This window comes from Euprymna scolopes, chromosome 19 (genome assembly GCF_053919585.1).
Source record: "Euprymna scolopes isolate OS-2025 chromosome 19, ASM5391958v1, whole genome shotgun sequence".
NCBI lineage: Eukaryota > Metazoa > Mollusca > Cephalopoda > Sepiida > Sepiolidae > Euprymna > Euprymna scolopes.
Genome location: NC_136500.1, coordinates 144477229 through 144549317, shown reverse-complemented (window position 1 = coordinate 144549317; position 72089 = coordinate 144477229). Strand labels below are relative to the sequence as shown.

Here is a 72089-nt window from a genome sequence, read left to right as displayed (position 1 = left end):
TTGTTTGGTAATAAAACTTTTAAAATGAAATTATAATATTAGATTGTATGATTATTGATACTAATCGAAGATGTTTACATACAAAACCTATCTTACAACATTGCCAGGTACATAAAGTATCTTCATGTAAAATTTCAAATTACAAAGACACACAGAAAACTTTCCGTTTATACAATAGTAGAGATATAAACATTTTAAAGTATCCAAAAACCATGAATTAAAAAAATATGTATTAAAGATTTTCATGTATAATTTTAATGCAAAATGAGCCCCACTTCATGGCCAATCGTTCGCACCTTCCAATTTTGTGAGGTATAAATATATTAATTACTAACCGTATCCTACCCCATGTTGTTATGGCTCAAATTGATAAAATGGAAAAAATCCAAATAAAAAAATTCAAATAAAGAGAAAATGCATGTTTCTTATATGCTTAATTTCCCAGTACTTGTGGACACACAATTTTTTGTTGTTCCATTTTCTGAGCAGATGTAGAGATTTTCTGGTTTGCTAACTCTAGAAACAGTCAGTATGCAGATGTAAGCTACACAATTGTAAAGATTATCCCTGAGCTTAGTTGATGATGATTGCAAACGACAATCGAATTGAGAATAGCAATCTCCGCTATTCTAATTTTGCTTTAGAGATATGGCACATGGGAGTTTTGATAAATTGAATGTTTATAATGGTAATTTCAAAGCAGAATGAGCAGCTCTTTTACCTTATAGTAACATTGCAGCTACTCCGGATAAAGCAAGAGAAAATGCTATGTCATTTGATGATCGAATGGCTGCAAAAATCAAATAAATTATGAAGACTTTACCAGTTCCTCTTGGTGCTGTTTTAATTAGCAGCAACTTTCAGATAACTTTCTATTAACGCTGTAAGTATTTTAGGTGAGTAAAATAGGATTTATCCATGTTTTGACAATGCCTTATTTACTGTAAGTAATTTAGGTAACTAAAGTAGGATGAGGGGGATTAGAGAGGGGTAGAAAGAAAGGGCGATAGATAGAGATAGAAAGTAAAAGGGAAATAGAGAAAGAGAAAAATAGAGATAGAGGGATTAAGAGATAGAGATAGAGAGAGATGTAAAGAAAAAGAGAAAGATAGAGAGAAAAAGAAAGAGAGAGAGAGAGGGTAAGGAGAAAAGTAGAGAGCGAGAGAGAAAGAGTGTGAGAGAGAGGGGACTAGAGAAATAGAGATACTGGAATTGAGAGATAGAGAGAGAGAGGGGGGTTGAGGGAGATAGAGATAGCAAGAGAGATAAAGAGGGAGACAGAGATAGGAAGAGAGATAGAGATAGAAAGAGGAGAAAGAGAGAAATGGATAGAAAGAGAGAGAAAGGGAAAAAGAGATAGCGGGTGATAGGGAGAGAGAGATGGGTAGAGAGGGGGAGATTGATGGAGAGAGAGAAAAACAAGTTTTTGTTTTCGATCAGTGGAGGAAAAATTCATCTAAACTGATATAATTTCAATTTTTGTTCCTATCCAGAGTACCTCTTTTGGGGAGATGGATTTCCCCACATTAAAAACCGACCTTGTGTCTAACTGTCTACATGAGAGGCAAGTAAATGGGAGAGAGAGTAAACTTGGAACTAAGCAATACACCAACATATTCAGTTTTCAATAACCGCTATTTGTTTATAATTCTTACTAGATACGGGCAATTCTAGTGGCTGCTTACATGAGGGACCTCGTTTTGAACGTCGGATAATCATAACCTTTTTTAAATTTTCGGTTACTTTTTGATTATGTTTAAAAGATTACAGCTTAAAGTAAATTTCTTAAAGAAAAAATAGCGTGTGAAATGAAAAATACATGGAATAATTTTATCTCAAATCTAAAAAACCGTACATTCAACGTAAAAGTTCATTATGAAAAAGATCATGTTTACATTTTTCTGGCAAGAGAAATATAAGTTTTCTAGAATTATTTCCAAGTGAAGTATTACGTTCTAGTCTTAAAATAATGAATTAATACAATAAATTTTACTTAAATTTTTCTAAAAAGGGAAATAATTATCTAAAAATGTGGCTATGATAGCAACAAGATTAGTTTCGTGTCCAAAAAAAAAAAAGTCAGGGCGGAAAAATATTAAGAAGTACGGAAGCACATTAATGACATAATGTCATTATTATTTAACAATGTTCCGGCATATCAAGCATTTTTTTCTTTTCATTTCAAGAATGTGCATCCGTACTTACCGACATGGAACGTTTGTATAATTCTTTCCATTTTTAATTGAACTATTTTTGTATGTTCCTGTTTTTCAATTGAATTTTTTTTACTTTATTTCCGAGATTATATGAAAATTACCTTGCGTTGATGATTACACGTTTTTGCGTGCAATAAAAATATTAGAATCTTATATATAAAGATTACGTTAAAAATGCAACCATACAAAATAAGAAAATACTTTTTGCAATTAAATTTTTTTGTGTGGAAAATATTAAATAACCGATGCTTAATTCAATGATAATATCGGTAGTTCGAGAAATTAATTTTTCTTCAAATTATATTGATTTCATTAATACAAACTTTAGGTGCTTTTTTTTCTTATGTTCCTATAAAAATTAATTTTTTTTAATTATAATTTACGATGCTTTATTTTCATAAAAAAAGCCGAAATAAATTCTTGCATTTATTTTACTACAGAAAATCATAACTTTAGTAAAGGTGTTTCTTGTTATAAAAAATAATACATTTTCACTCGGATTCAAATAAAAATAATTCATTATATTCCGCGACCATTATTTGATAAATACTGAAAATTTCATTAAAATTGGTTAATTTCCTGATTTTTTGTGAATTTTTAAGTAAAAGGATGGCTGGGTGTGCCAGAATTTGTGGGGAATTGTTGACATCCTAAACACAAACCTGCGAATAAAATATAAAAAAAACTCGTAATTTATCTTTTTAATGTGATTTGTTTAATTTCTTTATGGAATATACTTTCAAAATAAACTATTAAAGTTTTTTGAAAAATAATACAAATATTATTTTTTATTTTTAAAAAACTGTTTACAAAGAGCCTGCACGCGCTCATGCAGCCAGTTTTTTACATAATTAAATTTTACAAGTTAAATTTTTTTCAATTTTTTCAATTTAAAAATCTATCAAAATTTTTCTATTGGTTCAATTTTTACAATATTTGCAGATTTAATGTGAAATTTTATTCTCTTTTCCAAAAAACCGAATATAATATTCTAGTCAAACATTTTTTTAAAATCCCCCCATTTTGAAATGTCTATTAAAATGAAAATAATTAATTTTCTCACCTCAGATTTATATATCACAAATTGAAGATAAAAACAATAAATAAAATAATCTAATTTAAAACAAAAAATATTTTTGTGCAAATTTACCTGTAAAGTCAACAGTTTAAAACATTTTTTTTTTAAAAACCACATTGATTTTTTTAAGTGAAATTTTTAAAATTTTGTTCCCAAAAGATTGAATACCTACAATTTGTTTTCTGCTTCATTCAATGATTTTTTAGATTAAAAAAAAAGTCTCTCCATAAAGAAAAATAAAATATATTAAATCAAAAACTCATGTATTTCTTCAAGAGAATAAAATAAAAAATAGAACTCGATCGAGATGAATTTTTTTTAACAGCAAAAACTGATAAGTGAAATGTGATCATTTTTCAAGTTACAATGGCCAATTTGACTTACTTTTGTTTGCAGCCAGCAATAGGCCACCGAAGTTTTCAACTCGAATAAAACGAGATATTTGTCTCCCTTTATTCCATTTCTGAAACATCTGATTATCACAGTATTTTTGAATCCTTGCTTAAAAACGTATTTTATTTAAAAAAGGACATGGAATATAAAATATAAATATGGATAAATTATTAACAATGAAGAACAGAAGTACACATTGATTAGTATTTTTATAGGTAAGTGATTTTTTGGAATTTATATATATATATATATATATATATTCGAAATAAGTTAAAATTCATTGATTTTCTTGAAATCTTTTTAAAAGAAAACCGATTAAAAAAACAACAAATATTGCCTATTTTGCTATTAAACCTATTATTATTTAAGAATTTAGTCTTTGCTCCTTTTATTGAAAAAAAATTACGGTTTGAATTACATTTTTCAAGTAGTTATAAGCTTCGAAAGATAGTAAGTTTTTACCAAGCATTTTTAATGGCGATTTTCTGACATTGCTAAAGGGAGGGATCAAAATGTTTATACATTTTGAGCATCGACATTCATTTTGCCCGTATGTACTTCTTACACAATTATATTGCAACATTAAAAATATATTTTTAATGAAAAACGATTTTATTTGTCAATGCATAAGGCTTTTTGAGATTTCTATAGTAAATTTCGCTTTTTGCGTCCAATTCATTAAAAAAAAAAGTAGGCGAATTTGTTATAATTATATAAATGAAAGAGATACCCATTCTAAAATCGAAAATATTGGCTAAAACATATAAAAAATGACAGGAATTTTTTGCGACATAATAGGTTATTGTAGACATTTTTTTTTTTAATCTTAAAATAATTAAATATTGAAAAGTTTGTTTTTGCGCTCAGTTGTATAACAAACCAACTTCGAATTAAATTATTATGTTTATGATAATTATTATTTTCTCATAAATCGTAAGTTTTACATTAATAAACTCAATTTTGTACAAAAATCGGTACTTGTACAGTTTAATAAGGACATTAAAAAATGAAAATATCGAAAAAAAAAAAAAAAAAAAAGGTTATATTGTACGCATCCGTTTTGAACTGATGATCCCCGAAAAAAAAAATAATTTGATCGAGTAGTTTTTTTTACAGCGGATAAACACGTTGTTATGACAGCACGTTGAAGGCAGACAACTTTTGTTTGGAGTTTACAATCGCCACGGGGAGATAATTCCAGTTAAAGCGCCGACACTCCCTCCCCATCTTTAATACTAGCTTTTCTTCCTAAAAATCGAACGTTTGCTCGGTATCATAACAAATGATTTTTCACTGTAAAACAAAAACTACTGTGGAAAAAAAAAACTATTTAGAGGGTAAAGTAGATTACCCGGTGATAGCGTAAGCTCCGAGGGGTTGCAAAGGATGCCCTATGCGACCCCCCCCCCTACTGGGTCGAGTAACAAGTATTGTAGTACGGCGAGCAGCGAGTAACTAAGTTGTGCCAACCGTTCACCAGTAAGTCATTAACACTACTGGTACCAGTCAGAGACTCAATTCTTTTATAACAGAAGAATTGTGCCTCCCCCTACTCCTCCAAGTCTATAAGAGACTCGTTCTCTCAACCACTCAGATTAGAATTCCGCCCTCGAGGCCGGCGCCACCAAGTAAGCAATCTTCTTTTTTTATTTTTATTTTTATTTTCTCACACTACTTGATGAAATTAAGTGAATTTTTTTTTCAGAGAACTTCATTCCATAACTGATAATTTAAACTTTTTTCGATATTTTCATTTTTTTATGTCTTGAAAAACTGTACAAGATTCGTACTCACGTCTGTTATAAAGCATATGGCGAAGTCAATATTTTTTGTACCAATAAAAAAAATGAACTCATTTTAATATTTCAGATTTAAAAAAAGTTATTGAATGCTATTTGCTCTGAAGTGTATAAAAGAATAATAACTTACCTTTCATTACTGGAATTCAATATAAACAAAAAAATGAAAAGAATTCGTTTCTTTTTTTCTTTTTTGTGTTCAAAGCAGAAAATTTGTTTTGTTAGGATTTCTTTAGTAATTTGACACAACTTTTGTTTTGTGTATCCAATTCATTAAGAAATAAAATATATGAAAATATAAAATAATCCAAATTAAAAGGTAAAACACACGATTTAAACGTGAAATTACTTAAACAGAAAATCAACTGCTAAAGAACGATGAAATTAGGTCATCGTAACACGGTGCACTCATTATTTTGTTCCTTGTGTAAAAATGTCCACTCATTAGTTAAGCGTGCGAAATTGTTTTTCTATCAAGTTATATTTGTCAACGTTTAAGGCTTGTTATGATTTCTTTAGTAAATTTTCCTTTTGTGTGTTCAGTTCATTGAAAAGATAAAACATATGAAAATATAAAAAGGTTGTTAATTATTTAAGATTAAACATTTCATTACTATTATTTGGATTAGGTGAACTTTGTCGCGGGACAACGAGTGTCGATGTTAGTCCCGCAACCTCGATAAAAGCGCAAATAAAAATATGAGTGTAAAATGGAGTTAAACAATCAAGCAAAGATGACCGAGGCGGAGAATAAATTTAATTCAATTTTTTTTAAACCGTAAATAAATGAAAAGAGAAGACAAGAAAGTTTCTTCTTAATTGAGTCTCTTCCTGCGACTGAGGTAATAGATTCTATTAAATAGAATAAAACGAAGTAGAAAAATGAAATAGCCAGTTCTTTTTTTTTTTTTAAAAGAAGAATTAAACAACATACAAGTCCATCGCTTACTTTAGCAAAGAGATAGAAAAGGGTAAAATGCCCATATACCCCTCGAAAATCAAATGATGGGTCCACACGCGTTTAACATCCTGTGGACGGAATCGATGTTGATGTTTACAGCATGCTGGTTGGAGGTCAATTGATTGATTTCGGCGCAAAATGCCCTATTTATAGATTTCAAACCGGCTCCATGGAATGCTGTCTGAAAAAATATTTTTGAAATTTGTTTTCTTCGTAATCCGATTAGATTGTAGGGGAATAAATAAGAGCACCGGATTACCGGTGTAGGGTAAGGAGTGAGGTCCCTTGAGAAAGGAGAGGAGAGTCCGTACACATGAGGCACGGACGCAAAAAGTTCTTCTCCTAAAAGACAATGTTGGACAGGCAGAGTACAACTCTAGAATACAGTCCTCACTCCTCCCGTAAACCCCACTATTGAAGTGAGTAATCTTTTTACCTTAATGTTCTGAATTGCAGTGTTGTCATGTTTTCATGTTTGTTAATAAATTATTGTCGTTTATACTTGTTGTACGTTTAGTAATTATATATATATATATATATAGTTTTGGCGCTCTTTCTTTCCTCATGAAGCAGCATAATAAATGCTAAATAAATATTAAGACGAATAAAAGAAAGACAAAATGTAAGAATTTTTTACTAAGCAGAACTCGATGTGGAGGAGTGACACAATGGAATTAGGTCGTAAAAAAAAAATCAGTAGATACTTGATCATCTGATATTATAGTGTCGGCTCGTTGCCCCACTACCACTATGTCGATTGGATGGGGTAATATTTGCATAAAATTAGGCACCGCCCAAACTGGGGGGGGGGCAGGTCAGTACTTTTTGACGGACCGTCTTTTTAAAAATCTACCAAAAATCAGGTAATTATCCGATCAATACGAAATTTTCAGCGATTATTAGGAGAAGAATGAACTTTATAACAGTGTACTTATTTTTCATAAACGATATTTATATATATATATTTTTTTGCTTACAACCCCCCCTTGTTTTGAAGTGGGAACAAATATGCTTAAAATAATCATCTGAAACTGAAATCAACATATTGTGTTGTTGTAAGGGACAGAATTATAGATTCCAAAAAAAAAAAAAAATTGTTTGCATACCTTATTTTGATGTCTGAATATCAGAACTTCGATTGTGTTTAATTATCCCGCTTTTGAGTTTTGAAGTGTGAAATTCGGTGAATATGTTAAGTAAAATAATTAATTTAAGTTAAGCAAAACAAAAAAAAAAAATTTTTAATATTTATACGAAAAAAGCTATTTTAAATTTTTTGATAAATAAATTAACAATTTTTTTTTAGCGAGCCGAATAATGCATGACCATTATTAAACAGGGCATGCTTTGAATAATCGATACAAAAAAAAAAAAATTCGATAAATATTGTGCCCTTTGTGTTAAAAATAGCATCATTTTTTTCGATCCCGTTTGAAAACGTTTGCCGCCTTTCGACTACGGTGGACCAAACGCGCTGAAATAATTTTTTTTTTATTCTGCTTTAAATGCCCCCCCCCCATTTAACAGCCACATTTTCGCCCCAAAACTGGTTAAAAAGCTTGCTGCATGTTTGAATACACTTTATGTAAAATTTCAAATGTTTAGACCCAAATTTGGGTGAATAGTTTTCTAGAGACTAAAAAGGTCAGATCTTTTAAACTTTGACCCCTTGGCTGCTAAATTTTCGGCCAAAAATATGATTTAAAAGCTTGCCCTATGTGTGAATACACTTTACGTAACATTTCAAATATTTAGACCAAAACTTGGCTGAGTAATTTGGTAGAGACTGCAAATGTTTTCAAAATTTTACCCCAATTCTAACCCCTTGTTTAAGGCTCAAATCAAATTAAAAAGTTTGGTTCATTTCCAAGTAACATACAACTAAAATTTCAAGTGTATAGACTCAAAATAATCTTCTAGATTAAAATAAATTAATTAATTAGTAAATTTGTATTCATATAGATTAAAATAAATAAATAAATAAGTTAATTAATTAATATTAATCTAGATTAAAATTAAATTATTAATTAATTAATAAGTAATCATAGACATAGAGCAAGCATTTTATGGGCGCTTCATTAATAAGTAATCATCTAGATTAAAATAAGTAAACTAATTAATAAAATAGTATTAGTCTAGATTAAAATAAATAAATTAATTAATTAGTATAAATCTAGATTACAATAAATTAGTCAATTAATAAATTAGTATTAACCTAGAATAAAATAAATAAATTAATTTATTAATAAATTAATTATTATCATCTAGATTAAAATAAATAAACTAATTAATTAATTAGTATTAAGCTAGATTACAATAAATAAATAATTTAATTAATGAATCAGGAGAATCGGGACTAGTACTCAGTAGTCAACCAGAATTTCGGGGTTGTTTTCTAGTGTGGTTTACTAAACAATACATTTTTTAAGAATTTTATATTTTTTATGAAAGACAATTTTCCCCTTCTGCAAATTAGAAAACAAATTATATTTTTCACAAAATTCCAATAAATTTAATGAATTTTTAAAATATAAGAATTATATACAAATATATTTCAATCTATTTCATAACATTCTAAAATGAATGTTTATATTTTGCTTGAGAGATAGATTAAAATATTTATTTTAGTAATATGTTATATTTTAATTGCAAATTCAAAATATATGTACCAACTGCAACCTGAAAATAAAGGTTTACATAGTCACCCAGGGTAAGACCTTACTAGTTAAAAGATTTGGCTCGATATTTCCAGACCGCTTAGAATAAAAAGAATTTCCAAAATTGAACAATATCAAATCAGAGAGAAACAAAGTTTATTACTCGTAATGAAAATCATGTAGGGAAAAAGAAGTTTAATTGAAATTAAATTTTTTTGCCACAAACAAAATAATTAAAAAAAAGGAATAAAACAAAATGACACCTTCTTTTATTTTTTTAAACAAATACAACAAGATGAATAAGCAAAGGTTCTTGCGAAGTCGTTATGATTAGAATGTTAGATGAAAGTCCTTCGTGGAATTAATAAGATTAAAAGGTCTTGTATGAAAATAATGCCCTTATTTTTAGGTTGGTGTTTTAACTGGCGAAGTTCGCCTTATTCAAATGTCCCATGAGGAAAGTAATTCGTTGTTATTAATTAGAAAATGTGCGGAATGGGTGCGTGTGTGCATAAGTGTGATTTTTGAGAGCCCGCGTGGCGTGTGTAATCATAGTTTTGACGGCTTTGGCAGCGACGATGTTATGAAAACGAGAGGCATGTTCTCGTGTGATGTTGAAGTGAGAAGGGAAAAAGAAGGGAAGAAAGAATGTTTGATGCGTTTTTATACATTTTGGACCGGTTTCAAAAAAAAAAAAGATTGTTACTGCTGATATTCTGGATTTTGCAAAAGCGTTAAAAAAGACAATCTTCTAAATTTTCTCATTAGTCGCTTGTCACGCGATACTGTCGTCATGTACGTCCGCCAGAAATATATTCATTTTACTTTTATTGTTGTGAGAAAAAGTGTGTGGGCGTATTTGAAATTATGCTGTTCCTAGAAGAACTTATTTTTGTGCCAACTGCGAAATATACCGATATGTTACAGTGAAAGAATTTAGATTTATTTACATAAATATACATGAGAAATAATAAGGATATAGATAGAAAGAATATGAGTTTGTTGAGAAAGGAGTAACGTTACTTGCGATTGATGAGAGGCTGACAGGCTAGTCAGCAGTGTTGGTTGGTGGCTGATGCCAACCAGGAGCCGTCCTTCATCACATGCTAACTGGCCGAGAATTCAGCGGAAAAAAAGGAGAGATATATGAAACAGGAAGTTACCTGGCTATGTCGCTCTCCGAATTAGCCTGAGGGTTTCAATTCCCACAACTACAAAAACAGAATGTTACAGTCTTGTGAGATGAGATGATGCTACAAAACATTTTTAAAAGAACGAAAGTTCTGGTCGATGAGGATTCAACTGCATTAATTATCCTGCAAGTCGACGACAGCAGGTTTTGAAGCAACACTTTTCAAGACAGCCAGGTAGAGGACAGATCAACAGCATATACTTTCAATTCATTGAGACGGAAACCATATGCATCGAGATTGGAAAAGAATTGCGATCTGTATGCTTTGGAGTTACGTAATGCAAGACAAACTAATATGGTATCAGTTTGTACGTCGTTACAGATAACAAAAAGAATATTAAATAAGAATATCACTTCTGCAACTCCAAGACTTCGGAGAATGATGCTTAATCTTCACGGATACAACTTCACCAGAGAATGCAAACCTGGACGGATACTAAACTTATTAAATTCCTTGGGTCGTTTTCCGAGGGAAATCTTTGAACAGTTAAACACGGGAAATCATAGGCATGACAAACCAATCTTGCAAGGCAGACACAGAAACCAGATATGCATACACTAAAAAGGAAATGTTAGTTGTATGCTTTGGAGTTAAAGGATTAAATATATACTTGTGTGGCAATAATTCCTGAGTAATTACAGATCATAAGCCACTGAAAATATCACTTCTGCATCCCGAAAACAAGCAAGCCATCAACCATGACCTGAGAGTAGACAATGTCCAGATCTCCAGGGAGAATATATTTGATGTACATAGCCTAATGATACAATTATCTAGATATGGCTGACCAGAAACATGAGAGAGGTACAGGCAGGTCTACATAAGTACTGGGGTTTCAGAAACAAGCCCAATAGAAACGAGTATACTTAAAAGAAAATGTGTCTTTACACCAAGAACTCTCCAAAAGAAAATTTGTGAACAGTTACAAACCGGACATCTTTGGCTAAACAAAACAATCCTGGCATGAGAGACATTAATGACATGTGCAAACAATACAGCATCTCAGGTGTTTCAAGCACCCCAGCGACATATAAATTTACTACAGCACTAGAGATCAACAAAACCTTGGGAATAGCTAGAGATAAAGCTATTCGCTGTGCATCGAGAACAATTCAGCATCATGAAATTCTACTACAAAATGAGGAGCCAACATAACCATGCGACTATATAGCATTATAGACTTACAATGGTAAACGCACTGATATTCAAATTATTATATATACGAGGGACGTGCAATAAGTAATGCCCTGACCTACTTCCAGTTGTCTGATATAGCTGAAATGTTGCATGTACAATGATTTATATCTCTACAGGTGATGTGGCAAATTACAGATCTGAACTAATTGTGGTTTCTGTTTTAGAGGTGTTTGAACTGAGTCAGGTGTGAAATGGAGCCTGTTGAATGTCGAGCAGTGATCCGGGTTTTGTATTTGAAAGGACGCACACCACAAGAGACTTTTGATGAAATAAAAGAAACTCATGGTGATAATGTCCCATCATATGACCTTGTGAAACGCTGGCATCGTGAATTCAAACATGGCCGGAAGTCTGTGGAAACAGCTACCAGACCTGGTCGCCCCCCCTTCTGCTATTGATGAGGCATCTGTCTGTCAAGTTGAGGCTGTCATTTTGGAAGATCTGCGCATTACTATTCGCCAAATAGTCCAAGATGTCAAAATTAGTACAGTGTCTGTTGAAACTATCATTCATGACCATCTGTATATGCATAAGGTGTCTGCCAGATGGATTACCAGGTTCCTCACACCATTCCAGAAGCGAGAACTCGTCGAGTGATCGAGGATGAATTTGGAGATGTACCAAGAAGATGAGTCAAAGTTTTTCAAAAGACTGAGTACACAGAATGAAACCTGGGTCCATCACTATGATCCAGAGTCCCAAGCCCAGTCAATGCAGTGGAACCACTTGGACCCACCACCTTTAAAGAAGGGAAGAGTCCAGCCCTTCGCTGGCAAGGTCATGTTCACAGTCTTCTGGGACCAGGACAGAGTAGTGATGACAGATTCCCTGGCAAAGGGTACCACAATTACAGGAGCCTGTTTCACTTTTGAGGAAATTAAGGGAAGCTATCAAAATCAAGAGGCGGGTCAAGATCAGCAAAGGTGCCCTCCTCCTGCAGGACAACATTCCGGTCCACAACTCGCATGTCGCCAGATCAGAAGCACGGGCGTGTCGTTATGAAATCCTCTGCCATCCTTCCTACTCTTCTGGCCTTGCACCCTCGGACTTTCACCTCTTCTCAGCCATGAAGTTGTTTTTGAAATGAAAGCGTTTCCCAGATGATGCAGCCTTGATTTCTGAAGTCACATCATGGTTGGAGGACCAACCTGGGGTGTTCTACAAAAACGGTCTCCAGAGCTGCATCAAACGATGGGAGAAATGCATAACTCTGGGTGGTTCCTATGTAGAGAAAGACTAATAACTGTGCCAAGTTTCGTTGCACTACTGCTATGGGACGTGGGTCAGGGACATTACTTATTGCACGCCCGTCGTATTCCAATCACTATAGACTGACAAGGATAAACACAGTGACATGCAAATAGTTATATATATCCCCCATGTTTCCATTCAGACATGAAAGACAAAGGATACCCCATAAGGACAATAGCGCATGTAATAGCAAGGTTGCGCAATAACCAACCACACCTCTTCTGAATCGGCACTGTTTGAGCCCAGTGGCAAGAAGACGAGGAGGACTGGAAACAATGCCAAGATAAGCGCAGAGCACATACAGCACCTGAAAGTCCCAAATGTTCACCCATTTATAACTAACCAGGTTCAATGGGGTTTAACTTCGGTGATCCAGCGGGAACTGGTGTGTCAACGTGATTATGCCATATTATATATATTCCCATCATAAAAGACTGGCTATGGTAAACATAGTAATATTCAAATGATTTTATGTATTCCAATCGTTAAGGAATGACAATAGAATACAATGACATTACATTGATTGTACATGGTGATCGTTAGAAACGCAGGAAATTTGTCAAACAATGATTTGTTTTACAAAGAATAATTTTTACAAAGTTTTTCAAAGACAAATGTTATATTAAACATATACATACTCAAAATCTCGTCCGTGCACTTCACTACCTTAACTTAGAAATCCAAGCTCGGCAACAAAACAACCAATCAAAAAATAGCAATTACGAATTTTATTCATTATCTAAGCTGACCTTCTAATTTCCCGCTTTTCTAGCGACCACTCTGTATATAAATTTCGATCGTTAAAGATTGACAATAGTAACCATAGTTATATTCAAATGATTACACATAGTCCAATGGTTATAGACTGACAATTATGAACATAGGGATATTAAAATGGTTATATATACTCCAATCTTATATATATATATATATATATATATATATATATATATATATATTTATTTGTCTTCACATAAGCAGTAGTTTGTTGCTACACAGTCATGAGCATGTTTCGGTCTACCAGTATTTACCAACTAGAGACCTCATCAGGCAACAACCCTTATTTCCGAAAACAGAATTGAATTCCATATTCTAGCATGCTTTGAATCGATCTGTTACGCACACCGTTTGAAAAGGGAATTTTTTCCGAAATTAATAATGGATATTGTCGCAGACATAACAAGTAAGAAATTTTACCAATACAACTTAATAACTATATGTATATATAAAATATATGTATGTACTTATTGATTTGTAAATCGTTACTTGTTCTGGTCTTCTCTTACCAACAACGACTATATTTCTTTCCTCGCATTGTGACAGCCTTCTAAATCTTAAGTAACTTATAATTAGTTATAGAACATCCAAATCTTAAGTATATAATAATTAAAGTAGTCATAGAACATCAAAATCTTAAGAAAATAATTAAAGTAGTCATAGAACATCCAAATCTTAAGTAACTTATAATTAGTCATAGAACATCAAAATCTTAAGTAAATAATAATGTAAGTAGTCATAGAACATCCAAATCTTAAGTAAATAATAATTAAAGTAGTCATAGAACATCAAAATCTTAAGTAACTAATAATTAGTCATAGAACATCAAAATCATAAGTAACTAATAATTAGTCATAGAACATCCAAATCTTAAGTAACTAATAATTAAAGTAGTCATAGAACATCAAAATATTAAGTAAATAATTATTAAAGTAGTCATAGAACATCAAAATATTAATTTAATAATTATTAAAGTAGTAATAGAACATCAAAATCTTAAGTAAATAATTAAAGTAGTCATAGAACATCCAAATCTTAAGTAAATACTAATTAAAGTAGTCATAGAACATCAAAATCTTAAGTAAATAATTAAAGTCTTCATAGAACATCAAAATCTTAAGTACATTATAATTAAAGTAGTCATAGCCCATCCAAAACTTAAGTAACTTATAATTAGTTATAGAACATCCAAATCTTAAGTACATAATAATTAAAGTAGTCATAGAACATCAAAATCTTAAGGAAATAATTAAAGTAGTCATAGAACATCCAAATCTTAAGTAACTTATAATTAGTCAGAGAACATCCAAATCTTTAGTAAATAATAATTAAAGTAGTAATAGAACATCAAAATCTTAAGTACATAAGAATTAAAGTAGTCATAGAACATCAAAATCTTAAGAAAATTATTAAAGTAGTCATAGAACATCCAAATCTTAAGTAACTTATAATAAGTCATAGAACATCCAAATCTTAAGTAAATAATAATTAAAGTAGTCAAAGAACATCCAAATCTTATGTACATAATAATTAAAGTTGTCATAGAACCTCCAAATCTTAAGTAAATAATAATTACAGTAGTCATAGAACATCAAAATCTTAAGTAAATAATTAAAGTCGTCATAGAACATCCAAATCTTAAGTACATAATAATTAAAGTAGTCATAGAACATCAAAATCTTAAGTAACTTATAATTAGTCATAGAGAACATCAAAATCTTAAGTAAATAATAATTTTAGTAGTCATAGAACATCAGAATCTTAGGTAAATAATTAAAGTAGTAATAGAACATCAAAATCTTAAGTACATAATAATTAAAGTAGTCATAGAACATCAAAATCTTAAGAAAATAATTAAAGTAGTCATAGAACATCCAAATCTTAAGTAACTTATAATTAGTCATAGAACATCCAACTCTTAAGTAACTTATAATTAGTTATAAGAACATCCAACTCTTAAGTACATAATTACTAAAGTAGTCATAGAACATCAAAATCTTAAGAAAATAATTAAAGTAGTCATAGAACATCCAAATCTTAAGTAACTTATAATTAGTCATGGAACATCCAAATCTTAAGTACATAATAATTTAAGTAGTCATAGAACATCAAAATCTTAAGAAGATAATGAAAGTAGTCATAGAACATCCACATCTTAAGTACATAATAATTAAAGTCGTCATAGAACATCAAAATCTTAAGAAAATAATTAAATTAGTCATAGAACATCCAAATCTTAAGTAACTTATAATTAGTAATAGAACATAAAAATCTTAAGTAAATAATAATTTAAGTAGTCATAGAACATCAAAATCTTAAGTACATAATAATTAAAGTAGTCATAGAACATCAAAATCTTAAATAACTTATAATTAATCATAGAACATCCAAATCTTAAGTAACTTATAATTAGTCATAGAACATCCACATCTTAAGTAAATAATAATTTAAGTAGTCATAGAACATCAAAATCTTAAGTAACTAATAATTAGTCATAGAACATCAAAATCATAAGTAACTAATAATTAGTCATAGAACATCCAAATCTTTAGTAACTCATTATTAAGGTAGTCATAGAACACCAAAATATTAAGTAAATAATTATTAAAGTAGTCATAGAACATAAAAATCTTAATTAAATAATAATTAAAATACTCATAGAACATCAAAATCTTAAGTAAATAATTAAAGTAGTCATAGAACATCAAAATCTTAAGTAAATACTAATTAAAGTAGTCATAGAACATCAAAATCTTAAGTAAATAATTAAAGTCGTCATAGAACATCAAAATCATAAGTACATAATAATTATAGTAGTCATAGAACACCAAAATCTTAAGTAACTTATAATTAGTCATAGAACATCCAAATCTTAAGTAACTTATAATTAGTTATAGAACATCAAAATCTTAAGTACATAATAATTAAAGTCGTCATAGAACATCAAAATCTTAAGAAAATAATTAAAGTAGTCATAGAACATCCAAATCTTAAGTAACTTATAATTAGTCATAGAACATCAAAATCTTAAGTAAATAATATTTAAGTAGTCATAGAAAATCAAAATCTTAAGTTCATAATAATTAAAGTAGTCATAGAACATCAAAATCTTAAGTAACTAATAATTAGTCATAGAACATCCAAATCTTAAGTAACTTATAATTAGTCATAGAACATCCAAATCTTTAGTAAATAATAATTAAAGTATTCATAGAACATCAACATCTTAAGTAACTAATAATTAGTCATAGAAAATACAAATTGTAAGTAAATAATAATTAAAGTAGTCATAGAACATCCAAATCTTAAGTAACTTATAATAAGTCATAGAACATCCAAATCTTAAGTACATAATAATTAAAGTCGTCATAGAACATCCAAATCTTAAGTAAATAATAATTAAAGTAGTCAAAGAACATCCAAATCTTATGTACATAATAATTAAAGTTGTCATAGAACCTCCAAAACTTAAGTAAATAATAATTACAGTAGTCATAGAACATCAAAATCTTAAGTAAATAATTAAAGTCGTCATAGAACATCCAAATCTTAAGTACATAATAATTAAAGTAGTCATAGAACATCAAAATCTTAAGTAACTTATAATTAGTCATAGAGAACATCAAAATCTTAAGTAAATAATAATTTTAGTAGTCATAGAACATCAGAATCTTAGGTAAATAATTAAAGTAGTAATAGAACATCAAAATCTTAAGTACATAATAATTAAAGTAGTCATAGAACATCAAAATCTTAAGAAAATAATTAAAGTAGTCATAGAACATCCAAATCTTAAGTAACTTATAATTAGTCATAGAACATCCAACTCCTAAGTAACTTATAATTAGTTATAAGAACATCCAACTCTTAAGTACATAATTATTAAAGTAGTCATAGAACATCAAAATCATAAGTACATAATAATTAAAGTAGTCATAGAACATCCAAATCTTAAGTAACTTATAATTAGTCATAGAACATCCAAATCTTAAGTACATAATAATTAAAGTTGTCATAGAACATCCAAATCTTAAGTAAATATTAATAAAAGTAGTCATAGAACATCCAAATCTTAAGTACATAATAATTAAAGTAGTCATAGAACATCAAAATCTTAAGAAGATAATGAAAGTAGTCATAGAACATCCAAATCTTAAGTACATAATAATTAAAGTCGTCATAGAACATCAAAATCTTAAGAAAATAATTAAATTAGTCATAGAACATCCAAATCTTAAGTAACTTATAATTAGTCATAGAACATAAAAATCTTAAGTAAATAATAATGTAAGTAGTCATAGAACATCAAAATCTTAAGTACATAATAATTAAAGTAGTCATAGAACATCAAAATCTTAAATAACTTATAATTAATCATAGAACATCCAAATCTTAGGTAACTTATAATTAGTCATAGAACATCCAAATCTTAAGTAAATAATAATTTAAGTAGTCATAGAACATCAAAATCTTAAGTAACTAATAATTAGTCATAGAACATCAAAATCATAAGTAACTAATAATTAGTCATAGAACATCCAAATCTTTAGTAACTCATTATTAAGGTAGTCATAGAACACCAAAATATTAAGTAAATAATTATTAAAGTAGTCATAGAACATAAAAATCTTAATTAAATAATAATTAAAATACTCATAGAACATCAAAACCTTAAGTAAATAATTAAAGTAGTCATAGAACATCAAAATCTTAAGTAAATACTAATTAAAGTAGTCATAGAACATCAAAATCATAAGTAAATAATTAAAGTCGTCATAGAACATCAAAATCATAAGTACATAATAATTAAAGTAGTCATAGAACACCAAAATCTTAAGTAACTTATAATTAGTCATAGAACATCCAAATCTTAAGTAACTTATAATTAGTTATAGAACATCAAAATCTTAAGTACATAATAATTAAAGTCGTCATAGAACATCAAAATCTTAAGAAAATAATTAAAGTAGTCATAGAACATCCAAATCTTAAGTAACTTATAATTAGTCATAGAACATCAAAATCTTAAGTAAATAATATTTAAGTAGTCATAGAAAATCAAAATCTTAAGTTCATAATAATTAAAGTAGTCATAGAACATCAAAATCTTAAGTAACTAATAATTAGTCATAGAACATCCAAATCTTAAGTAACTAATAATTAGTCATAGAACATCCAAATCTTAAGTACATAATAATTAAAGTTGTCATAGAACATCAACATCTTAAGTAACTAATAATTAGTCATAGAAAATACAAATTGTAAGTAAATAATAATTAAAGTAGAATAAATGTTTAGTCATTGAACATTTAAATCTTTATAAAATCTTAATTAAAGTAAAATATAAGAGTACAATGTTTTCTCGCCATAGAACGATACAATCTTAAAATAGAAATTTGTGAACAAGGATTTTCTTGGCATAGAACAGTAAAATTTATTGAAATATGAATTTGCGTATAATAATTTCTAGTCATAGAACGGTAAAATCTAAATATAATATAAATTAGAGTACAATGATTCGTAATATATAAATATAAATTAGTATGAATATATAAATTAATATAAATATATAAATATAATATAAATTAGAGTACAATGATTCGTAATATATAAATATAAATTAGTATGAATATATAAATTAATATATAAATATAATATAAATTACAATACAATGATTTTCTAGTCATGGAACAGTAAAAAGAGTATGATGATTTTTTATTTATAGAACGGTAAAATCTTAATAAAATATGAATTAGTATACAATGATTTTCTATGATTAGATAAGTAAAATCGTAAATATGAATGAAAGTGTTATATTTCCGTTAAAGTAAAAGTTTCTATGGCATGTTATTTTGCACACGTTCCTTTTCCTTTTTAAAAAGGCTGAGTTTTCTTCTTCAACATTTCGTTACTAACAGCTCTTGCGTTTACTGCTGCTACCTGCTCTTTATTATTTGCTCTTACGTTTACTATTTGCTCTTACGTTTATTATTGGCTGTGAAATTAGTTTGGTAAAGCCTCGTAAAGAGGTTTTGCTCTGTCTTCCGTTCTATGATAAAACACCACAGAAAGTTTTTTTTATTTTCCAGTCAAAGAACGATAAAATATATATAGGGATTAAATTACAATGATTTCTGAGTTATAGAATCTCAAAATCTTAATAAAATATGAATTAGAGTACAATGATTTCTAGTCACAGAACAGTAAAATGTTAATCAAATATGTATTTAAGTACAATGGTTTTCTAGTCATAAAATGTATGAAATCATTGAAATTTTTATTATTAGTTTCTTATAAACATTTAATGTCTGGTTTTTCAAGAGTAATAATTACTTATAAATGTTTAATCTTGCATGAATAAAAGAACACAGTTATACACACAAAATAATTTTATTCTCAATTTGTTAGAAGGAAAAAGAAGTTGAAAAGCAAATTTTACAATTGTAAAAGAAGGAGCAGTCATACTGTAAATTAAGCTATATTTTCTTATAAAATTATTGAAGCATCATAAAGCGCCGAAATGTACATCCAATCACAATTGGCAGATTTAGAAGTGAACTTTGCACACAAAGTCAATAAAATTATTCAGGCTGATGAAAGCAATAGACATCAAGTTGTATTTATCCACAGATCTTCCAATGAAGGCATTTAAAAATGTTGTTTTGGCGGACAGTGTAAAGAGTATATGCTAACATTTGATTCCATAACAATTTAAATTTGTATTTGAGGATTCTTTTAAGGATAATGTTTTTCACTTTATGGTTGCTATATGTATTCTGTTACATCTCGAGCTTCCAGGGATTGCTTGTAAGTATTTCTGAAGATTTTCTTTTATTAAGTCAGTTTCCTCTCTCACAAGTGGTATGTTTATTTATTTTATTTTAGATTAATTTTTAGGTCCTGATATTTTGTTATCTTTATCAATTAGTTCTATGAGATCAATGGGCTGCCTTCTTAGTTCTGTTCTAAGTATTTCTGAAAATTCTTTTTATTAGGTCAGTTGCCTCTCTCACAACTGGTATAATGTTTATTTATCTGCCTGTTTTGCTCTTTTAAGTCTATACTCATTTGCTCTTTTAAATCTATACTCATTTGGTACTCTGCGTGTGAGTTTTTATATGCCGCACTAAACTTGATTTATTAGAACAAGAATATTTACATATTTTACACAAATGTGGCTTTTCACCAGTGTGAATTCTCATATGTTTACCTAGGGAAGATCTTTGAGAACACGAATATCCACATCTTTTACAAAAATACGGCTTTTCTCCAGTGTGAGTTCTCATATGTGTCACTAAGGTTGATTTAGCAGAACAAGAAAATTTACATACCTGACAAGAATGCGGCTTTTCTCCACTGTGAGTTCTCATATGTGTAACTAAATTTGATTTAACAGAACAAGAAAAGACACATTCTTTACAAGAATATGGCATTTCACCAGTGTGACACCTCATATGTCTTACTAAAAACGATTTTGCAGAACAAGAATATCCACATATTTTACATGAATGTGGATTGTCTCCAGTGTGAAGTTTCGAATGTCTCACTAGATTTGATTTAACAGAACAAGAAAATTCACATATTTCACAAGAATATGGTTTTTCACCAGTGTGAGTTCTCATATGTATTACTAAAAACGATTTTGCAGAACAAGAATATCCACATATTGTACAAAAATGTGACTTTTCTCTGCTGTGTACTTGCATGATTCACTAAACAATATTACAATAAAGTATTTTTTGTTCAATCTTTTCTCAAATGTGTAGTTACACACGTTCTATTAAATATGTCTGTTACTGAAAGAATCACATCAATTTAGCGTTCATCTGCTTTGATTTATCATTGGTCTATTAGATATATTTATTAGTGTATAAGAATATTACATTTCTAAAAGTTGTGATACCTTATTTAAACGTAGGTTACCAGCTTTTTTCTTTATATGTACAAATAATATAGTTATTTAGATGTACTTAAATTTTATACATAGATATCTTTGAAATGTGCAACTTTTTTTAAACATTTTGACAGATTTCGAATAGAATGTAGTCTTTATAATAAAAATTAAAGAAAATATTGTTCAATAAATGCGTTCCATAAATGCATTCAAGCAAATAAAGGAAAATTAATGTATTTCAGTTGTTCACTTTTGTCAATATTATGGGATTGGATTATTTTATGTAGATCTGGCACAACATATTTTGAAAATATGTGGTATTTGATGTATGAGAGTGGTCTGTTTGATTTATTTGTTAGTGCTAAACAACGAATAAGAAGCTGCTTTTTATTTTATGTAGACATATCTATATATCTCCATATATGGAGTTAAATTTCATATAAATATAGAATTTGCCTTGTACATTGTTATTTAGATTATAAACTGTTCTCCATCATTTCGAATTATTTTGGTAACGATAGAATATTATCTTCTTTGTAATAAATGTTCAATAAAGGTGTTCAGTAAATACATTCGATCAGGAACATCTGCAAATAAAGGAAAATTAAATTAAATATTTTCTGTTATTTACTTTTGTAAATATTATTTGATTGAATTAATAAGCACTTAATTCTCTATAAAAAGTAATGTTTATGCATAGAATTTTTTAAAATGAATATATTTTTCCAAAAATGTATATGATTATTTACATAAAAAACAGGTGTATGAATAGAATTTTTAAAAATGAATATCTTTTACTTGTCGAAAATAGATATGATTATTTACCTAAAAAGTAATGTTTATGCATAAAATTTTTAAAAATGAATATCTTTATTTATCGAAAATGTATATGATTATTTACCTAAAAAACATGGTTATGAATAGAATTTTTAAAAAATGAATATTTTTATTTGCCGCAAATAGATATGACTATTTACCTTGGAAGTAATATGTTTATGTATAGAATATTTACAAATATTTTTCTTTACTGAAAAAATAGATAAATTTATTTACCGAAAATTTATATGTTTATTTACAAGATATATTTACACAAATAATTTAAACTGAAAGTTAATTATTTAAAAATATAATTAACTAAAATACATTAGATTAATTTAAAAATCATATGCTAAATTATAATGAAAAAATATACTAAATTAAAATAAAAATCTTTACATTTAATCTTTCAGTAATCTATATACATATATACATCAATCGTCCGTTTGTGTGAATGTATGTATGTATGTTTGTATGTCTGCCAAAAACTTTCATCAGACGCGATGGATCAGTATCGTTTTGAGGCTTGACATCTTGAACGACAAATATCGAAAAATTGACCAAAAACATTAATTCCTTCACCATCACCTGACTGTGTAGGGGGCATGGTTTTTAATGCCGGCTAATCAAAACATTTTTTTAAATTTCGGTTACTTTTGGATTAAAGTTAATTTCTCAAAGAAAAAATTTCACAGAGAAAAAATAGCGTGTAAAATAAAAAATACATGGAATAATTTTATCTCAAATCAAAAACCGTACATTTCACATATAAATTCATCATGACAAAGATTGTCTTTACATTTGTCTGGCAAGAGAAATATAAGTTTTCTTGAATTATTTCTAAGTAAAATATTAAGTCTTAAGATAATGAATTAATACAATAAATGTACTTAATTTTTGCTAAAAAAGGTAATAATTATCCAAAAGTTTGTCAGTGATAGCAACAAAGTTTGTTTATCGTGTGAAAAATTAACATGCCAGCAAAATTCAAAAAAGTATGGAAGTGCACAAAGAATATCATTTCATTATTTAACATTGTTCTGGCATATCGAGCGATTTTTTTTTTTGAGTTGTAGACACCTCCCTTTATTTAAAAGTTCATCACGATTCAGCACAAAATTAATTTTACTCTGAAAGTAAAGGTGTTTGTGCCAACAAGGAGGTATAATTAATTTTTTCCCCTCTCTTTTCTTTGTGTCTTGTTTTTAGTTGATTCTCATACATTAAGCAACAGCTGTTACCAAAGGGTACAAGTCCTCTTGGAGTGAAAAAAGCTGCTCAATACATGCAGGAGACGATTCAAAACGGTTTTATGAATTGAATGGCGGCAATTCTCAATAGCCCCTCAATTTAAATATAACTGTCCTTGGAATTGTACTTGGTCATCAATTGATGTCGTTTTAGGTTTTTAACTATCTGCGGAAGCTCCAGTAACTCATGTGAAAGGCTTAATTCACTGAAAAGAATTTGAAGAGTGTAAACTTTCTCAGGGATAAGACCCAATTCGACAGAAGCCTCTTTAAAAGGTCTTGTTTCTGAGCCTAAAAAGGTTTTCACTTTTGCTGTAGAAAAGCAATTCAGTCTTTCTAGATCAGAGGTATCCAAGTAGGTCCTTTGGCTTCCGGTGTCGAAGAGAAAATTTATTTCCAACTGACTATTCCCTTTTCCTACCACCACGCTGATTACTGGAGACATGAAACCGTAACTACAATCATTCATATGTAAACAGGCGTCCGCATGCACTTTACCTCTCTTGTCTGGGCACATTGCTGTCATATGGGCCTTAACAGTTCAGCTGCTACAGCTACTATTTCTAGCTATTCTCAAAGGGCACATTGCTCCCCTATGTGATTTTTTTAGGCATCTAAAGCACAGCCAAAGTTCCTTGAACCTTGTAATCATGGGAAGTGTAGTATGGACAACTTTCCGAAGAATGTTCATGCTTTTTATAAAACTCACATTTTTTGTGGTTTTGATTCTACTTTAGCATTGAAAACCTTTAGGGAGGAATGTGATTCATCTTCATTTTCTTGGTGGGGGCCTCAGCTTAGCCACAGGGTGCTGTTCAGGTTTCCTAACAATCAAAAACCGTATTAATTTATTTTTATTTCAGACTATAATTCTCATCTTTATTAGTTGTTGTTTTCATCTTTATAGGTTGTTGTTTTCATCTTTATTGGTTGTTGTTTTTTTATTGTTCTTTGAGGTCCGTGGCGCAGTTGATAGAGACGTTAAATCTCTACGGTTCCAGATGGATATTGTCTGAAGATAGTGGTTACAATCCTACCCAAAGCGTGCCAGAGGTTTACTTGGCCAAAACGTGGTGAGACTACAACAACTACGGATGGTAGTGATTGCTGAGAATGCCCTTAGGAGATTCAAAGTTCCTATCCATCGCAGTTACCACCTGACAAAGGCCAGAGGAATAGTTGGCCGAAACGTCGTGAAAATCAACAACCAATAAAGATGAAAGCAACAACTAATCAAGATGAGAATAATAGTCCGAAATAAAAATAAATTAATATATATAATATTCATCTCAAAAATGAATTCCAATTAAAAACCGCTTAATAATTTCTGGTGTCTTCAACAGGATTACTGATAATGTTGGGTAGGTCTTTCCAGAAATCCTTATCAGTTCATTCTTTATGATGGATGGTAATTTTGCAAACAATACCTGAGAAATTATTATTGCACCTGCCGACGTATCAGTTGTATGATGCTCCAAGTTTCCATACATCTGCCTGTGTTTTCACCATGAAGTCCTTCAACCTCACCAAATCTTTTGAATTCTCCAAGCAAAAATCTAATATACGTTGGATTATTTTGCTGCATCCAAGTATTGTTCCTTCAACAATTTTAGAGCCACTGGATAGCTGTCTTCGGAGACTGAAAGGTAGTCAATAAGTTGAAGGGCTCTACCCTCAAGAGAACACCTCGAAAAATACAGCTTTTCCATTTCTGATTGTACTGAAATAGCACAATTCTCAAACTTGATGAGAAAGTCCTTCAAAATTCTCCTATTTCTTTCAAAATCTCTTCCACTGAAATGTGGCTCTTTCGGTTTGATTTTAAAAGGTTCTACTGAAAAGGAAGAATGTGTGGTTGGGTTTGTCATTCTGTCCCATGAGATGCTTGCTGGGAGGTTAGGAGTATGTGCTCATCATGTTCATTTTTGATGGTGATCCTACCACCCTACCACTATGGGTATATTTTTGAGTGTCATTTGGCATGTTTGGGGCTGCACACAAAAGTGGATCCACAGACATCGCACATTTTTGTGGAGCAGTGTTGGGGATGTCTTGCGACATTTGTGGAGTAGGCATCATTGGAATACTTCTTATGTGTTGTCAGTTTCTTCGCAGCACGTGCCCATTGACATTCTTCAGGAGATAAGAGCAATGACCATCTGCCTGGGATACTACAGTAGCTGGGTCCCAGCTTCCAGACACAGGATTCTGTACCCTTACCCATTAGCCATGGTATAGGGGTGGTAGATCTTCCTTGAGTGCAAGTGGTCAAAATACCTCTTTTGGTTCTGCTGACATTGTTGGAATGCACTGTATATCCGATCCTGATCATGGTTGTCGTTTCTGATTTTGGTGATCAGTGGAGATTGGATTCATCTACACATGAGTAGTTGTGCAGGGCTTGGTATGACACTTGAAATTAAGGTGCAGCGCCAGTGCAACAGTGCGATCTCAGGAGTTGTTCCCGACTGTTTGGCTTTCTTGAGAATGGTCTTGATAGTCCTTATTTGACATTCTATGAAGCCATTTCTTTGTGGTCTCCGGGGCAATGTCGTCTCATGATGGAAACCTCATTCTTTGGCAGATTCGCAGTACAGATGACTTGAAAAGTGTGGTCCATTATCACTGACTATCTTTGATGGTATGCCAAACTCTGAGAAGATTTGGCATGTGATGTTCACTATGACACTGCTCGGTGAATGATCAGGTAGGCGTTTGACTATATGATACTTTGAGTAATAGTCAGCTATGATCAACCATTGACTTCTATGGAGATCAAACAGGTCTTTTATTTTTTTACATGGTAGTCACCCCTTATCAAGGCCCAGAAGCCACTCAAGGATAAGGGTCATTGTGTGTACAGTAGTCACTGGGATATTATCATAGTAATCTTTAGTAATGGAGATTTGATAAAGTGTCTTACCTAAGTGGGCGGTTTATCAGGAATTTGCTTATGTTGGACTTGAAAACATCCAAGTTGTAGTCAGGTGGGAAATGCAAACAGAAAAGAGTTCCACAGGCGTGCACTTCTAAGAAAGAAGATTTCTTTATGGAATCTACATTTTGATTTAGGCACAGATAGAGAATGAGGAAAATTATTGAGAGTGGTTTCAGCTAGAGGGGTGTTTTTTTTGCGAAGGATTGGCGATGGGGGACCAGAGATTGGAGCACAGATGAGCAGTTGCCATGGAAATAAAGATAAAACAAAGACAGCTCGCAACATCTCTTCTGTGGGAGGTTGTAGGTAAGAGAAAAGCGCATCCCCTACTAGGCCACATAGTCTATTTTGTACTCTGTCAAGGCAGGATAGGCTGTTTTTAGCAACTCTTGCCCAGATGTGGCAGCAGTACTCCATCCTTGGACGTATTTGGCTTTGATATAGATAGAGAATTGCATCAGCAGTGAGATATCTTCTGGAGTGGTAAAAGGATCCTACCATTATTCCAGCGACCTTGGCAACAGAATGATGTACATGTTCCATTTCAGATCAGGAGTAAAGGTCAATTCCAGAAGCTTGTCAAAACATGGAGCTTCCCCTAGACGAGAGCCATCCGTTTCAATTGATGGCAGATGAGGATCAGAGCATTGATGATGTAAAGATAGGAGCTTGGTTTTAGATGCATGAAAAGTAACCAGCCACCTCTTCCCCCACTGTACAACATACTCAATATCAGAGGAGAGAGAATCAGAGAGAACTTTGTGATTTACGGCCTTATATGTGTTGCCGTAAATGGTCGTGTCATCAGCATAAATGTCAACGAATGATTTAAGTATGTATTTTGGGAGATTATTGATGTAGATCAGGAAGAGAGCTGGGCCCAGGATGGACCCCTGAGGGACTCGAGCATTAATACTGTGGACCTCTGATTTCTGCCCATCAACTACTACTCTTATGAGCCTATCAGAGAGAAATGATTTAATAACTGAGAAAACATTTCTAGTTATACCGTAGCTGGAAATCTTGTGAAGCAGGCCTTTATGCCATACCTTATCGAAAGCCTTTGATATGTCAAGAGCAATTGCCCTAGAAACTGTGCCAACTAGGTCCCATGGTTTTGTTGGGATGTCATGTTGCATAAGTGGCTCTTGCATTTGGGAGGGCTGATATTGTTGACAGATAGTGCATGATTTTGTGAACTGTTCAATGTCTTTGTTTATGTTTACCCAATAAACAGTGTCTTTGGCAAGGAGTTTTGTTTTCTCCTGTCTTAAATGAGCAGCATGAAGTTGTTCTAATGTCTTTTTGAAGTGTTTGGGGGATGACAATTGTTTGTCCTTTGAAGATAAGACCATCATCAATTGAGAGCTGATCTCTTAGACCCCAGAACACTCTGATGTCAGTGGGCAGCTGCTTGATTGTCTCTGGCCATCCCGTGATGATGGTCTCTCTCAGCTGGTTAAGCAGAGGATTCACTGTTGTACACTGTTTTAGCTGTTTGATGCGATCGGTGGAAAAACGAACTGTATCAAGTAGACATCAAGCTCGATAGTGTCCACATTACAAAGTGGTCCGTGCATGTCTATAGGTGTCCTTCTTCGTGGCTCTATGTGGCATGGTACATTGGGGTTGACAACAAGCTTGTGAGTGTTCCGAAATTCACCAATACGGTCGAATCTGTCAGGGTAGTCAAGGTAAGCTACACTATTGATGAGTTGGTGCTGGGCTGAGATGGCACAGTTTATTTTCACTACCCGAAGAGCTACTGATGTTGACATGCTCAATATGGCCCCCTCCTGGTACATCAACCACATAGAATTGGGTATCCAGCCATGGGGAGTTTTTATACTTGCACCTGGTGGTGTCATAACAGTTTATCCTGGTATTGTTGTAGCTTGTTAGTAGACATTGTGTTGAGGTGAGTGAACCGGACGTTGGGTTTCCAGATTTGTCTATACTGCTAGGGTACATGTTGTGGAATATGCAAATAAGCAATGTATTTGCTTGTGCCCCTGTATCTACCTTCAGGTTGAAGGTATGAGTGCCTGACTGGTCCTTCAGCTTGATGCTTCGATCGACAAATGCCTCATTTCGCGAATCTTTCATGTTTGCTGATTTTCTGCTGTTAGTTGTGATGTAGCTAAAGGTGAGGTTCTCCATTGCTGTGACTATGTCAGTCATTGCTCGGTCATCGTGTTTGGTGACACTGTTTATTTTGTTGCCAAACTCCCGTTGTTGCTTATGACTGTTATGTCAGGGCCTTCCTTATTGTCTCTTGGTTTTGTGCTTCCCTGAGATACAAACTGTAGCCCAGTGACCTGTTTTGCTGCATGTGTGGCATATGTCATTCTTGGCAGGGCAGTGTTCTTTGCCAAAACGGTGACTGTGTCTGCAATTTTTGCAAGTTTGTCCATGTTTTCGGTCAATGCCTTGCCATTGGTGTGTACCACGGTTTATTGCAGCTATCTGTGGTGACACCTTTAACTGGTGGAAGTGGTTGACATAAACTGCTGATGCCTCATGTGAACCGGCTAATCTAACAGCTTCCTCGATTCTGTAACCCTTTGGTTTGTTTAATAGTTCCTTTTGCAGTTCGGGTATTGGTGTGCTGGCAATTAGTAACTCGACGAAGCGTTTGTTTAATTCATCGGCACTGAAATCACATTTCTTTTCCAACAGTCGACATCTATTGATAAAGACATCTGTTGTTTTATTTGGTTTCTGCTGGTATTTTCCGAGTTACAGTCTACAAACACTGATTTGTCGCCGGTTCTAGCTGCTCCAAAAATGCAGCGAATATCATTTGTGGATCCTTGTGATCATCATACGACATTGACCAACTGTTATATTTGCGCAAACCTTCTTCGCCGGTCACGAGAAGAATTAAAAGTACTTTATCCTCGTGTTTCGTCACTTTGACGGTGAAATAAAGTTCCATGCATTGTCGAAATAGTTTGAACGATTCGGCAATACATGTTGAGCCCCATTCAAAACTAGGGACTTGCAACAAAACTGTGGCCATTACAATATAAAAGTGTGAAAAAAAGTACAGACAATTTGTCTGGCGTGGGAGGTTTTTTTTTACATAGGCATCACCACTTATCAAGGTCAAGAGGCCATTCGAGGATAAGGGTTAAAGAGTGTAAAGTAGAAATTGGACAATATAGTAATCGTTAATAACGGAAATTTTGTAAATTTGTTAACTTACATGGAACGGTTCATCAAAAACTTGTTTACGTTAGACTTGAAGACAACCATATTGTAGTTAGCTGGAAAGCAGGAAAACAGAAGATAATTCCACAGATGTGCAGTTCTAAGAAAGACACTTTGTTCATGGAATCTACGTTTAGGTTTAGGCACAGATAAAGAGTAGGGGAAATTAGTGATAGTGTTTTCTGCTAGGCGGGTGTTTCTTGTGAAAGTTTTGCAAAGGGGGACCATAGATTGCAGCTCAGCCAAGCACTTGCCATGAAAATAACGATAAAGCAGAGACAAACTCGCAACATCTTTTCTGTGAGAAAGAGGTTGCAGGGAAGACAAAAGGACATCCCCTACGAGGTTACAAAGTCTATTTTGAACACTATCAAGGCAGGATAAGTCCTTTCTAGAAGCTCCTGCCCAAATGTGGCAACAGTACTCCATCCTTGGACGTACCTGGCTCTTATATAGATAGAGAATTGTATCAGCAGTGAGATATCTACTGGATCGATAGAAGGATCCCACCATTTTTCCAGTGGCCTTGGCAACGGATTTGATGTATGTGTTCCATTTAAGATCAGGAGTAAAGGTCAAGCCCAGAAGCTTGTTAAAACATGAGGCCTCCCAAGACAAGAGCCATTCATTTCAATTGATGTCAGATGAGGATCAGATCAGGTTAGAAAAAAAAAGAAATAAAAATAATCCGAACATGTGGTAATTGGTTCAGCATGCAAGGGAAGAAAAAAAAAATTGCTTTTTTTTTGCTCACTATTTTACCCTTTCTTTTTTCCTTTTTTTTTTGTTTGTGACGTTATAAGATTATGTGTTGTATGATAATACCGCTTGCACCATGTCATGCTGTGTTGTGCATGGGTGTGTAATAATGTGACTTGGAACATGTGTGTCTGGTTGGTAAGAAATGAACTGAAATAATTGCGTCTCACTTTATTACTAGATTGCTATGCGCATGCGTGAGTGCATACAAAAGTTAGATCAAGAAACCAGCACTAAAGAGTTTATATAAAAGTTACTAAAACGAAAGAGCAGCGATATCATTACAGGGTTGAAGGACTTGGTTTGTTCTGGGATACTAGTGGCTTCCTGACTATGAAGGTTGAAGGTTGGTTCAATGTTGGGGGACCTCCTGTCTTCCATAGGGACCTCTGAAGTATTTCCTTTACTGCCCGTACAACCCCCAGTCGGCTTCGCACCTCTCTCTTTTATCTAAAAGAAGCTTGAAATAGTTCAGCTAACGATTCAGCTTCCTCTTCGGCAGTCAGTTGTTCCTCCATACTCCATGATACACCCTCTAGCTCTTGTGGTTAAAAGTAAAGAACCTTACCTCATGCATCGTGCGGCTGGTGTTAGGAAAGAAAAGAAAGAGAAAATAAAAATGGCCGCCCCCTGGTATTTATGGACTGATAATCACGTGATGTGACGAGAGGGGGGAGGGGTATGCAAATGAGATGTAGTTGGGTCTCTCTATAAAAGAGCTGTCTTCTTTATTTTGGGCGTCAGTGTGGAAAGTACAGAGAGAAGAGAACAGTTGGATTTGAGTTTGAGACTTTTGATCTGAGGTTGAGTTCAAATTTAACGTCAGCTCTTCTAGCCATCCTTCTATATCCTTTTCAAAGGATAAAACCACATTCAAGGACAGAGGTTCTACTTCCATACCCACGACAGTCATCCTTATTTTTCTTTGAAGAAGGTCTAGTCTTCTCTCTAGTTCCCTCCGAGTAACAGGGGCATCCATTTTTTTTTTTTTTTTGCAATTCGTTTCAAAGTGTCGGATTTTTAACCGACTAAAGTGGGGGGGGGTCAGACGTTTCTGCAACTCAACGTGTTAAATCTGAACTCGACATAGAAGGAAAAAAAAACAATGAACCTCTTACCTTGCATGGTGAATCCTCCACGGCTTTTCTCGGTTAACTGGAACTGCAACAAATTGCCTCATTGTTTACAACAACAGATCATCCTTGCAATAAGTAATTACGAAACGTATAACTGGACTAAACAAAAAGACCAACAACACATGTTAACAATAGGGGTGTTTTTACAACCCACTAGTCGATTCTATGCAAATGTTAATCCGATCTACGTGAGTGGACAACAAACCAACACTATCATAAAATCAGTCGACCAAGCATTTTCAAACCTTTTGCTTGAATGACTGCCACACAGAATTCCATTGATTCACCCCCCCCCATCGAGTTCCGATAAGTAAAAATTACCACAGTTTTTTCAATTGTTATAATTTATGATGCTTTATTTTCATTAAAAAAAAAAAAGCCAAAATAAATTCATGCATTTTTTTTTTTTACCACTGAAAGCCATAACTTTAGTAAAAGTATTTTTTGGTTTTTAAAAAAAAGTGCTCGTGCAGAAGTGATCCGTGCTATTTTTTTAATCGTATTTCTAAGATTAATTACAGTTTTATGACATTTTTTTTATTCAATTGTAAGGTTGAAGTATAGAATAGGTACAAAAAAACCTCCCCTCCACATGTTAAGAATGGCTTTTTTAAATAATGACGTTATTATTTACGTCCGGATCACTCTCTGCACTAGTACCTTAAAAAATAATACATTTCCACTAAGATTTGAATAAAAATAACGAGTTAATTATATTTCGGGGTCATTATTTGATAAATACTGAAAATTTCATTAAAATTGGTGGTACTTGTACAGTTTAGTCAAGACATTAAAAAATGAAAATATCGAAAAAAGTTTAAATTGTATGTATCCGTTATGAGATGAAGTTCTCTGGAAAAAAAATTCACTTAATTTCATCAAGTAGTTTACAGCGAAAAACAATTTGTTATGATACCGAGCAAAAGGTTCAATTTTTAGGAAGAAAAACTAGTTATTAAAGATGAGGAGGGAGTGTCGGCGCTTTACATGGAGTTATCTCCAGTGTCGTTTCTAAAATTCAGACAAAAATTTAAAACAAATCCAAGATGTCTGCCTTCAACGCGCACTCATAAAAACGTGTTGGTAATCTAAAAGAAAGAGAGAGCCTGTTTTCTCCGTTTGACTATAGGTGGCGTTAATGTCTGTCCACCCAGTTACGGAAGCACAAAATATATATAATGGCACCCTTGAAATAAAAATAAATGTTTTTGTTATATTTTAATTTTAAACATGTTTTGTTTGTTTTTTTGCAAACATATTTACGTTTTTTTTTTCAAACATATTTACGTTTTTTTTTTTGTTTTTTTTGCAAACATATTTAAGTTTTATTTTTCCAAACATTTACGTTTTGTTGCTTGTTTAGTTTCAAACATTTACGTTTTTTTTTTTTTTTTTTTTTTTTTTGCAAGCATAAACTAAATATTTTTGAAATATTTTTCTTTTTGAAAAGTTTGCTTATGCACTTATTGTACCGCGCTATTTTTTAATAGTAGTTTCAAGTAAGATTCAGGTTTTACAATATCCTTTTTCAAATATATATATAAATTTTCGCGGAAAGGGTAAAATAGGGGCAGAAAAATTAAGAAAAAAAGGAGGGGGTCCATAAAAAAAAGATAAAAGAAAAAACGTTGATTTTTTTTTTTTATTATTATAAGAGCGTAAAAAATACTCGCGGAAAAACAGTTGTACCCATAAATATGTTTAAAAGAAAAATATAGCAAAAACATTTAGTTTATGCTTGCAAAAAACAAAAAAAAAACGTAAATGTTTGGAAAAATAAAACTTAAATATGTTTGCAAAAACAAAACAAAACGTAAATATGTTTGAAAAAAAAACAAAAAAACTTAAATATGTTTGCAAAAAAAAAAAAAAAAAACATGTTTAAAAAAAAAAAAAAATTACTCGATCAAATTAAGTGACATTTTTTTTTTTTTTTTTTTCGGAGATCTTCACGTCAAAACGGATACGTACAATATAACTTTTTTTCGATATTTTCATTTTTTTAATGTCTTCATTAGACTGTACAAGTGCCAAATTGGTTAATTACCTGATTTTGGGTGGATTTTCAAATAAAGGGAGGAGTCAAAATGTTTATACATTTTGAGCATCGGCATTCATTTTGCACGTACCGTGTTTAATGTTTACGATTATTTTAAAATTTATTAAATGAAATTTTTTAAGGTGTAAAATAAAGGAAAAACTTACCTTAAATTCAATAGGCGGGACTGAATTCGTTTTTGCTTTTGTGTTCGAAACAGAAAATTTGTTTTGGTTGTTAGGAATTCTTTAATAAATTGATGCAACTTTTGTTTTGTGCGTCTTTTTCATTAAAAAATAAAATAAAAAAGAGTCTAAATGAAAAGATGAAAAACTCAATTTAAATGTGAAAATATTAAAACAAAAAAAAACAAAAAAATCAGCTGCTAAAGAACAAAGAATTTAGGTCGTCAAAACACGGTGTAATCATTAATACGTTCCTCGTATTAAAATATCCGTGCATGAGTTAAGTTTGTAGAATTGTTTTTCTATCAAATTTAGATTATATTTGTCAATGTTTAAGATTTGTTGAGATTTCTTTTGTAAATTTTCCTTTTGTGTGTCCAATTCATTCTCTCTCTCTCTCTCTCTCTCTCTCTCTCTCTCTCTCTCATATATATATATATATATATATATATATATATATATATATAATTATTTTTTTACTATAATAATTAAATACCTACAGACACTAGTGTTTCATCCTTTCGGGATTCTTCAGTGCAGGGTGTCACAATTACTACCAGTCGAACGATTCGAACCCCGCGACACGAGACATCTCTGGCTCGATTAGCGGAGACCGTATCCATTCGGCTACCATTAATCGTGTGAAATAGCGTTGAATTTTAAACATTTTAAATTTAAATGTTCATTACGTCAGACAGACAGTGATCAAGTCGTTATACGACGATCTACGCATAAGAGCTAAATTGACCGACTTTTATTCAACAGAAAGTGCTCAACTATAAGAAACGTATTTCTTAAAGGGGCTGTCATAATTATTTTTTTACTATAATAATTAAATACCTACAGACACTAGTGTTTCATCCTTTCGGGATTCTTCAGTGCAGGGTGTCACAATTACTACCAGTCGAACGATTCGAACCCCGCGACACGAGACATCTCTGGCTCGATTAGCGGAGACCGTATCCATTCGGCTACCATTAATCGTGTGAAATAGCGTTGAATTTTAAACATTTTAAATTTAAATGTTCATTACGTCAGACAGACAGTGATCAAGTCGTTATACGACGATCTACGCATAAGAGCTAAATTGACCGACTTTTATTCAACAGAAAGTGCTCAACTATAAGAAACGTATTTCTTAAAGGGGCTGTCATAATTATTTTTTTACTATAATAATTAAATACCTACAGACACTAGTGTTTCATCCTTTCGGGATTCTTCAGTGCAGGGTGTCACAATTACTACCAGTCGAACGATTCGAACCCCGCGACACGAGACATCTCTGGCTCGATTAGCGGAGACCGTATCCATTCGGCTACCATTAATCGTGTGAAATAGCGTTGAATTTTAAACATTTTAAATTTAAATGTTCATTACGTCAGACAGACAGTGATCAAGTCGTTATACGACGATCTACGCATAAGAGCTAAATTGACCGACTTTTATTCAACAGAAAGTGCTCAACTATAAGAAACGTATTTCTTAAAGGGGCTGTCATTGACAATAAATATTGAAAATAATTTGACAAAAGTTTGGTCCTTTAAAACATAGTCTCCTCATCAGCAAAAATAGGGGGGGGGGAGAAGTTAAAGTCTTTAACTTCTCCCCCCCCCCTATTTTTGATGGGAGAGGAGACTATGTTTTTAAGGACCAAACTTTTGTCAAATTATTTTCAATATTTATTGTCAATTTCAATAAAATGAACATCTTTTCCGAAACGATCGTACAATAGAGTTGATTTTGTTTGTTTTTAGTCAACCAGATTTAAGGAAGAGAATTTCTCTTCTTTGGACATAAATCAGAACGATTCTGGAGATGGTCAATCTTGAGAATGAACTTTCTGTTAAATCATTCTCTGCCCTGCAGAAATCTGTGGAGGAATATTTGACCGAAGTAGATATATGTGCCAGTAAAATCCAACTTCAATCTTCTGAGGAAGAGGATTGGATTCAAATTGAGAAGGAGTCTCTTGCGCACACCCTGAGCTTCCAAAGAGAATTAGAGCATTTTCAAGTTCAAGCACCGTAGACTCCCTGAGTCTCCGTCCATGTTCCCCATAAATTGGAAGAGTTGGGTCCTCATTTACTGTAAAACCAAATTCAGATCATGGGACCCACCTTCGAGGGATTGGACATGCAATCTATCCCTATGAGCTTCAAGGATTTCTTGTCACATTTTGAGAATTGTGTAGCTGGCATGGCCAATGATGCCGAGAGTCTAATTTTTTTAAGTGTTCAGTGTCTGGCCAATCCCTGTGGTTGATTAATCATCTTTCTATCAGTATCAGAAATTATAAGGTGGCTCTTTCGGTCCTGAGGAGCGAATATCTCGATGAAGATGAAATCATAGATAACATCTTCCAGGACATATTGGACTTCTCCTGTAAACAGGACAGATCTTTTACTGCCTTGGCTAACTACATATCTTAAGAAGCTTCCCTTCTGGCTGAGTTGGAGGCCTCTTTTGATTGTTCGTTTTAAAATGACTTTTCTTCTGGGGCTCGGCTTATGGCCAAATTATGGCAAAATTCCTCAAGGAGGTCAAAGGAGAGTTGATCCTAATTTCTGGTTGGAGAATCCCCACCTTGTCATCAATTCTCATGTATACTAAGGAAGCTGTTAAACGTCTTCTTATTAAGGGGATAGGATTCCTGGCTCGACCTGTAACACTATGCGGGGGTACCTTTCATAAACAGACTTATGTCTAGAGATGTTTTTTTTTAATTAAAAGTCCTCTTAAACCTAAACCCTTTTGGGTTCTCGGTATTATACTGGAAATGTTTTATGGTGAGGATTGTGTAGTCCGGTCTGCAAACGTTAGTTAGAGTGGAGCAAGGCAATGCACATTCACCTGTTGAAGAACCTCTTTCCCCTTGAGCTCTTTTTAAACAGCGAGAATCGGGTTCAGTCCATACCTGCATCGGTCGATACTGCTGTTTTAATCGACACCTTCCCAGGAAGAAGAGGTGATTTGGCTTTGTCACATATGCAGTTCCCCACAAGGTGATCAGGATATGATCGGTTGCGACGGATGTGATGACTGGTGTCACTTCAGGTGTGTGGGAATTGTTTCTCCACCTCATAAAAGGCAGAAGTGATATTGTCCGGATTGCGCACCTAAGAGACAACGACGAGGTAGGCCTAGCCTCCTCCCAGAATAGTTAGGGACGCCCCCCCAAAAGAATAAAACAAAAAATACTAATATGTTAATTATCTTAAGTAATTGCATATCTTAATATCCTTTGTTTTTTCATGCATTTTCATTTTTCTTCTCTTTCTTGGGAATCGTGTGAAGAAAAGGATTAATGATTGCTCAAGAAGAGAAGGGCCGGCGAGCACTAACCTTGAATACTGACAAAGAATTGTTGTTGTTGTTGTTGTTATCCATGTTGCAAGTTGCATTTCAGTGAAAAGAGAAAAGGAACTGAAACGAAGAGTTGAAAGAAGACGCGAACAAGTGTGTGACGGGTATAAAAAGAAGTATATTTTATTTGGGACAGGAAGAGGAAGCGGGGAGTGAAACAAGGGATTATGGGATTACAACGTAAAAGGGAGGTAATCATAAAAGGGTCTATGATGAAAGTTATCGTACTTACTTTCAACACCCCCTTGCTCTCAGCACATTATTTATTTATTTATTTTTTCTTTACAAAAACAAAGATATGTGAGAGCAGATTAGTGTCAGTTTAGGACCCGAATAAAAACGTTTTAAACCTGTCCAGCTTCGTCTGGGTTGGAGGTTTTGTCATGATGTCGGCTGTCATGCTGTGTTGTGCATAAATGTGTAAGAATAAGATTGGAACACGTGTGTTTGGTTGGTAAGAAGGGAACTGAATAATGGCGCCCCACTTATTGATTAATTGCTATGCGCATGCGTGAGTACATACAAAAGTTAGATCACGAAACCGGAACGAAAGAGTCTATATAAAAGTTACTGAAACGAAAGAGCAGCGCTATCATTACATCTCCCTTTCTCTGAAAACAACGATGACTTAGGTATGTAAAACAAAACAAAGAAAATGGAAAAGCTGGTTCAGGGTAGACTGCCTGAACAGCTACAGCGAAGCAGGGGATTATTCTGCCCCATGAGATGCTTGCTGGGAGGTTATGAGTGTTTGCTCATCATAGGTTCACTTTTGATGGTGGTCGTACCACCCTACCACTACGGGTACGTTTTTGAGTGTCATTTGGTATGTTTGGGGATGCACACACAAGTGGATCCACAGACGTCGCACATTTTTGTGGAGCTGTGTTGGGGAGGTCTTGCGACATTTGCATTTGTGGGGTAGGCGTCACTGGAATACCTCTTATGTGTTGTCGGTTTATTCGCAGCACATGCCCATTGACATTCTCCAGGAGATAGGAGCGGTGACATCTACCTGGGATACTACAGTCGCTGGGTCCCAGCTTTCGAACACAGGAGTCTGTACCCTTACCCGTTGACCATGGTATAGGGGTGGTAGATCTTCCTTAAGTGCATATTGATCAAAATACCTCTTTTGGTTCTGCTGGCGTTTAGCAGTATCAGAATTTGGGGGGAATTTTCAGCCGAGTCGCCATTTTGAATAGACACCTATCTTTCTATCAGATTCTAAAAATATGAAAACGTAATTTAAACCCGTAAATTTTATTTCAATAAAACGAGCAAAAACCAAATTTTAATATCGTAAAAGCTTTAATAGAGAAATAAACAATTTTATTTATTTTTCCTTCGATTTCTTCACTTAACATTTCACGGAATGTCGAACAAATAACATTACTTGAATCTTACGATAAATATTTAACGGCAAAATAAAGAACTTACCTGGTTAATGAGTAAGATATGCTTTCTTTTAATCTTCCTGTATGAGAATTTATTCATATTTATGTATTATAATCCATGTATTTTTTAAATGGAAGGATTTTTCCAACACATATCGCGACAACGCGTGTCTTTCAAGAAAGTTGTAAAGACACCGGATGTTAAGATTACACTTACTTATGTATGGAAGCCTATAAGTGTAAACAAAAAAACACTAATTCAGAAACCTTAATAATCTCGATATTGGATTATATTCTTTCAAATTTTCCACTTTTAAAGGTTTTCAGAGGCGCTGAAAACGGAAATAACCATTTATATATACGGCAAACGAAACTAGTAGTTTCCAAGATAAAAAATTTTACAAATGGTCACAAAGTGGGGGGGTCACTTTTCTATAATGATGTGACGTCAAATGGGCACCCACTTTATGGCCACATTGCAATGAACAGATTTGGCCGTAATGTTAAAGGAATTTTCGAGGGTGGCTTCATATTGACCCTATATGAATAAAGGGAGATAACATCGTCCTTTTTTTAATGTGGGCGCCTTTACGCTATCGTACATGAAAACTGGGATTTTTCATTTTTGGATTTACACGGATTACGAAATGACGAAGATATGCAATGTATTTTTTTTTTAAATATCTTAAAGAAATACCTGAATTTTTTTTTATTTATTATACTATAAATCTGCATTATAGGGTTTCGTCTTTTTTTTATATCGAAAAAAAGGAAACCAGGAATTAAATATAAAAATATACACTGACCGAAAAATAATGACTGGAAAATTCTAAACAAAAATAAAGCTTCCACGTAAAAAAAAAAACAAAACAAAAAAAAAACACGTGGTTATCGAAAAAAGAAGAATTTACATTTTGGACTTTACCGGTAAATTTACAGATAAGTGATATTTTTTTGTTGTTTTAAATTTGAGTATTTTATTTATTGATGTTTTATCTTCAATTTGTGATATATAAAACGTGTCGAACAAAATTAATTATTAAAATTCTCATAGACATTTCAAAATGGGGGATGGGTGAATTTATAAAACAACGTTTGTCTAAAATATTATATTCAGTTTATCGGAAAGAGCATAAAATTTTACATTCACCCTGAAAAAAACGTAACAATTGAACGAATAGGAAAATTTTGATAGATTTTTAAAGTTTAAAAATTGAAAAATATTCATCTCATAAAAATCAATTGATTTCATTACGTAACAAAATGGCTCCCAGAGCGCACGCACGCACTTTGTAAACAATGTTTTTTAAACAATGAAAAATAATATTTCTATTATTTTTTTAAACAACTTAAATAGTTTATTTTGGAAGCATATTCTATAAAGAAAATAAATAACCCACTTTAGAAAGAGAAATTACGAGTTTTCTAGATTTTATTCGCAGTTTTCTGTTAGGGGTGTCAAAAATTCCCCCAAAATTCTGATACTGCTAGGAATGCGCTGTATATCTGATCCCGATCAGGGTTGTCGTTTCTGATTTTTGTGATCAGTGGAGATTGGATTCGTCTACCCATGAGTAGTTGTGCAGGGCTTGGTATGACACTTGAAATTGGGCTGCAGCGCCAGTGCAACAGTGCGATCTCAGTTGTTCCCGACTGTTTGGCTTTCTTGAGAATATTTTTGATAGTCCTTATTTGACGTTCTATGAAGCCTGAAGCCATTCCCTCGTGGAGAAGTTAGCGAGCACCTGTTGTTTTGCACAAAGGTTCAATCAACGACAGCAGATGAATTGCTCAACAACATTGTTGGTACACACTAGAATCAGTAAACATAGACTTTGGTAAAGCGTTGGATCTACTTGACACTGCGTTGAAACAGCTGTATGAACTTCGAGATGATCCTCAGAGAATTTTGGATGGATTGGAGAACGATTTTTCTGAAATTGAATGGGAGGAGAGACGTGTTGCAAGGAAGAAACGCATGCCTGGCGAACTTGCATTTGATGAGCCTGCTGCCTCAGCCTAGGAAAAGTGGCGCCGAGATGTATTCTACATCGCGTTGGATTCCGTCATCTCTGGGATACACAAACGTTTTACGCAAAGCAGGCATGTTTTAGAAGCGTTCAGTGTGTTTTTCCCCGAGTATTCCCCAATTTCCAGGAACGATTTCCAACAACTGTCCATGTGGAACAAAACATCCGAGAATTTTGCAACACGTATGGAATTGATTCGCATCAATGTGCTAAAGAGTTGTTTAGCTTTTCATCCACATTCAAAATGTTTATTTTTGATAACAACAGCGCCGTGGAGCTGGGTAGCGAAGACGTGTCACTGTCAGCTGCAGAGAGTGATGATGGCTTTTGCGATCCATCCCATGAAGCTACTGTCACTCCAGAAGATCGTGCATCTGCCAAAGTTCGCACATTTATAGACTGTTTAGCTATTTTCACTAATGCAAAGTTTCAGTTGATTGATGCATATCCCACACTTGTTCGCGTGTATGCCATCGCAGTGGCGATACCCATCACTTCCTGTTCCGCGGAGCGGTCTTTCTCAACCCTCAAACGGGTTAAAACAAGATTACGCTCCACAATGGGCCAAGAGAGATTGGAGGGCTTACTGCGTTTGTCAATCGAACGAAAGATTTGGAGGGGTCTAGATAGGGACAGACTGATTGACCTACTCGGGAAATCGTCGAAGGAGCTAGGCATGGCCCTTTTGCCCTGAACATTTACTTCCACGTTTCTTCCATGTTTATCCATTTGTGCCTCAAAACGTCCCTAGATGATGTTTTTGTTCCATAACTTTTTGATCCTCCAATAAATGCGTTAATCTGTCTTTCGCTATGTTGTGTTCTTTTTTGATGTCTATGTTGTGTTGTTTTCATGATTCGTTTTGCTGTGTAAGTAATTAGTTTCATTATGTACGTGATTTGTATCATCCTGTATTGCAACATTAATAATTAATTTTGCCAAGCTGTTGATATTGGATTGCATGTTTAGTGTAATACAACAGTGAGTGACTCGCTCTCCGACCCAAACCTCTCCTCTAGCTTACCTTTCTTTTCGACATGTCCTAAAACAAGTTTAATGATCAAATACTAGAATTTAGCACTGTTTATTGGAGCAGATTAAGGGAAAAAACAAGTCTGGAAGGCCATTTTCCTGCCATCTGGGATTTTGAAGATCAAAATTTTCTCCACAGCGCCCAACCATGGTGAGCACCGCTGACACAGGAGGGGGAGAAGAAGTTAATACCATTGGGAAGGCACGGCTCCAAGGGGGCATTGTCCCCAACCCACCCACAAAAGATGATTTTTGTTCCATAATGCCCCAGGGGGGGGCACACCATCGGTGCCAGACAGGTGAGAATGGTTAACAGTTTCCCATGAATATTTTATTGACCTTTATAATTATTAAATAAAGGCTGACCACTCCATCAGCCTGATTGCACTTAATGGACGCATATGATAATAATTGAATGAATAAATGAATATGCTGATTTTATTCTGGTTGGTCCCGAAAAACTGCAGTAACGTCAACAAAATCATAAAGTTTGTGCCGAAGAAAAGTTAGCTGCTATATTTGGTCAAAATATTAGTTGCATGTTGCTACAGGTTCCCAATATACTGATTAAATTTGATTTTTCGAACACCAAACCTGCAGTTAGTACCAATTGTACTAAGTGTATTTTCAAATTGCAAGAAAAGACCACCCAGAATGCCACAGTTCGTACCATTTGTACTAAGTGTATTTTCCAAACTTGGGGAGAAGACCACCACGGTACTAACCAGCATACTGTCTGACAATGATGGTATGACCCCCCCCCCTGAATGCCCCCCCAAAAATCGAGAGAAACGCAATTCTTTAACATAAAGTAATGCATTTTAGTGCTAAAAATGCATCAACGGGGGCATCTGGAGGCCTTAAAATGGCAAATTTTTCCGGGGCCCCGCACCGTACCCTGCTGGGGGGCTTACAGCATCCCCAGACCCCCAGCTGCATTTTTTTGCGACTTCGTCGCTCATATCCGGCTTCGCTCGGCCGTTGGGGGGGGGGGGGGGAGGCGCCAAATCAGTGATTGGCCCCTGCAGCCATCGACCTCCCACCACGCGTTTGAAAACGATGTAACTTTATTATAAATTAATATTATCAATATAACTTTTGTACCATTTAAAAGAAGAAGGGAAAAATAAACCAGTAATATTTAAAAAAAATTTTTTTTAATCATACGAAAAAAAATGAAATTGCGAGACGAAAATCGTGTTTACATAATTAGCGCTTTAAAATAACGTTCCCATGTAGTAAGCATTTCGAACGTGAAAACATGTCCGTGTTTAATAAATCTAGCAAAAATCAACTAATGATCAGATTTTCGTGAATTTTTCGATACTTATCCATTTTAGAATGAATTTACATACAGTTTCCGTAAAATATACGAGGAGAAATTCTTTTTTTTAGTGCATGCCCCCTCCATATTTATTTTTTCGAAATTTGAACAAAATATATTTAAATCTATCGGCATTTCTATTTATTAGTAAACATAAGAATTCAAATAAGTAAAACATTTATTTTTTTTACATTTAAATACACATATTGAACAAAAATTACCTTGAAGTTGCAATTAAAAAATCGATATAAATTTAATATTATGTTTTTTTTTAAATAGCGTTTTTTTTTTCGAATTAATATATACTACAATCAGTTGAATTGTCAAGAAAAAGAAACTTCCTAAAAATTAATTCATTTTTAAAACATTAAAACGATTAAAATTCCATTATTTCCAAATGTTCCGTTACAACATAGATTTTTAAATTAATTGTGTTTAAATTTTGTTTTAAATATTAAGTTTTAATATAAACATGACTCTTGTCAGCTATTTTATTTCCAGATTAAAACGGATTTGAAAATATTATTGCACAAATATTAAGCATTTTGTAGTCCCCCCTCATATTTTGTTTGTCTCTTTTTACCGAAGAAAATATGGAAGCCCGTAGATAACCAAATGAACATCCAGTAAAACCGTATTTCATATTTAATATACAAATGTTTATAATATTATTAATCATTAAACTGTGTAAATCTTAAAACCTAACAAAATTATAACAAATATTAATTATTAATTGCAGTTTGAAGAAGATAAACAAAGGTTTTTAAAAATCATTAAGTCGCTTCTGCTTTTCCATAGTCCGTATAGTTAACACAAATCTGACGTCACAGAAACATGCAGTCCATTTTTCACAATCGTTTGACAGACCCTTATGAATTCGTTTAGGACTGAAGATCTCTGAAAAAAAATTCACCTTATTTGATCGAGTCATTTTTTATTTATTTATTATTTTTTTTTTTACAGCGGAAAAACACGTTTTTATGAGAATGCATTGAAATCAGCAATCTTTTAATTTTTTAACACGCCACGGGGAGATAACTCAAATTAAAGCGTCGACATTTCCTCCCCATCTTTATTACTAGCTTTTCTTCCTAAAAATCGAACCTTTTGCTCGGTATCATAACAAAGTGTTTTTTCGCTGTAAAACAAAAACTACTTGATGGAATTAAGTGAAATTTTTCGGAAAACTTAATTCCATAACGGATACGTAGAATATAACCTTTTTTCGATATTTTCATTTTTTTAATGTCCTGATTAAACTGCACAAGTACCGTAATGCTTTCCGTTTTTTTTTATCGCTATTTATATCCAAAGCAACGAATAGGTGCTCAAGTTAGCGTGCACACTAAATGGTAGGAAAATAGGTAGTCCACAGTTTGCCATTAAAAAAAAAAAAATTTTCGCCATGCACAGCGTTTTTTTTTTTTTTTTTTTTTTTCAAATAAAAAAATAAATAAAGGCGGAGTCGGAGTTGTACAACCATCAACCCCCACCCCTGCGTAATTTGTATACTGATAGGTTTTTTGAAATTTTTTCCCTGGATTATTATTGACACTAACCAGACTATGAAAAATAATTGAAAAATAAAAATTATTATTTCGACATTTGAAAGGGGTGCTCACTTTTTAGTTACAGCGTTATAGTAAATCAGCAGTCACCGATTTTGTAACGAATAAAAACGCGGGTATATCAAAACCATAGAAAGTAAAAATGACATGAGCCTACCGCATTTGTAAGTCTGAAATATTTTTGTTTCTCAAAAAAACAACAAAAAAAAAAAAAACAAAGAAAAAAAAACAAGATAGAATGAACATGACTTTTTTGTTTGTTTTTTTATGAAAATAAAGTTTTGAGTTTTTTTTTTTCTTTTTTAAGTTATTTTGTTTTGGGGGTTTACACATAGACTCGAAAAAGTTCTCAAAAACAAATATATAACAAATAAATGTTATCAAAGGTAATATAAGTTACTTTTCTACCTAACTGGGTATGCTTTTAGTGTTTTAATAATACATTGAAATTTTCGTTACTGAAAAATAAGTTTTTTTGGCCTGTTTGGTCTTCCATAGTTTGCTTTTTATCGAATACAAACGTAAACAGTGTCGATCTAGACTCGAAGTAACTGGTTGCCTATATGAATAAGTGGAATTATTTGAAATCCAGGTACTTATATTATAATATTTTTGCCTATTCTCATAGAAAAGCATCCTAAATCTTAGTTAGACAACAAATAAATAAAGTAATTATTTCAAAAACCTTTTTTAAAAAAATATTTATGTACGTTTTTTGTCAATGTCAATTGTTAACTTTTTGGGAAAATTTAACATTTAAAATTTAATTAAAAATAGTAGAAAATGTTTTACATTATTCTGTTTTCTATATGATAAAATTCAGGGTTTTATCTTTCTGGAAAAAAAAAAGTTACTCAGAAATAATGGATTTTAATAAATGTAATTTCGTTTTAAAAAACAACAACAACTTGATTTTTCGGCCATTTTTGGCGGTGCCTATGTTAAAGAATTTTTTTAAAAAAACATGCTACATTGTAGCATGTTTTTTTAAAAAAATTCTTTAAGTATTATAGATTTCACTAACATGCTGGAGAAATGTTTCATAATTTTCCATTCGGTTGTCAATTTTCATATCGTACGCCTTCCGCTTCGTCAACATGGAACCACCATTTCATATCTCCCGAAGACACTTTCGTATTTAGAAAAAAAAAAAAAAAAAGAATGCGTGACCGATTTACGAGAACGTTGTAACTAAAAAGTGAGCACCCCTTTCAAATGTCGAAATGATTTTTTTTTTTCATAATCTGGTTAATTAGTGTCCAATCAATAATAATCCCGTGCAAAAATGTCGGTAAATGTTTACTTTAACTACAACAGCACTTATTTTTTTTTTTTTAGATCAATTAAAAAAGCATCAAAAACTACGTAACACAGAAAAATGAACCATATTTTGTTTTTGAAAACTTTCTTATTTTAAATGTCTGCTTAAAAATTCTTCCGCGATGTGACAACTCACTTTACTACGCGCGTCCATGCGCGAACGCATTATGTAAGAATAGCATAAACGATGGCGGTGACGGTGAGTTGGCACAAAATAGTGCGAGGGTTCAGGGGTTAATACCATGCAAACGGTAAATTTGCGACGGGTTTGAATATCAGATTCGTTGTCAGCGACCCCGAAAACAAATAAAAACCAAATTTTATTGGTCGGTGTTCTGTTGTAGTTAAAGTAAACATTTACCAAAATTTCAAAAACTTATTAGTATAGAAATTACACATGGGGTTGTAGAACTCCGCCTAAATGAATAATAAATCTCCGAGGGTTCGTGTTTTTAAGTTCTAAATATCCGACCTCATCTCCGTTGTCAGATGTAATGTTGAGAGGTATTCCCGGCTCGCGGTTGTAAAGCTTCAAAGAAGGAAGTAACAGGAACGCAAAAAGATCTGTTTACATTGCCCGCTTGCTTTTTATTTTATTTTATTTTTTACTTCCAAGGGGAGAAAACTCCTTTTGGGGTTATTTCCCTTTGACCGAGACATTACAAAAGCACTCAAAATTCAAATTCTTTTTTTTTTTTTTTTTTTTTACTATAACGTTTCAACAGTCTTAGAAAATGTCTGCACCGAAGAAATAAATATATATTTCATATTTTAGAGTAGGTGATCTTTTCATATGTAAATTTACGGTAAAATGAGCACCCAATTAATAGTCAGTTGGTAGTCAATTAAACATGGTCGCAGTTTCCAATTTTTATGACAGTGTGGCGACTGTGGCGGTGGCGGTTTATATCGGTTGTGGGTTTCTTACATTTGCTTTTAGGGGGTTAGAGCCGAGATGATGTACCTTACTTTGTATTTTCATGAAACAGTTAAATAAACAATCGATATAAAAACATCGATGTTGTCTTTCTTAAATTTTAATATCCAAATTCATATTTAATATTTACATTGTCATCCTTTCTCTCATTCTTTGAAAAATGAGGAGAGTAATTTTTGTAAATTTGAATTTAGATGTGAAAGGTGGCATTTTTATGCTCATTCGTTTTATATTAAAAAAAAATCCTTCATTATTGCTCATGTTATTATTTAGAAAGCCATTCTTAACGTGGGGAAGAGGGTCCTTGCTAACTAATTTGTACTTTCACGTAAAAGTTACTAAATAAAATGAGGTAGTTCAAATAATTCCACTTATTCATATAGGCAACCAGTTACTTCGCGTCGATCTAGAGTCAAGATCGGCACTGTTTACGTTTGCATTTGATAAAAAGCAAACTATGGAAGACTAAACAGGCCAAAAAAACTTATTTTTCAGTGACGAAAATTTCAATGTATTATTAACGCTGAGGCTGGCCAGTACCAGATGGTGACCATTTGTATGAGTTTGGTTTTTAATGTGTATGTGTGTGGGGGCCAGACTCCCCAAAATGGGGGGCGGGGGGAATTTAAAGCAGAATTTAAAAAAATTATTTCAGCGCGTTTGGTCCACCGTAGTCGAAAGGCGGCAAACGTTTTCAAACGGGATCGAAAAAATGATGCTATTTTTAACACAAAGGGCACAATATTTATCGAAATTTTTTTTTGTGTCGATTCTTCAAAGCATGCCCTGTTCAATAATGGTCATGCATTATTCGGTTCGCTAAAAAAAATTGTTAATTTATTTATCAAAGATTTTAAAATGGCTTTTTTCGTATAAATATTAAAAAAAAATTTTTTTTGTTTTGCTTAACTTAAATTAATTATTTTACTTAACATATTCACCGAATTTCACACTTCAAAACTCAAAAGCGGGATAATTAAACACAATCGAAGCTCTGATATTCAGACGTCAAAATAAGGTATGCAAACAATTTTTTTTTTAAATCTATAATTCTGTCCCTTACACAATATGTTGTGTTCAGTTTCAGATGATTATTTTAAGCATATTTGTACCCCCTCAAAACAAGGGGGGTTGTAAGCAAAAAAAGAAATAAATATATAAATATCGTTTATGAAAAATAAGTACATTGTTATAAAGTTCATTCTTCTCTTAATAATCGCTGAAAATTTCGTATTGATCGGATAATTACCTGATTTTTGGTAGATTTTTAAAAAGACGGTCCGTCAAAAAGTACTTACCTGCCCCCCTCCCCCAGTTTTGGCGGTGCCTACAAAACAAATATAAAACGAATAAACGTAAACAAGGGCAATATAAGTTACTCTTATATCTACCTGAATATGTGTTTTAAACTTATTTTTAAGCGTTTATTTAATTGGAACAGAATTACTGGTGAATCTTCCGTTAGAACTAATAAAAAAAGCTTATATGAAACAGTTATTTTTGGGGTCCCGATAATAGTTCAGAATAAACAAAAAAATCTAACAAAATATTGGTAGAAAGCCACTAAATAACTGTCACGGTGTCACTTTATGCAAAGGTTTTGGTGCTTCTCTATAAACGGGCCAAAAAAACTTTTTCACAAGAAAAATCTGTAAAATATCTTTATAATGAACGTACTTGTCACTACATGAAGATGTTATATTCCAAAAGTCACGTAAATCGATCAAGTATGTTTTTTTTTATTTAAGAAAATCAAATATTATGAGACATTTTATCGAAGAATGACTTCACGCCATCTTGTTTATGAATGACATTGCTAGCGACACCTATTGGGAATATTTGGAATATAAGATCAGCAAGGGGCAGATAATCGACTTTCCACGCTCTAGAAAAAAAAAAACTTTGAAAATTTAGACATGTATAGGTTTTTGGAGACATTGAAAACGAAAATAATGTTTAAAATTCGAGCAAACGAGTAGTTTCCAAGATATGAATAAATGCTAGTTTAAAGAAAATGGAGGATCACTTTTCTAAAATAATTTAACGTATAATGATCACCCACTTTATGGCCAGTTTTGAGGTCAAATAATTTACGCCGCTGAAATACACATTTGCCGAATTTTTGTTGGAGGAGCGTTAACCTGTGGGTGCTCAATTTACGTAAAATTCTGATGCAGTGATTCGGCCTGGATATTTACCTGATATTTTTTGGCAGGTGTGACAATTAAGTACTATATCCTCAATGTGTCTATTCATCCCTTCCAATTATACAAATGAATGACCATTTAATATGGTTTTCTCAAATGATTGTGGTGCATGAAGTTTTTTTCAATATTCCTCTTTGCAGGAAGACAGTTATTAATAGTTAGTTGCTCTTAAGCAAAATGCACTTTAAACTCCAATCTCGTCTCTAAAGTTAAAAAAAACTGTAGGAGATAGCTTGTGCAGTCAAATCGATCGGTAGGCCAGCTAGACATTATCATATTTACAAATTCTTTTAGCAATTGGTTATGCAACGTTTCAAACTCTGATGTTCTTTACTTTATGGCCTGATGTATGAATTGACAAGGAATGAGTGTTCGTAAAGTGTAACTTATCTTTTTGGAGATGGAGAGGGTTAGGGTAGGCCGGTCATCTAGCTGTCGGTGATGATGCGTGTCCTGGCTTGTACTGGAAAGCGAGTCTCTTCTTTCATCAGCGCTAGCAGCCTTGCGTTTTCGTCATCTTTCTCCTCCTCTCTCTTCTTTGGTTTGTGTGAATTAGGCATCGTTTAGAATTGAAGGTGTTTGGCCCATAACATGAGAGCGTAGTCGGCTTCATTTCACTGGTGCCTTATTTCTTTTTCTTCTTCATCTTTTTCGGGTGGGAGAATGTCTGTGCGTTCACTTATGCAGCTGGGCGAAAATCTCCTGTTCCCTCCTCTCGGTTCCCTCAAATACCTCGTTTTTATAGTGGCAACCTGGCTCCCAGTGACTGTGATATTTGAGGTGTTTATTTTAGGCGTGGAGCTCTGCCATTGGTTGATAATTATTTTGTGGTTATCTTATTTTTTTCTTCCCACGCGGAAGCGATGCGTGGAGCCATGTGCAAACGACGATTTTTTATTTTGTCTCTCATGGTGGATGCGTCAACATCCGGTTGGCTGTCAATTCTCATCATGTTCCCACAACTTACTGAACAATTATCATTTTGTTTACATTGAGGTCAATTCCTCCAATGTGCTTGTTCGATCTATAATACTCATTATAGGCAGTGTGAAATTGGTACTTTTCCCAGAATATATATCAATATAACATTGTATTCTTTCACTTTCACTTGCATTCTCACAAGTATTGTAGCTGGTCGCGATATATTCTTTAGCATTATCGATTCTAATTGCTAATGAAATGTGTGGATTGTTATTTTGAAACTACACACATAATGGTGAAAAACAAATCTTAGCATTGCAGTCTTAATATTTGAGTATCGAGTTTCTGGTTTGGCTATGTATTGCTTTCAAATACAACTGACATCCCTTTTTATATCGAGACTACGTCTAAACCTGCGCTCGATGCATCCACGTGTGACACAATAGATTCATTTGCGTCAAAATATCTGAGTGTTGTATTCATTCCGATTTGCTCTTTAATAACTTCAAATAATTTCTGTTCCTGGAATGACCACGTAAATCATTTCTTTGAAATTTGTAGCAGCCGACACTCGCTACAATCACAGGCAGAAGCTACTTCTCCCGACTCATAATTTGAAATCGATTTTCTCCATGGCTCGTCCAATCACAAGCCAGCTATAAATCACGTGACAGAGTATATAAAATGCGAAATCTGAAACTCCCAACTCTTTTTGATCCTGATGCCTGGGAGCAGACTTCGCCTGGGGCTTTGTTTGGCCTTGGGCAGAACGTGAGTACTACAAGCTAACAATGGCTATTCTCAAACTCCCATTAGTTTCCACATGCTGTATCCTGACAAACATTCTTCATCATGCTAAAGAACACACGCACACCCACGACAACACGTGAACACACTTAAGCCTTTGGCCTTTCTTTCTCCTTTAATCGGCTTCCTTCACTTTGGTGACTGCTAGCCGTAAACACATGTAAACGAAACTGAACTATTCTCTCCTTCAACCAGCCGGCATGATATTAAATCTATCTTTAAACACATTGAACACTTTTCTCTCTCTTCTACTAACGCTTCTAACGAAAATGACAAATAAAGTTTGTTGATTAATATAGAATAAAACTCCATTTCGTTGGCTCAATTCTATACTTTTCGATATCAAGTCACGAAAACGTTTTGTCAAGGTTGCAAGTCATTGTGTGAATGTGTTTGAATAATTAGCAAATAATAGAAAACTGGTGAGCTGTTTAACATTTTCGGGTAGCTGCATTTGTATAATCGTCTGTACTTTCTCAGATTTTAGTTTGATACCATGTTTCTAGATGATATGGCCGAAAAAGGGGATTTCAAATGTCTACAACACATTTCTCTAAGTTGAATGTGCAGTTTTTTTCTTGCTCTAAGCATCAGTTGCTTTAGTGCTTCGTCATGATCACAACTATCTCCTCCAACACGATATATGATTATGTCATCACATATAAAAAGGATACATTTTATTCTTATATGAAGCCTGTTGTATATGTATTTACCATATGGTCTAATAAATGTCGTTAGTCTTCTTGAGTTCTCGCCCAGGCTTATATGCTAATATTCGGAATTTATGTCGACGGCTGTGAAGCATTTGACGCTAATTAGCTAGGCGGCAATGCCCTGAAATTATGAAGTGACGTTATGTGGTCGCGCACTGCTTTGTTTAAGTGATGAGAGTTAAAACATAGACTGACCGAACCATTGGTTTTCCTTACACAAACAAATGAATAATTTATGGTGTTTACTTGCCACAGGGGATATTATACCTTGGTTTACCAAGAAGTTCAATTTTTTCGGTTTTGTTTTTCTTTTTTTTTTGACTATCCCAGCCAGCCTGAATGATCGGCCCATCATCGGCCCATTACATAACCGACGATCAGCCGACAAATACTGTAATGGGTCGATGATGGGCCGATCATTCAGGCTGGCTGGGATGGGGATTCGTCGAGGTGGTTCTACAACTGGGCCCACAATTCACAAGGTAGACAACCAATAGAACCAAATATATTAGGGAATTTCTTAATGATGTTCTTTTATTTAAATGATTTAAATTTGATCTTGGCAGTTTAGCTGCTTTTCTATTTTGCTGTGATGCTTAATCATCGTTATTCTGTGCCTGACGACTTTGTAGCGACTGATTTTACAGTTGATGTTTGGGTAACTAATCCTAACTCCACTGATGTCTGTGTCCCTAACAATATGAGCTTCAGTGTAACATTTTATGGTGTGAAGCTGAGCTTCACACCATAAAATGTTACACTGATAAATCAGTCAGGAAATCTTACCGCTAGTCAACAAGTTGCTTCTTGATCAATTATTATTCTACTGAAAGCAATTATCCGTATTGCCATAGTTTTGACTGTTACTCCATGCATTTTTATTATCTACTTTTTAGGGGAAAAGGTTGCTCATTGTGTTGATCTTCGCATTGACCTCTATCTATATTTGTCTGTGGCCTTTGTAGTGGTTGATGCTAAATGCTAAATCGTGTGAAAATATATATCTTCATTCAAAACGCTAGCATTACTTTCATTTTTATCATCATGTGCCATTGTGAATGTGTTATTCTTCTAATTACCTGCTTTTTATCTCCCGTCATCAAGCTGCAGACATTAGCAAAATATTTCTTTTTGTTGCATATTATGCTCGGCTTTTCTTTTGCTGCGGATTGTTCGAAAATGTTCCTTATTGGCTTTTTCTTATTTTTATCATGAATTACATGTGTACTTCTATCTTCAACTAGGATGTGTATAGCTTCAACTTTTTTGCAAGTCGCATCTCCTGTTTCTAGTAGCCATAGCGTTTTGCTATAGTTATATCATTACTTTCCCGATTTAATGATTTGTGCTGATTTTAGATAAATATCAAATATGAAAATATCGGGTAAATGGTATTCACATTATTTGACTATTTGGCAGAACCGTTTTAAGAATAAGTGTGTCAAATCCGTGACTTTTGTCGACACTGAAGCATATTGTCTAATATATTTCCGGTATGTTCAAACGATCGTTTTTGTCACTTATTTCTTGTCCTTCAATATCGCCCCTTAACAAAATATATATGAGATTGACGTCGTCGTCAACGTAAGGTATGTAACCTTCAAAATGGAGCCTGGCTTACCGAATAAATATCTCCATTGACTTGGCAATATTTGAGCTGGTTTAATCTAGTTATAGTTATCGATATCTCCTATTCAATCTTTCCAAGATTGCACACATATATATGAAGGACAGTTACTGCGGACTTTCTTTTTTGGGACTTCCGGCTAGTCCGGGGTCGTATCTTCAGGTAATGGCGTTCTTGGAATAAAACTTATGTAAACATTCTCCGATGTCTATCTTCTTCCTTTTACCTATTGCAAAGACACCATGATATTTTCTTCAGGAAAGAGAAAGGGACATCTTTCCTGCGTTGGGTTATGGTTTTCTCTACTGATTCCCAAATTAGGTAAAAGTGGTTCTAAGCGATACAGATGCAATCACTATGCCTTCCGAGCAGATTGGTAAATGAATAACAAAATCAGTAAAATCTTTTTCCACGAGTGCAAACACGTTTCATTACACCTGCATCATCGGCTGAAACTATCTCTTCGACCATTTATGGTACAATAAAAGAGAGCCAGTTATACAAGATTGACGTCGTCGCCAACGTACGGCATGTAACCTTCAAAATGGAACCTTACTTACCGATTAAATATCTCTATTGATTTGGCAATATTTGAGATGGTCTTATCTATTGTTGGTGGAGGAACGTAAAATGAAGTTGCCATGCTCATGATCATTACTTAATTAAGGATTTCTGTGTTGATTTAAGATATATACATGAATATGAAAATATAGTATAATATACTAGTGTCTTTCACCATTTAGTCGTCTTCATGGTATTTGACTATTTGGCAGAATCGTTTCAAGAATGAGTCTGCCAACTGCCTTACTTTTGTCGAAACTTCAGCAGTTTGTGTCTTAACACACGGAAATTCGACCTTAGTTTCGCATATTGTCTAAAGTATTTCCAATATGTTTAAACGGCCCTTCCTTCTTCATGTTGAAAAACAAATATCACTTATTTCTTTCCTACGATAGCAGATTTCAACAAAATATATGAGAATCACACGATTAAACTTACGATTTCTTTATTTCAGACTTAAACACTCTAACTAACCTTCATTTTACACATATATCTCATTGACCAGCGATCAAAGTGTAGAATCTGTTCGCCGCTTGTGTTGATCTATGGGCCATGTTTCTCCTTTTCATTATTTTGTCATGTTTAAGAGATGCCAACCTTGTTGTAATAAGGAATGGTTCTGTTCTGTCATAAGATGCATCCTCCTAGGTATTACCTCATCCCATATGGAAGATGTAATTGTCAATTGTTGTGATGCCCTACTTTCAATTGCAACGAGTCTTTCTTTGTTATTTTCCTCCTTCTCTGGTCAATTTATTTAAGGTTAATAATCTTGTGTTACATCTTGCTTTAATCACTTTGCATATTTTGTATGTCAGACAACATGTATTGTAATATTATATATTCATAAAAGTAACATAAAACTACAGCAGTATATTGGAATGTTATTCAATTTTGTTTTAGTATTGGTAGAAAAATCAACTCGCAACCAATTATTTTATTGCCTGTAACACGAGGTTCCCCTACAGTGGAGAGTCAACTTGTTTTTATCACTAGCAAACCCTTAGCATGGATTATCCAGTAAACCTTACTAAGTTTTAGCAGTAAATTGTACCGGCTGCTTTAAACTTGAGCATAGAATCAAAGTGTTCTGTAAAGTTACTATCCACTACACCACCAAAAGCAACCCCTTCAAAAAGCCCTCCTACATACAACCAAATCCAACCAAAAGTTTTCTATCAACACCACAATCAACTATACCACCATACGAACCTCCTACAAAATACACTCCTATATACATCGAAATTCCCGAACTCGCCAGAAATATCCTACATTAAAGTTATGATGATCTTAAATTAGATTACATTGTGTTACATATAATGAGTCAAACCTATAGTGTGCGTCGAAGGTCTATAATTATTAGTATGTAATAAAAACTGTCACACGAAATGAATTGAAAAAGATTATTAAATTATAATAAAAACTATTATCTTCCTCTACCTTTCGATATGAGTAGACAAAAGTTGGGCAGTGTCAATGCTAAGAAAAGGAAAAGTAGAAAGTTTTTTTTTTTTTTTAGTTCTAGCAAGTTTATTAGCAAATATATTTAGACAGAACTGTCCAATACTTCAGTCTCCAATGAACAGGAAAGAGAAAAAACAACACTTATCTTTGTTGCTTTAGGATTGTATTTTATATATATATCTGTAGTGGAATGGGGACAAAAATGGATGGTCACTTTCAATGCTGCTAAAATTAAACTTGTTTCCTTCAATAATTACAATAAACCTTCTCTACCACCAATAGCAATGGCCAAAGACTTTATCTGACAGTACTTCTTTTAAACTCCACGGTCTAACGTTCACAGGCAACATGAGCTGGAGCAAATACATTGAGAGCATTGCCAGGACTGCTGCAAAGAAGGGCGGTTCTCTCTACCGTGCTAGAAACTACTAACGCTCAAAAGTATCCTGTATCTTTATAAGGCTACCATTCGCTCATGTATGGAGTATTGTTGTCATATTTGGGTTGGTGTATCTGCTACAAGTTTCTCGCTCCTAGACAAGGTTCAAAAGAGAGTTGCCAACCTGATAGGTCCTGAACTGTCATCTAAGCTTCAGCCTCTGTCCCATCGACGAAATATTGCAGCTCTCTGCCTGTTCTACAAGTATTTTAACGGTGAATGCTCCGACGAACTGCAAGCACTTGCACCCCCTCGACGTAAATACCTCTGGCAAACCCAACAAGAAGCTAAATCCTACCCCTTCACAACAGAAATCCCTAGATGTAAGAGAGGCTTCTACTCCTGTTGTTTCTTCCCCAGAACCGTTAGACTTTGGAATTCCCTTTCGAGTCCCTGCTTCCCCAACTGTACAGACATGCAGAAATTCAAGTGTAACGTGAACCGACATCTTGCTGCCCAACTCCCTACATAGTACCCCTGTAGCTTATGTCCCTTATAGTAATTCCCTACAACAAAACAGCTATGTGCCTTGTTTGGGGTGAAAATGTAATTTAAAAAAAACTCTACTGACATGCAGAAGTTTAATCTTTTACGAAAAACACTCATCTAGCTGAAACCACTGTCAAACATTTTCCCCACTCTTTATCTGTACCTAAATCAAAACGTAGATTCCATGAACAAAACTTCTTTCTTAGAACTGCACGCCTGTGGAACTGTTCCGTCTGCCTGCTTCCCACCTCACTACAACCTGGATGTCTTCAAATCTAACGTAAACAAATTCCTGATGAACCGCCCTCTTAAGTAGACACTTTTAAATCTACTGTACATGCAATAACCCTTACCCCTGAGTGGCTTCCGGGCCTTGATATGCGGTGATCACCTTGTAAAAAAGTGTAAATCTTGCTACTCATCTCCCTTCATAATGCGCCTGCAACTTATGTCCCCGATAGTAGCCCCCTACTTCAAAGTGGTACTGTGCCTTGCTTGGGGTGCAAATTGATTTAAAAAAATAAAAATCCAAACAAATAAAATCACTTCAGTGATATTTTAATATATCAATAAAGATCTTAAATGCTTTAGTTACTCAAAGATCCAATGAGGAATTATGGAAATTTATATCTTTTGGGGAAAAAAATTATAACTATATATATTTTAGCAAAAGGAATTTATTAAAAATAAATGAACATTTTTCAGATTATGTTAAGAATGCAAAATTTTGTAAACCTTGGATATAAGAACAATTACAAACATAGTAATATTCCAATAGTTGTAGACAATGTATTGCAAGTTAATTTTAACATTATAAATCTTAAACACATTTTAATTAAGTTACTGATGTCGATATTAAATGAGGTTATTTTATTTGGTTGACTTTATTCATTTTATGTTTACCTTTTCGGAGTTGATTCAGACTTAAATTAATAATAAGGAAGCAAAAAATGGAGAAAAATAATCAATCGCTTAACACTTTTGTCTCTTTTGTCTAATAAGATTGACTCTGGCAGATCAAACAATAAGATATATAAACATTTTCATGGTAGAATTTCTATCCAAGGTGTTATTCTGTGGGTTAATATTAGGTTGGTTGTTTTTGTTTTACGGCATATCAACCCTTTTCAGGTTATTTAATGGCCAATCCAGTGAGTTTGAAAAAAGTTTTTAATAAAATATTTTTTTTTCAAGTCAGCTTGCGGGCTTTGGGGTGTGTGGAGCCACCCTTTAATTACCATTGCTCCCAGGTCTACTCTGACTCGGATTGGTAGTACCAACTATGGGTTAAATAGAAACCGACTTGAAGACAACAAATATATTCTAATAAAAAATTTTCTTCAAAGTTTTTGGATTTAGCATTAAATAACCTGAAAAGGGTTGATATGCCATAAAACAAAACCAACCAACCAACCAACCAACCAACGAGAACTTAGATTTCTCTGCCGCTCCTTACAAAACTAATAACATAGCCTCAACCCGAATGGACAGGCTGTAATTGAAAGAGCTGCTTGAGAGGGCTCATGCTGTGCTGATGGATACTAGAGATGAGGAGGTATCGCTGCGCCCTGCGGTGCAACCTCCAGAGGCCGCATGTGCACCTACACCACTGCCTACAGCTAGCAAGAACACCAGAAGCGTTTAAGACATGCGAATAGAGAAAGGTTTCTAATAAGAACAGTAATAAAAAAAAAAGACAAATGAGATTCATGGGCCATGTCTACAGAAAAAAGGCAGAATAGAACAGATTAGTTTGACAGGAAAAGATCACGGGTAGATGAAGCAGATGGCGACAGCGAGAAACATACGGTGACAGTCTGAATACCTTCAAAAATGATGAGCAACAATGAATTCATGAATGCCTCAAGAGAGAGAGAGAGAGAGAGAGAGAGAGATGGAAAGCTATGGCCGTTTATGCCTGTACCAGGCAGGACATGACTTGATGATGATGACGACGACGACGACAAACAACTATATTTATAAAATCCTACATTTTTATATAATGGCATCAATTAAAGTTTAAAATGCAAAAATAACTATCACGGTTGAATCGTACTCTAAACAGGAACATTCATTTTGAATGCACCCCTGTCATATCAAAGAACCTACTGTTGATTTTGTATGCCAGGCCCTTCTGTGTGTGCGGTTATAAAACTTCTCAAATGTACTTGTGATGTTAGGCTTCATAAGGTATTAACTTCGGAGCAAGATCAAAGTGTATTATCTGTTCTTCAGATGCTACACTTCAATTTCTTGATCTGTCAGTGGAGAAATTCTTCACGACTGAGACAATTTTTAATCTTTGTTTCTTTTTTCCCCCCCGTTAAAAAACGACCCTGGTATCTAACTGTCCCGTGGGGAGGCATTGTAAATAGGAACTTTGGTCAAAATCAATCTGTTCTTTCTTTAATCGTATTTGTTTTTCATCTGTACATTTTATAACATTATGTCTCAATGTCATGGTGTTATCCTGGTTATATCGCCTTTTATTAGCCACGCATATTTGGACTCTTTATCAGTCAAAGAATTAGTGAAACAACACTATAATTGCTATGAATTATTCCAGCTTCTTTAACTAGAAATTTTATTGCTTGTCTATGCAGGGAATTTGTGATACTAGAATCGATGCAACATAAAGTCATAATCAATATCTAATGGCTCTGTAGAGAAACACCTTAGACACTCGAGGATAGTGTCTAGTAGGCATTCCAGTTCTCTCCAGTTTTTTTTATTTAACTTCAGTAAGTTTTAAGATATCAAGGGGCTCCCTCCTGGAGCTTACACTTTATTCTGTTATGATTTAAATTTATATCCCAGGGCTCTTTTAAGAATAGACCTTGTTCCATTTATGGCTGCTATTTGTATTTTGTTACAGCTTGCTCTTCCAGGGATTGCTTCTAAGTATTTCTGAAGATTTTTTTTTTCATTAAACCAGTTGCTCGTATCACAACCAGTATAATGTTTATTTCTTTCCGAGACCATGTCGTTTTTAGATCATTTTTTAGGTCCTGAAATGTGAATGATCATATGTTTCACTAAATCTGATTCACTGGAATGTGACTTTTCACATTTAAAATTTTTTAAATACCTCTTTTTATATTTTTCTCATCATTTGGTTCTCACTGGAGACAGCGCATCCAGTTGGATAAAGAATATTCAACCTCTATCTCATACATTTAAACCGAGAGATCTTTTTAAGATTCTAAGCGTCCATTAGAGTGCAATTGTGTAAATATCTTTGGAACTTATTTCATCGGGTATATTTGCCAGGTAGGTTTTTAAATTTTTTTTTTTTGTTTTTTGTTTACATCAATCGAAGTTCTCAGAAATGAAGGGGCCCACTACCTAGGGTTAACACTTGAACTCTATATGAGATACATAGATATTCGAATGTTCCATTTGTTCGTTATCTCTCAAACACTGAGTTAGTAAAGAAACTGAGAACATCATCTTCCTCTCCCCAATTAACCATTTTTATATGTGTAGTATATCTTTTATTTCAGTCTCTTGTGCTTACTAGATTCCAGGACAAGAATTTATCTAGTCTGGTGGAGTATTCAGCGTCGTGCTATTACTTGAGGTAGCATCACTTGGAGAAGGTGCACCATTCTTTGTAAAAGCTAATGTGGGTTAGACACAGTGAGATCTTATTTAGGCAGCGAATACTATGTGATTTTGAATATTTGGTCAGGGTTTACTTCTATGGAAAAGTATCCTCATGCCAGGTTGTTCTGACAAACCTCTGTACAGAGAGACCTTAGACATTCGAGACAAAAACAATACCAACATAGTGTAAAAGATTGTGGTTTTTCTCCTATTCAAGAAAATAATATTTGATTTCATTATATACAATAGGGCTGATTTAAGTAATGGTGTAGGCGTTTTTATAGCTGTTAGTTTCCTTTTGCAAAAGCTTAGTCTTAAAGGTATTGAGTCTATATGTTTCTTAAGATTTATACATTCTATTTGTTTCTACACCAACTGATAATGTTTGTATCATTCAGAGAACATGCTGTTTTTAAACAATTCTTAGGTTCCTGATATTGTGCTACTTTCTGAATAGTTCTTTTGAATAGTTTCTTCAATCATGACACATGCCAAGGTTTTTCACTGCAATGGTTCTGTAATAAATTGCAAAAATATGGCATTTAGAAATTGTGTGTTTTTTTCATGTGTCTCACTAAACTGGACTTATGAGAACACGAATATTCACATACGCTGCAAGAATATGGCTTTTCACCAGTGTGAGTTCTCATATGAGTAACTAAGTATGATTTACTAGAACAAGAATATATGCACACTTCACAAGAATGTGGTTTTTCTCCAATGTGAGTTTTCATATGTCTCACCAGTCTTGATTTTTGCGAACAGGAATATCTACAGACTTCACAAGAATATGGCTTTTCCCCAGTGTGGATTCTTATATGTGTTATTAATGCTGATTTGTGCGAACAGGAATATCCACACACTTCACAAGAATATGGCTTTTCTTGAGTGTGAGTCCTCATATGTGTTAGTAACGCTGATTTTTGAGAAAAAGAATATTTACATACTTCACAGGTATATGGCTTTTCCCCAGTATGGGTTCTCATATGTATCAATAACTTTGATTTTTCTTGGAAAGCATATCCACACACTTCACAAGCATGTGGCTTTTCTCCGGTGTGAGTTTGCATATGTCTAATTAAAGCTGATTTAAGAGAACAAGAATATTCACATATTATACAAGAATGTGGCTTTTCCCCAGTGTGAGTTCTCACATGTTTCACTAACACTGATTTTTGAGAACAAGAATATCCACACACTTCACAAGAATGTGGCTTTTCTCCCGTGTGAGTTCGCATATGAGTTGCTAAATATGATTTACAAGAAAAAGAAGATGTACACACTGCACAGGAATATGGCTTTTCCCCAGTGTGTGTCCTCATATGTCTTACTAAATCTGATTTTTCAGAACAAGAATATCCACACACTTCACAAGTATGTGGCTTTTCCCCAGTGTGAGTTCTCATATGTCTAACTAAAACAGATTTTCGAGAACAAGAATATTTGCACACTTCACAAGAATGTGGCTTTTTTCCACTGTGCTTTCTCATGTGTCTCATTAACTTTGATTTTTCATGACTAGAATATCCACACACTTCACAGGAATGTGGCTTTTCCCCAGTGTGCATTTCCATATGTCTCACTAAATCTGATTTTTCAGAACAAGAATATCCACACACTTCACAGGAATATGGCTTTTCCCCGGTGTGAGTTCTCATATGTCTCACCAAATCGGATTTTCGAGAACAAGAATATCCACACACTTCACATGAATGTGGCTTCTCGCCAGTGTGAATTCTCATATGTCTCACTAAATTCGATCTTTCATGAAAAGAATATCCACACACTTCACAAGCATGTGGCTTTTCCCCGGTGTGAGTTTTCATATGTCTCACTAATGAGGATTTTTCTGAACAAGAATATCCACAAACGTCACAAGAGTGTGGCTTCTCACCAGTGTGCATTCTAATATGTTTCACTAATTTTGATTTATGAGAACAAGAATATCCACATATTTTACAAGAATATGGCTTTACTCCACTGTATACCTGCATGTTTCAATAAAATTTATTCTAAAACCAGATTATCAATATAGTTATAAAGAATACAGGATTTTATCCTCGCATTTTTTGTCTTAATTCAGCAATGTGGTTTTATGTTATTAAAATAGAAGACAGCAGAAGTTATCTAGTGTTATGTAAGAGAAATATAAGTGTATGGTTTCTTTCTGTCTTTTCAATTTCTGCAATTTCTGATTCGATTTCTTTATACGTTTTGATGCATTTCAACATTAGACACATATTTCGCAATAATTAATTTTCACCAAAATTTCAAAGGATTTGTAAAATAGTAAAATGTTTCTACTGATGTCGATGTTGTCTTCCACAAAAAGCAATATTGTTCTATATAATAATGTTTGAAAAATTATCCATTGAAATTCAATAATTGCGTTCAATCCGGAACATCTGTAAATAAAAAAAGTTAAAATATTTTTACTATTTGCATTGACAGATTTGTAACTTGTTTATTGTTGTCAATTTTATTTGATTGAACTCACAATCTCTAGATTAATCTCATCTAAAAACATACAAGTAAAATAACTGGATATTTTAGACCATGAAAAAGAAGCACTCGATATTTAAGAGAAAATTATATCCAGTACTTTCTTAGAATTGTCGTCATAGTAGGAAAAGAAGAAACGTATATATACATAGCTTCATGCTATGTGAACCTTTGTTTTAATGAGAGAAAATGTTGATTAATCAACAAATTTTTTATTGCATACAATTCTCTTTGACATCCCCAAACATATACTTGAGATACGAAAATATAAAACATATATATATATATATATATATATATATATATATATATATATATATATAATTAGATGATTAAAACTCACTAATTTGCTTGGAAAAACTACAGAAAAATACTATAATTTTATGTTTTTATTTGTTAATAGTTTTTTGTGTTTATATATTTCTCAATTCAATGTTTAATTTACTTATAATCAAATAGTTGCAGATAATTTCCACCATGACTCATTAGAGATTCTACTAACCATAAGATAAAATCTCTCATAAGGAAATATTGCAATCTTACGAGAGACTACGGACTGTACAACTTACCAGTCAGAAAGGGCTGCCAAAATTTCTTTGTATTTCACTTTTTGTACAATACAGTCTTTATATATAGACCATTTTTTTACAAGGTTGTCACCACTTATCAAGGCCCGGAAGCCACTCAGGGATAAGGGTTATTGCATGTACAGAATGTTAGTGTTGAGATTTAATAAAGTGTCTACTTAAGGGGGCGGTTCATCAGGAATTTGTTTACGTTAGACTTGAAAACATCCAGGTTGTAATCAGGTGGGAAACAGGAAGACAGAACAGAGTTCCGCGGGCAAGCAGTTCTAAAAAAGAAGCTTTGTTCATGGAATCTACGTTTTGATTTAGGCACAGATAAAGAGTGGGGAAAATTTTTGACAGTGGTTTCAGCTTTTTTGTAAAAGAATGGCGAGGGGGGGCTAGCCATGAAAATAATGATTAAACAAAGATAGGCTCGCAACGTCTCTTCTGTGGAAGAGAGGCTGTAGGGAGAGAAAAGGAAGAGAAACCTGTTCTTCACATTTCTTTTATAATCATTTCTTAGGGCTACCATAACTGTTGACGAGAATGAAGCATTAATGAAGGAAACTGAATGTTTAATTGTCCATGTTCCAACAAAACTGGCGATATGACTCTGAAAACATGCTGAACAAATTTAAGATATCGCAGTGTAATTCAACACATGTATGTAAACAACAATGTGCAGAATTCATCTCAACTAAAGAAATTATTTCAGACTGTCAGCATTGGGGAACTGGACAACTAAACATCTTTTAAGGATCAGTAAGCAATTCTGAATGGATTCTCTAGGAAGAACCAACTGTTGTTTAGGCACACCAACATCAAAAAATAGGCGAGCCTATCCTTGTTTTATCGTTATTTTCATGGCAGGTGCTCGTCTGAACTCCAACCTCTGGCCCTCCCCCTCGCCAATCTTTCACGAAAAACACCCGTCTAGCTGAATCCACTGTGAAAAATTTCCCCCACTCTATATCTGTGCCTAAATCAAAACATGGATTACATGAACAAAGCTTCTTTCTTAGAACTGCATGCCTGTGGAACTCTGTTCCATCTGCCTGCTTCCCACCGGACTACAACTTGGATGTCTTCAAGTCCAATGTTAACAAATTCCTAATGAACCGCCCCCTTAAGTAAACACTTCATTAAATATCCACACTAACGTAATGTACTTGCAATAACCTTTATCCCTGAGTGGCTTCCGGGCCTTGATGTGGTGATCACTGTGTAAAAAACCCCTAAAAAAACAGGTCTACGGGTAAGTATGTACAAATGAAAACTCCATAATATTTTTTAAACTAAAATTTTCTGTTTAAAACTTCAATTTTCTCTTAAAGAAAAAATGTTATGATAAATGAGCTTGTAGTTAACGTTTTCCATGAAAAGAACAAAATATGAACTTGAGATAAGTGTATTTTTTTACCTCCAAACCTACATTTTTATTCTTAGGAAAAAAAGGGTGGTAATCATAAAGTATTTTTCTCCCCTTTTTAAAAAGAGAAATATACAATCTAATGCAGGACCTAAGGTTAACCTTTACACAAATATGGAAACTTCAGAGGGATTTGCACATGAAAACGATGAAAGACAGCCTGACTTAATTAAAATTTTGATACAACAACAGTAGAACCTGAGCTCACAGTAGAAAATGGAAGACAGATTTTAAAAAACTGCTGCTGAAAGAAGTCAACACATCTGAATTGTCAAAAACTTCAAAATATACAAAAAAAGACAAGTTACAAAAAATAAGTGTTTTCACAAAACACAACTTTTAAATAACATCCTGATGAAGAAAAGAATTTCGGTTTGCATTTTAAGGAGTATAAGGACCTGTATAATAATTATTTGTACCGATTGGGAGGACTCTAAAAGTGGCGTTTATTGCTTGTAAACTGGGAAACAGAGAAAACAGCAAATTCCTGGATTGCATTCTACTGTGAAATACGTTTGACTTTACATTTTCTGAAACCGTAAAACCTTTAATGGAACTGTTCAACTGGAATTCATCATGAATTTAAATGCTAGAAGTGACTGAATCTAAATAAAAAAGATGATCAGGACTATTTAACATTTGTATCGATAATAAACAAACACAGTGAAGATTTAAAACTTCAAGACTGACTGAGAAGCCTCATCTGAGATGTTCCATTGAGTAATATTATTTCTCTCAGTTAAATAGAGTAAAAACATGCTGAATGGTTCAAAATATCAATTAAAGTACATGTTCCTACACAGAATTCCTATAGTAAACTTCACTCTACTTCTACTTTTACAGCTGTCATTGCTCAAAGACAGCATATTACAGACTTACTCGACGCAAATTTAACAAAATAAAGAAACGTATATATTATGTTGACAAGAAAGTTCTTGCTGTTTTTTACTTTTAAATTCAGATGAACATATCTCTGCTCAAACAAAAATTCATTGATCAAAATATTCACCACCAGAATTAACACATTTTGCCAACGCAAAACAAGTGTGTGTATGCCAGTAACCTAAAAAAATCTTCTGTACTAGTGGCAACGAAGTAGCTAAAACCTTTTTTGATATCGCTCAAGTTTAGGAAGCATTTCTCATGCAGGAAGTTGTCAAGATGAAAGGTCTGGAGAATCTGATGGATGAGGCAGAGATTCGAAGTCCAATTCATTTAACTCCTGCAGGAGCATCTTAGCAACGTGCAGTCAGGAAAATCGAGCCTTTTTCTGCTGACTAATGCTGGGTGTTGTTGTCGAAGTTTCTGATACATTTCATCCGTTTATTGACAGTAATTCTCAACCGTAATAGTTTTGTATGATTCAAAAAACTGTAATAGATAAGACCAGTCGCAAACTACCAAACAGTAAGCATGACCTTCTTTTGGTACAACTGTAGCTTTAGGATGTGTCATAAGATTTCATCGGCATCTAAGCACTGAGCCGAGTGTCGCCGGTTGTGAAAAGAGCCAACTTTTCATCACAAATCACAACCAGTCGAGAAACAGGTCGTTCTTATTGCATAAAAGAATAGAAGATGAAACTGAATAATGATGTTCCTTTTGGTTGTCATTCAATTCGTGACCAACCATTTATCAATTGTTTGTCTTTTTAATCTCTTTCAAGTGGTTGGGAATTGCCATATACATTATGTCTAGTTCTAAAGCAAGTTCTCAAAGAGTTGTGCGTTGATTAGCTCTTAATTGACCGTTCTCAACATCCAATGGCTGACCACTACGCTCACCATCTTAAAGACCCTCATTGATGAGCGTTCAATAGTAGTTCTGCGTTGATATCACGAGCTGTTTCAGTAACTTTTCAGAAAATTGTGCGAATGTGGTAACAGAAGACAGAGCAAAACCTCTTTACTAGGCTTTACCAAACTAATTTCACAGCCGATAATAAACATAAGAGCAAATAATAAATGTAAGAGCAAATAGTAAACGTAACAGCAAATAGTAAACGTAAGAGCAAATAGTAAATGTAAGAGCAAATAGCAAATAGTAGGTAGCAGCAGTAAACGCAAGAGCAAATAGTAAAGAGCAGGTAGCAGCAGTAAATGCAAGAGCTGTTAGTAACGAAATGTTGAAGAAGAAAAACTCAGCCCCTTTAAAAAGGAAAAGGAACGTGTGCAAAATCACATGCCATAGAAACTTTTACTTTAACGGAAATATAACACTTCCATTCATATTTACAATTTTACTTATCTAATTATAAAAATCAATGTATACTAATTCATATTTTATTAAGATTTTACCGTTCTATAAATAAAAAATCATCGTACTCTTTTTACTGTTCTATGACTAGAAAATCATTCTACTTTAATTTATATTATATTTATATATTAATTTATATATTCATACTAATTTATATTTATATATTACGAATCATTGTACTCTAATTTATATTATATTTATATATTTATATTAATTTATATATTCATACTAATTTATATTTATATATTACGAATCATTGTACTCTAATTTATATTATATTTATATATTTATATTAATTTATATATTCATACTAATTTATATTCATCTATTACGAATCATTGTACTCTAATTTATATTATATTTATATATTTATATTAATTTATATATTCATATTAATTTATATTTATATATTACGAATCATTGTACTCTAATTTATATTATATTTATATATTTATATTAATTTATATATTCATACTAATTTATATTTATATATTACGAATCATTGTACTCTAATTTATATTATATTTATATATTTATATTAATTTATATATTCATACTAATTTATATTTATATATTACGAATCATTGTACTCTAATTTATATTATATTTATATATTTATATTAATTTATATGTTCATACTAATTTATATTTATATATTACGAATCATTGTACTCTAATTTATATTATATTTATATATTTATATTAATTTATATATTCATACTAATTTATATTTATATATTACGAATCATTGTACTCTAATTTATATTATATTTATATATTTATATTAATTTATATATTCATACTAATTTATATTTATATATTACGAATCATTGTACTCTAATTTATATTATATTTATATATTTATATTAATTTATATATTCATACTAATTTATATTTATATATTACGAATCATTGTACTCTAATTTATATTATATTTATATATTTATATTAATTTATATATTCATACTAATTTATATTTATATATTACGAATCATTGTACTCTAATTTATATTATATTTATATATTTATATTAATTTATATGTTCATACTAATTTATATTTATATATTACGAATCATTGTACTCTAATTTATATTATATTTATATATTTATATTAATTTATATATTCATACTAATTTATATTTATATATTACGAATCATTGTACTCTAATTTATATTATATTAAGATTTTACCGTTCTATAACTAGAAATTATTATACGCAAATTCATATTTCAATAAAATTTTACCGTTCTATGGTAGTAACGAAATGTTGAAGAAGAAAAAACTCAGCGCTTTTTAAAAGGAAAAGGAACGTGTGCAAAATCACGTGCCATAGAAACTCATACTTTAACGGAAATATAACATCAGATTTGCTTTTTTCCATCATGTACTTAACGTTTGGAAAAGAAAACATAATTGTTTGAAAACGACTATAATTTAAATGATTAGATAGAGCGAAAAACGCAATTGAAAATAATATAGAAAGTAAAGGTATAACAAAAACTTATTTGAAAAAAGATCATTTAAAATCAGAATTAAAAATTCTAGAACTTTCTAGACAACTTAATAGGAGCTAGAAATATTTGCCAGGGTTAAAAAGCTGCAATTTTTTTCTTCCAGTACAATACTGTGAAAAAAAGACTACAGAATTGTTCAAAGCAGCAATTAAAGCATATGTTCCTACACAAAATTTCTCTTGTAAACGCCACTCTTCTAAATTGTTTACTTCTACTTTTTCAGCTCAAGTCATTCAGTAATATAAACTCATATTAAGTGAAAAAAGCGTCCAAATCAATGAATATTAAACACTACAAAAATTAAAAAGTACTAAGTTTCCTTTGCATAGTAAATGGCTTGCGCAGGGTTGTTATGAAGAATTGTCTACTCAATTTTAATGGATTCTACAAACCATTATATACTACTACATCTACATTATATCAAACACACTTAATTAGTAGAAATACCACGATCTACCATATAAAATATCGCCGTCTAGCACAAGATTGCAGTCTAATTTGCCAGCCATTTGTATTAAACCTTCTTGTACAATATATTCTTTCTATGTAACCTGTTCTTCTTTATGACCCTTTCTTAGTTTTACTTGTTTTTACTTGTTTACTTCTACTTTTGCAACTGCCATTGCTCAAAGGCAGCATGCATGTCACATACTTATCTGACACAAGTCCAATACAAATAGATTAAAGTATATAGAAGCTAGAAATTCTCGTGAATGAAATAGCTGCAGGTAAAAGAAGGCATACCAAAATCGTAGTCGCAGAAAATAGAACCCATGATTTCTAAAAAAAATATATAAGTGTAGTAAATAATGGTCATTCAACAATTTCCAGAAACCAGGAGAAACCAAAAATGCTAACTAATCGAAAATAATCCATTCCCATGTTTATGATAACAGAATAAACGTAGACATCTCAAATGTGTGCGATCATTATATTAAAAACGCTCTTCAAAAGAGGCCTTCCCGAATCTTGCTTTTTCTGACTGCTGAAGAATTGCTTCTATGATACCAGTTTTCAAGAATTCTGTGAAATAATTGACCCACTTAATTATTGCACCATAAGCCTCCTCCCTCGCTTTGCCAAAATCAATAAATCCTTAATGAATGAAGCACGAATCCATCTATATATATATATATATATATATATATATATATATATATATATATATATATATATATAAGCGAAAATGTGTGTGTGTGTGTGTGTGTATGTGTGTGTGTGTGTGCGTTATCATGTATGTTTTCGCTCAGGTTGCTTCTTCTTAAAACTTTTTATATCACGTCTAAATGATAATATGTACGAGTTACGAACTGGCGTTGCGTGTGTATTTAATTTGCCCGAATTTCAAAACTTAAACATTCACCATTTTTCGATCGCCGTACGTCGATTCAACTTTTCCGTATAAAGAAAGAAGCGAACAGATCCGCGGTGAATACTATCCTGCACTCAAAGCTGACATCATTAACTCCTCAAAAACCGGCACCTGCCGTTAACGTCGCATGTTTTTTTAAAAAAAAACAACGATTTTTGTTTTCATTTACCCAAAAACACACCTACAAACACCCGGGCAACGCCGGGTACCCCCACTAGTCAATTCATAAATCCTAAACTTTTCCGTAAAAAGAAAGAAGCGAACAGATCCGCGGTGAATAAATACTGTCCTGCACTCAAAGCTGACATCATTACTCCTCAAAAACCGGCACCTGCCGTTAACGTCGCATGTTTTTTTTCACACTTTATTATTTTTCAACTGCGCATCAAGGCTTTCTTTTTAAAAAAAAAAAAAACAACGATTTTTGTTTTCATTTACCCAAAAACACACCTACAAACACCCGGGCAACGCCGGGTACCTCCACTAGTCAATTCATAAATCCTAAACTTTTCCGTATAAAGAAAGAAGCGAACAGATCCGCGGTGAATAAATACTGTCCTGCACTCAAAGCTGACATCATTAACTCCTCAAAAACCGGCACCTGCCGTTAACGTCGCATGTTTTTTTTCACACTTTATTATTTTTCAACTGCGCATCAAGGCTTTTTTTTTAAAAAAAAAAACAACGATTTTTATTTTCATTTACCCAAAAACACACCTACAAACACCCGGGCAACGCCGGGTACCCCGACTAGTCAATTCATAAATCCTAAACTTCTTTCAGAGAGACAATATAGATTCAGGCAAATTTCTTCTGCAGATATCCTAACTGTAATCCCTTAACATATATACTACACACTTGATAAGGCAGTGGAAGTTAGGGCAATATATCTAAGGCTGTGAAGAGGGTTTGTCTCGAAGGACTTTTCTTGAAAATGTAATTGTATAATATATTTGAACGAATAATTCACATAATCAAATCCTTCTTATACAAGAAACAATCCAGGTTTTTCTCGATGGTTGTATGTCAAAATACTATCAAATGTAGGTGAACCACACCCTTTGATCTTTTGACCTTTACTATTTATTATATACAAAAATGACCTCATAAGAAAATATCTCTGAGATAGGTCTGTAAAAGAAATAAGCGGAAAACAAATGAACTCATACTTAAATCAATGGCTAAAAATTCATATTAAGCAAAAATCAATGTGGTTGAATGGTGACGTGAATGGGTGATAATATTTAATACTGCCAAGACAAACCTTCTTCTTCTTTTATCAATTCTAAGAAACCTTCCCACCCACTGATTGGCATGACTAATAATATGCTACTGAAAACCGCTTTGTTCAAACGCCTTAACATTCATGAGAAACACAAATCGGAACAAATACATTGAAGTCATTGTGAAGGCTGTTGCAGAAAAGGTTGGCGTTCTCTACCACCCGAAAAAATTGCTCACACCAACCTCTACAAGACCAATATTCGTTTATGCATAAAAAATGTCCCAATCTAATAGGTCTTGCACTATTAACCATAATCCAACCTCTTTTCTGTTACCAAAATGTGGCGTCTCTGTTTTACAATAATTGAATGGAAGGTATGTTGTCACACACTCTTTACATATAATCAAATTTATCGAAGATACTGGTCTATCCTTTGAACAACGCATACCTCACTATCACTTCATGCTCTTACAAACTCGGCAGCTGCACCACTTCTACGTTGATATCGCGGACAAGCTAAATAAACAATTATACATTGCAGAGATCGCTAGACATCGGAAAGCCTTCTACTCCAATAGTTTCTTTCCCTGAACTGCAAAACTTTGGAATATCCTTATGAATGCATGACTTCCTGACTGTACTTGAATGTGGAAGTGCAAATGTAATGTAATAGTGTGTGACATTGTGCCTTTTCTTTTGGGGGGGGGGGGGGGTGAAAAAGAGTTAAAAAAATATTCAAACACCCTTAATTAATCTGAATGTAAAAATATTTGTAGTCACGGTTGTTTAAGTTCTCACTATTTTTATCGTAAAATATATAATAAGATTAAATACTGAAATTACTATAAACAGATAAAAACATTTTATGACAATAAAAACTACTGCATGCTGTGTAACAGAAATGTGTAAGGAAAAATTCATGATGGCGCCCGACTCTCTCTTTAACACGGTAAGTTCAGGAAAAGATGTTATAAATGTTGCAGCAATTCAATAATCTTTTTACACCGGTTCTGCACGGATTCCAACAACGGTAAAATATCCTCACACGGCACAAGAAGCAACAGCCACACGAGTCCCCAGCCAACTCAATCGTCACTCCTCCACGTCTTTCCCCTCACCCGCTTTTATCGTCGTTCTAGGCCGGCTAAATTTGCATATTCCGAGAATTCGTGTCACTTTGCGAGACATCATACTTTACAAAAGACGGCGGCCGCCATCTTGGTCTTTCTTTTCTATTTTTGGTCGGTAACGCTGAGCTGGTCTCGAGGTAAGTCTTTTTCCCCTCATCCGTCTCTCCCACGTACCCACACAACACGCAAACACGCGGGCGCTTATCTCCTGGATGCACGTTACATGCTGGTATTTTCTTTGCTACATTTTCTATTTCTTCTCATATATTTCCCAATTTCTCACTGCTATTATTCCAAGCTAATTATGTTTTAGAAAAAATATCAGTACATATCTAATTAAGCTGAACATTAAAATTATTTTTGACTTTATCACCTGAAAGATAAGTATTTTAAATAATAAAGTTCTGAAAATTGGTATTCCGTTTTAATTTTACTATAAGTTTCTTATCTATTTTAAAGTGAATAGTTTATATATATATATATATATATATATATATATATATATATAAGGAAGAAAATGAAAACTGTAAGTTG

At 33.1% G+C, this 72089-nt stretch overlaps 3 long non-coding RNA genes across 3 annotated transcripts in view; all 3 read right to left on the bottom strand.

The window, feature by feature from the left end:
* Nucleotides 1-5863, bottom strand: part of LOC145240027 (uncharacterized) — a 12111-nt gene extending 6248 nt beyond the window's left edge. The window contains exon 1 of the long non-coding RNA XR_013862471.1: nt 5617-5863. This is a non-coding gene — a long non-coding RNA (uncharacterized LOC145240027). The remainder of the gene's footprint in view (nt 1-5616) is intronic.
* A 14035-nt stretch (nt 5864-19898) lies between these two features.
* Nucleotides 19899-33958, bottom strand: LOC145240026 (uncharacterized). The gene is made up of 3 exons (XR_013862470.1): nt 33734-33958; nt 31511-31553; nt 19899-22003 (listed from the first exon to the last, which is right to left on the bottom strand). It is a non-coding gene; the product is annotated as an uncharacterized LOC145240026 (long non-coding RNA).
* Nucleotides 33959-59233: 25275 nt separating this feature from the next.
* LOC145240025 (uncharacterized) overlaps nt 59234-72089 on the bottom strand; it is a 28485-nt gene continuing 15629 nt past the window's right edge. The window contains exon 3 of the long non-coding RNA XR_013862469.1: nt 59234-61961. This is a non-coding gene — a long non-coding RNA (uncharacterized LOC145240025). The remainder of the gene's footprint in view (nt 61962-72089) is intronic.